Source organism: Lytechinus variegatus, chromosome 2, assembly GCF_018143015.1.
Source record: "Lytechinus variegatus isolate NC3 chromosome 2, Lvar_3.0, whole genome shotgun sequence".
Lineage (NCBI taxonomy): Eukaryota > Metazoa > Echinodermata > Echinoidea > Temnopleuroida > Toxopneustidae > Lytechinus > Lytechinus variegatus.
The window spans coordinates 43,503,470-43,575,558 of record NC_054741.1 but is presented as its reverse complement, the minus strand read 5'-3'; the positions used below and the strand labels follow the sequence as shown (position 1 = coordinate 43,575,558).

Here is a 72,089-nt window from a genome sequence, read left to right as displayed (position 1 = left end):
AGTCTCTCCGTGAAGACCTTATGATCTCCGTGGTCTTTTTATTCAGTCTCTTGAAATGTTTCCGGAGATCCTACAACATAATAGATCAATGTGATCTCAAAAGGGGTGAAATTTGAGAAGGGTAAAGTTAGTAACCCTTTCCTCCTCTTGAATTCTACAGGTTTGCCTATAATTTGGAGCAAGGAAAACCGAAATTGTGAGGGCCAATATGGGACAACTAGTAAGCCCGTATATCCTTGTCATTCAGAAATTTCTGCAAGCAACTTGGCATGAGACAAAATACGTGGGAAGACATAAAAATTCAACTTGACCCAGTTTAGAAAAAAAATGTATCAACCAAGAATGCACTAGGATCGGGTTGCCAAGAGACATACCTAGGCAATTGATTATTTATTCGAGATGCAGATAAGTTAATATCTGGTGAGCCAAAGTAAGGAGCATATTGGTTAAAAGCTTGTTTATCCAGTGTCCACTCTGTCCTATCATTGAATTTACGAGACAGCTTGTCAGCTACTACATTTAGCTTGCCTGGAATATAATAGCCAAATATTTCTCTCTAAACACCATTTACAGATTGCATTTGCAATTTCATTACAACTACATGATCTATGCGTAGTAGGATATGGTATTTTTCATAGATGTACAAAAGGACTTTAGTCCGAAAAAGGCTGCCAGTAATTCAAGATAATCAATCTCACTATTCTGAGCTTTGACAAGCTCCTCGGCATTCCATCGCCCACCTTTAATTTACTAGAATTTAGCTCTATACATGTAGTTTCCCATTCCGAACAGCTTGCATCGGAGTACAACTCCAGGTCCGGTTCTTTACTCTCAAAGACGAGTATACAATGTGCAGGTTTGCTATCCACCATTCAAGATCGTACCGAGCTGCCTGCGAGAGTTGAATGGGTCTATCAAAATGACCTTTGTTAATTTTCAGTGCTACAATTTTGTCAAATTCCAAAGCCCGATAGAAAAGAGGGCCATATTGGACAGCAGGGAATGATGGTACAATTTTCCCAATTGTTCTGGAGACTGCTCTAATACTAGGCAAGTTAGTTTGGAGGAGGCCTATAGGCAACACTTTTTAACTTCATTTACCTTGTCAGAAGGGAGTGTAATGGACATATTCACTGAATTAAGGGCCAATCCAAGGAAAGTAATTTCCTGTAATGGTTTGAGTACCGACTTATCAGGGTGAATAATAAACCTAAGCTCTGATAAAAGGCCAACAGTGGCATCAATTGCCTTCTGTACTTGGGCCTTATTGTTACCAATAATGATGGTGTTGTCATGATAACCCACTAAGATGTGGTTTGCTTGGTGCAGTGTGGCAAACACTGGTTTCAAAATTTTGGTAAAGAGCCGTGGTGCAGTACTCAAACCATTTGGTAAACATGTAAATTGAAAAAGCGTGTCTTGCCAAATAAATCTTAAGTACTTTCTATCTGAAGGGTGAACTGGGACCGAAAAGTAAGCATCCCGGAGGTCCACTGAGGCAAGAAAACAAATTTTCTGACATTGTGTTGCTGTATGTATGCTATCCATCTTAAAATGCTGACAGCCATACTTTTTCAGGTCAGAAAGATCCAGAATAACTCTTAATTAGCCCAGTATTTTCCTTGGGCCGAATAAAAATGTTGGACACGAACTCTCCATTCTCATGGGAGCATTGTTCAATCACCTTTTCCTCAAGTAAGTGTATAATTTCTTGATTTGAATTACTTCAACTGTTCTGATATGAAAACAGTGTAGGGGTAGTGAACGGTATGGTTTAATAGATAAATTTTCAAACTCTAATTTACCCTTCAACAGCTGATAAGATGACGTGATCAGAAGTAATATTTTCCAATTGTTTACAAAATGCCTCATTCGGCCACCAATAGGAAACTTTAAATAATCATTGAGTTAACTCGTCTCTTCAGTAGAAGTAGTTACTTTGTTTTCTTCCAGGATGCACCCTGCTTTGGGGGGAAAGGCGCTGTTGAGAGGCATTCTGCTCTGCGAGCCTGGGTTCTGCCACTGGTCATGACCCTTGTTCTTGTGTCGTTTCCACTGGGGATGCCCTAAAAAAGGACCCTCTGGTTGCCTGACCACAAATCATGTTGGGCTGATTGAGCCCATCCAGATTCACGAGTACTGGTTTTATTCCTAGCATATGGGTGATATGTGTGAGACTTGAATTGATTGTCCTTCAATTGGCCTCTCATCATCCCTGCAGCTGCCCACTCAGGTCTTTCACTTGCTTAGCAAGATCATCTCCAAATAAGAACTTGCCCACTTGGGAAGATTTGCACAATGGTGTAAATTTCATATTCATATCAGGTCTGATAAGACGTTTCCTTGTGCAATTTAGCTCAAAATTGGTATTGCTGAGCAAAGCGAGGCAATCTTGTTGAGCTTCAGGAATATTCTCTGGGTCTAAAGATTGCATGAATGCTGTCAAACCTCTGGTTAGTGAACGTTGAATTTTTTGTAGTTGCAGGTTTCTTTGTCTAGTTAGGCCTACTTGTTTTAGTTTGTCCCAAATGGGAGCATTAACTCTTGGCATATCGACCAAGGTTATCAATTGCCGTGCCCAATCTCTTGGGGCTGGGCAAACTTAGCGGCTAATGCCGGTATGCCTGGGCCTTAATTGGCCCACATCACATTCACCTTCCCCACTCTCGAAATCTGGAGCATGTGAATTGTCATCATTGACATTGGTCACATGGACCTGACCTGCGTGGAACTGTATTTAAGAATTCTGATCATCATAACCATTATTATCATCGTAAAAAGACAGCCTCAGAATACTATCTTGATAATGGCTGACCTATGCCTGGGGAGTAACTGGCTCCCTGACTGGTTCTGAAAAGCCTGGTTCTCCAGTGCTTCAGTCAAAAGCGATTCTAATTTAGTCTCTCCTCAAACTCAGAGTTTGAAGTTGAGGGGGAAGGTTTATTCTTTTTGGGCTTGGCTTTGTTGGTGTCATATCGGTTCCTATGCCCGAAGAGCCCGACGGAGATTTAATATCTCCTTTATCTTTATGTTTTTGACAATTTTATTGGGCTTGGCTTTCAATAGTGCCATATCGGTACCTATGCCCGAAAAGCCCGACGGAGATTTAATCATATCTCCTTTATCATGAAGTTATCTATAACTGTATTCGACGAAGTCGAATACGAAGACTGTTGATGCGACGCTGGTTGCTGGCTCGTGGAACGGGTCCCTGCGCCCGGCTTCGCCGGTGTCTGGGCCGGTGGAGAAACCGCACTCCGCTGCGACTGAGTCGCCGGCGGGCTGGTACCCACATTCAAGAAATCACGATTCATAATCGTATTTTCGTCATGAAGTCCTCCAACTCGAACCCAATGTCGATATCAGAAGGAGGTTGTAATAGAAAAGAGCTCTAGCGCATAATTTCCAGCAACCAACTCGAAGAAGGGGAAGAAAAAGCAATTTTTATCTTACCCCAAATGGCGGAATATGACTGCCAAATCAATGCTGCGAACGTAATGACTGCGCATGCGCGGGCGGGATCTCCTGTAATTTCTCCAGGAGAATTACGAAATAAAATTCCTGCCGTGGGAGGGGTCATCATAGGTAGATCAAGGGGCGAAGCGGCGGAAGGTGAGGCGAAAAATAAGAAGATAGGACCAGGAAGAAAGTTGAATGATGGAAGGGAGGTGAATAATTGGGAAAAAAGAAATCTTTCAGGACATATTATAAAAATAATAAAATCGCTTGCGCTTTGCATAAATACACAGCCAGCTCTTTATTTCAAAACGTGCTTGATTTTTTTTTCACTTTTTGGATCGAAATATATAAAATCAAATCATTTATCTAAGAAGATATCCATCTTTTTCATAATTTGTAGGTTTAGATATTAAAGAAAATTAGCTTGCCATTCGGTTTTAGTCTGAAATCTATTCATTAAAAGGTTAAACGTTATCACACTGTAATAAGATGGAAAAGGGACTTTTCAAAGGTATGTTTCACAGAGGAATTGTTCGTCAAAAGACGCCAGGCTTACTATGATAATGTAATTGCCCCGTCAGGGGCAAAATTGTTCATTTTTTTACAATAGAAATGACAATTTTTGGGCATAAAAGTGCCTTCATCGTATACTTTTGTCCTTTAATTATTTTAATTTTAATTTATCATTTTTCTACTTTCAGGGGGGCACATGGGGGGGGGGGCAAAATCTCGTTTTGCCCCCCAAAAAAATTTATTGGGGGGGGGGGGCAAGTGCCCCCCTGCCCCCTCGCTTCCGGCGCCCTTGTTAAAGATATATAGAGAGAAATAGAGATGGGGTGGAACCCATTTTCTTGCTGGACGGACAGAAACTATGCATGCATCGCGGTCCTTGCATGCTAAGAATACCGTAATTTTTATTCGCTTACTTTCCTTATTTCAAGGTCGATTTTCTTCGTTCGAAATTGAAAATGGACTAGTATTGGATGTCTGAATGTAATATGCCTTTGAAAACGTGATTAATATCGAATACAATAATTTCATTCCGAAGATCCTTCTATACAGGCAGACAAGTCTTACGTAATAGCACAGCGTTGTTTATCATTTCGTCCTTGGCTCAACGCTCATTTAGCTGGCCCGTGGTGGTGAAATCGAGACAAGGGGATTACCTGGCCAAGATGGGTTTATCGGGGTTGGAAAAGTTGTTTGAGATATTCCAAACGCAAATCGGGGTATGAAACCGCAGTTTGCAGTCCGAAGTGAGGTCGAGAATCAAACGGGAAATTTTCGTAATGTTAGCAAATGGTTTAAAGTAGACACCCGAAGAATCAAAAGTATTTTATAATGCCTTTTTGTGGTCATCGTTGTAAAGGGGAAGTATTACTTATCAGATATATAACTTCACTTTTCAAAATAGTGATTAGAGTTTGCAGAAATCAGCTCTCAAAAATGATTTATTTTCATGCCATATTTCTGCCTTCCACCGGTCCTCTTGCGAACTCCAGCTGAGTGACGTCACACAATGAGCCGTGAGCAGCTGAGCTGACAGCAGCCCATTGAAGATGATCTTTCCAATCAGCGTTTTTTTGCTCTTAGAATTGCTTATTCCTCACAAGATTGGTCTTGTTATATAGATAAAAGTTTGAATTTACTGAACTGAACATTTAACGTATTTTGGTAACCGATATTTAGCTTAGAAAAAATGATCTTTTTTTCAAGAAATATATGTGAATAAACAAAGCATATTTTCACTTAGAAATCACACTTGCAACAAATTAATATTATAATCAATATAAAGCATAGACATTCTTCACGACTGAAAAAAAAAATTATGAAATTTCATTACGTAGCAAAGTCAGGAACCACAAAATAACACGGCAATGTCCAATCGCGAAATGATTGAAATTGCAGTTGAATAGCCAAAACATGATTAGCCCACAGCGGCGAGCGGACTTTGTTTCATATATCTTAAAAGCCTGCTACTCAGAAGGAAATGGTCTGTGGCCAAACGTGTTGGCCATTGTTTTGTCGTGTGCAAGGACCCTGGTTCAAAACTGGGATTCTTTCGGGTATTTTTTTTATTCCGTCCCTACCCAGCTTTTTTTCTTGTGAAATCCTATTCAGACCTGTATTTATCTTACTTCTTAATTGCTGCTTTTGATTTTCAAGTTCTTGATTAGATTCTTCTCTTATTTGGGATGGGAGGGGTAGAGGACGGGGTAGAGGATGAGTAAAAAGTCAAGTCCACATCAACTAAAAATTATTTGAATAGAGTAATTTTACTCAAAACAGTCATTTACACAAAGCAATGATATGCAAATTAGTGTTGTCACTCACACCCCATTCGTTTCAAATTTTTTGTGGCATTTTGTTTTTTAATTCTTTGCAGATATGAGGATAGGAAACTCTTCATCCGATCATAATAGGTTACATTTACGGAACTGTAACCCTAAATGTTTTTTGGAGGAATTAAAATCCCTCCGAAAAGTTTTAAGAAAATAATTATGAAATTAAATATTTAATCTACATGTCATGTAAATATATCAAACAAAATACAAAAGAACTTACATGTAGTGCGTGTGACATAATCGGTTAGTGTAATTTGCATATCGACACAGATGAGCATATCATCGTTTTATAAATTAGGCAAAATTTCTCAATGTTAAAATAGTAATTATATAAATTTGAATTTTTATGAAATTTCCTGTAATATCTTATTTTTCTTTAAATTCAAATGAATTTTTGATTGTGTGGACTTCTCCTTTACTCTTAATTTAGGGAATGCATAGCAATATTTATCCAGAAACAAAGTTGTCTTAGAATATGCAAATCTGTAATTGGGCACATGTTCACTTTTCTTTCATCCAGGCCACTTCCTCACACCCATCAGGCAGGCTTACAGTCTTATAACAAAAATGATGAACCATCACACAACAGCACAACATTCACAGTGCTTCACAATAAATATTTCACTTCTGTTCATACATGAACATGCAATAAATATTGTGGAAAAAATAAAAGGCGTACCCATATTCAAATACCGTTTAAAAGGACAAATATATTATACCTTTCAAGAAAAATCAGCACGTTAGATATCTGATAACAAAACTGGGGCACTGCAAGAAACTTATGTTCCATTGCAAATCAAGAGTAAGTCTTAAATTCAAATTCAAGCCTAATAAGGTCGAGTTGCAATGGCAATTCAACTACATGTTTGTCTTTAATCAAAGGACTTACCCTTGATTTGGGACGTGTGATTGATCAGAAAATTTCTCGCAAAATGCCCTAGTAACATTAAAATTGTTCTTTCGTTTTAAGTTGTGTGTTCTTATTTTAGACAAGCTGTATTCCTGACTTCCTGTCCAAGTCAAATTTTTTAGTTCTCTCCAAAACTGTGCTAAAACTGTTTCCAAGATCGATAAAGATAAATTTTCTGTTGTATCATTATCAGTCCAAAACTTGCAAACCGTAGCTCATAGTAGTAATCATAGTAAGAGGACATGATGGAATCTCCCAGATTGAAGTAGCGAGCAGAGACCAGAAGTCGCCAGAGTCAGCAAGTGTGCAGATCTGTGTGTAGAAGAGTGAGAGAGAAAAAAAATAATTTAAATAAATCAAAGTATGAATTCATTATCTTGATGATTGATGACGTGCGGTGGCATGTAATTCCCGGTCAACAACAAATAATAGTAGGTTTAGACACCTGAAAAGTTCCACTCAGAACACTGGTGCTCTACCTCAAGTGATGTTTGTGTAGGCCCCACTCTGCTTCACTACCGCTACACTAACAAACATGTACGCCACACCTACCCGGGTAGGTGTGTAGGCTGTAGCTGTAGTGAAGTGGATACTACGCGAACATCACTTGAGGTACAGTGCTCTGTGTCATTACAAAGAGTGCATTTATCTTCATTGTTGAAGGCATTACGCATACATATGTAGCAGCACTCTCATCAGAAACACCAGACTCTAGTTTTGGCCAGGAATCAGCATGATCAGGGTAACCACTGCTGAAAATTTGTCTTGCTTCATGACATCGGCATTATGGTGATATAATTCTGTGTATCTGGATATAAACGATGCAGGGCCCTCCTGGGCATAAACGCATTGGGTACTATACTGTGTATATAATAAAAACTTAAACATTTTGGCCTTATCGTGAAAACATTCGGCCTTATCGTGAAATGAACTGGTGACAAAAACTACGATAATGCCATTCCTCTGAAACAGCAGATTTTCAGCCATGGTCCATGCCAGTGCTCCTAAATAATTTAATCGCCTGAGTCCTGACCAGTTTATTTAGAAATCTGAAGAAGAATCTGCTGGAATTGTGCAAAAACATCATTAGGCCACTCATTCAATGAACAAGGTTATAATATAACCTTGTGCTCAGTTATATCTCCATGTGTGGCGAAATAAGGGTGGCAATGTTTGGCTTATTTTCTCTTTTTCTTTGGGGCAAATGCTTGATTTTTTTACACTGACAGTTTCCATTACACCTATTATTCATACACCTTACCTCTTATTTAAATTTGATTCTTTAAATCATTTTTTTCTTAATTAAAAATGGAGATCAAAAACTGAAAATTTTCTTGCCATATTACTTTCCACCAATAGAGGGCGTACACAAATATATGCCCAAAATTCAATTTTTTGAGCGCTCTGGTGAATGAAAATAATTATTCCCAAGTTAAACAAAAAATAAATTGCAACTGTATGGAAATTAATAATTTTGGTCACAAAAGTGATATTTTAATGATTTTTTAAAGTGTGTGCTCTGTACAACATTGGCATACCATCATCCTACCTCTAGATTCCCCACAGGCAGGGTGGTAGCAGTGAACAAGTGCATTAGGCCCTATTTCTAAAATAAAGACTTTTTAATTTCAATAGTAGTCATGCCAAAATGCATGATTCTAAAATTATATCAGATCTGTATCTGTCATCTGACCTGAATGCATCGTCAGAACAAGTACAGACTACAGTTTCCAAACATGCTTACCTTGACTTGAGTTTGACTGGATCAAACAGCGTAACCTGCAACCATAGAGCTATCATTGGCAGCAAGTGAATGGGACCGTACAGCTTGGAGTTTTTCAATATTCAGACTCAGTCAGACTCAGAGCAACACAACCAAGACAGTGTCGAGTGGACAAAATCGGTCTTTCCAGTTCACAATTCAATAAAAAACGGACAAAGTAACAGTTCTGGTTCCCTTATAGTCTGAAGTTGTCGAAAACAGAAATCGGATATCACAACACATGAAGAAAACGGTAAATTCGAAGAAAAATAGAGACCAGGAAGGTGTATCAGTGTATTAATGCACAGAGAGAGATGATGTGCGAGTTGATCATGTGACGTCATTATTCTCGACAGTTTTCGATCGTGTGATTGTCTGCCTGGGGGCGGCTGGGGGGCTGAGAAGGGTCTCTATTAATTTTATTTCTTGCATTTCCACGACATCTGTAAGACTTTTTAATGACATATTTGTGTATAAAAAGACAAGACCTTTCCATTCATATATAATTTGTCTATAATCATCACTTTCGTGAATTTTCTTTGTGTGTATACTTTAAGGATGCAGGGGATTGAGTTTGTTGGTCGCGTGTGAGTAACCTCTAGATAATAGGATTTGTATTGGAGGGATGTCATTTTTAATAACAACTTCTGCTGGTAATAAGAATAATACTAATAATGATAACTGGGCGTTGTGGCGTGCGCCTGTAATCCAAGCTGTGGGGAAGTTACAAATTGATGCAGAGGTTCGAGCCCTGGTCACGTCTTTCGGATGGTGACGTTAAAGGTCGGTCCCAGACGTAAATAATCATATCTGATTGATACACGTCTGACAAAACTAAAATACACACACACACCTTGGGAGATGTTGAAAGTGCGAATCGCAAGCTCAAACTAGTAGACATGTAACAAGACGTGAACTTAAATATTCTGAGCATTTTTTGTAATCGTGAGAAAGATGTGTATCTTTCTAAAGAATTACCTCGAGGGAGAGCTGTAATTTGTTTATATACTGACCTGGGGCCCGTTGCATAAAACTTTTTACCTGAGAAAACTCAAGATTGTTTTTACCTGAGTTTTTGCCCTGTGCTAAAGTCAATGGCGGAAATCAGACTAACCTTAGTTTTCAGTTTTTACCAAAGTTTTCTCAGGTAAAAAGTTTTATGCAATAGGCTTCAGAAAGTAACCTTTTAAGGACTGCATTTAGTGATTCATGAATAGAATATATATCTCACGAACTAAATAATGAAAGCGCGAACCGCAAGCTTAAAATTTGTTCCAACCTGAAAACTGGACATTTTATACATTTTTTTGTAACCAGGAATAGAATGAGTTCCTCAATAAATAATACTTGATGCGAGTGAGAAACGTGAGCAAAATTTTTCTGATTTTCCAACCTGAAAACTGGACATTCTAAGCATTCTTGTGAAAAAAATACCCAAAAGGGTGCGCACAATCTGTTACCCAAAAGGGTATTCCATTTTGAAAAAGTTACTTTTTTTCCGACGGGATTTTTGGGGGGCAAGTATCCACCCCCCCCCGTCCCCGGTTCCACCACCCCTGAGTAAAGCGAGCAAGATTTTGGAGCATGGGCGATTTAGCTCTTGCAACTTAAACTCCTCATGAATAGGGTGAGCATCTAAACAAAACAATGCGAATGCAAAGAGTTTTTTTTTATATTTGATATATACACAACAAAAAAAGTAAGTCCCCCCTAAATCAAACTGCTGTAACTTTTGAACCGAATTATTTTGAGATATGATATTTCATGGGTGGTTTTATACACTCATTAAGCAACTCCTAGGGGAAAATGAGATTGATCGGTTGAGTCATGCATGAGTAATTAAAGATTGAATTAAAAATGACAATTTTTGAAAATCACAAGAGTCGTTTTTCAGATTGTGCAAATACAAAGTTGGGCAAAAATTATTTTTAGGTGAACTTTGTGGTGTAAATGCTGTTTTACTATCCATCATTTAACCATTTCAGACAAAATTTTGATATCGTATGTTCATGGTTGAGTGAGCACGATGTATTGCAGGGGCCGCGGAAGCGGGGAGGGGGCTGGGTGGCTTCAGCCCCCCCCCACTTTTTTCCATAAGCAAGTACAAAAATGTAATACGATTGTGATTTTTGCCATGGTCAGCCCCCCCCCCCACTCTGAAAGCTGCTCTGCGGCCTCTGTATTGTGACGTGTCATCATAGGGTTTTTGGGGTATTATCTTTTACAACTTGTTAGATCATGTTAAAATTTGAAAATGTTGATGCCTCCCCCGATTATAGACCCCTCCCCCATTTAAAATTCTGGATCCACCACTGATCTGTCCATACATTCAACTGATCCTGAGAAATTGTTAGGAAAAGAATACATTTATGCAGTATAAAGAGTATTCATTCCTAAATTTTCGAATGAGCTCGCTCAACCATGAAATGGCTAAAGTTCGGAAAGTGTTTGGTGATAGAAATGATGGATGATAAAAACAACAGCAATTAAAGACACCTTTCAAACCAAATTTGCCCCCAATATTCACTTTATTACCCTTTAAAATGAGTCTGTGACATTGAAAATACCAATTTTCCCACTTTGATGCGTGCTCACTCATCCATAAACAAATCGATTTCATTTTTGAACAGAATTCTGCCCATAGGTTGATAAACATTACTGCCAAACGACATTGCTAAAGACAGTCTTGAAAAAAAGTTCCACCATATTGAATAAGGGGTTTACGTATGCTTAAACATATGCACCCATAATGTACACAAGTCTAAGAGAGAGGAAGTCAAAATTTTAACAAATATGAAATGAGGGCTTGTTTCATGGACGGTTTTTGTTACTTCTGCCAAAAGTTATTTCATGAAACTTCGCACATGGCTTCAGAGTAACACTATCCAAAATGTGCGCACACCAAAATAACCATTCGATTCGGTACAGAGTGGGGCCAAGGCCTTGAACTTTCTTCTCATTTGCATAATTTTCGAATATTGCGTGCTCACTGATGCATTAAACATCGGGATTTTCATAAAAATCAAATCAAATGAACTGTGCAAGGAGTTGTGTGACAGATATCCATAGTTACAAATTGCAGTTTTTCCAATAACGTAAAAAAGAGCTAATCACATTCCACATGTTCATTCAAGCGTAAATGTTTAATTTGACACCTTTGAATCATTGAAGCATGTTAATTGGTCATGAACATAACAAAAAAGTTGAGAAAAGATCATTTTCAGTTAGAAAAATGAAGCAATACTTGCCTACGATATTTGAAAATCGCATTTTTGTTTCCAATAAATGTTCATTGAACCGTGAAACGGTGAATATTGTCGGAGATAGTCTTCCCCAAAATAACTGTCATCATATTCTAGCATTTTTTATTGAAAGAAATGTGTAAAAATCCAATTATAGCAAATTTGGACTTGAGTTTATTCAACCGTGAAATTTAGCTTAAAAAGTTGTATCGTCTTTTAGAAAGTACCCTTTCCAAGCCTTCTGACTAGTTTTCATGATGAGAATGTGGAATTAGTTCCAATACAATGGAATCAAAGTCGTGATATTTTGCTTGTGACTTTTGAAAAGTGACATTTTTGCCTTCTGACAGTGCTCACTGAAGCATGACGTAAGATACATCCACAACATTTACTCATAGGGTAGCTTATAAAATTACCTACACGCTCATGTAAAAATATATCAAAAACTCGCATTGGTTCGGAAATTATTAATGTTTGTTTAGGGGGGGACTTACTTTTTTTGTTGTGTATATATATATATATATATATATATATAGGCAGAGTGGCCGACTGACAAGAAAAGTGGATATTTCAAAGATTATTACTTGGAGTTCAAGAATGGGATATAAATCTCTCTAATCAAATGATGGGAGCTCATAGCGCAAGCTAAACATTTTTTCCATATTCGGTACCTTTGTAATCATGAACAGGATGCGTAATCGCGTATCTCGCTGAAAGCTAAAAAATCGAATCGTGAGCACAATCTGTTTAAATTGTTTAGAAAATGGGATATACCTTTAAAAAAAAATTCTATACCTTTCCTCCTTTCCTTCACTTTTCCTCCAGGGAACTCCCACCCCCCCTTGCCTCTGCCTCTGCTTTCCCGGTTTTCATTTTTCGGATTAACGAACCTTATTTTGTTTTCGGATTAACGAACCTTATTTCGTTTTCGGATTAACGAACCTGATTTCGTTTTCGGATAAACGAACCTTATTTCGTTTTCGGACTGACGAACCTTCGGAAAAACGAACCTTATTTCGTTTCGGATTAACGAACCTTTGGAACAACGAACCCTATTTCGTTTTCGGATTATCGAACCTTCGGAACAACGAACCTTATTTCGTTTTCGGATTATCAAACCTTCGGAATAAAGAACCGTCGGAATAACGCCACAAATGTTCTGATTAACGAACCCTTTTCGTTTTCGGATTAACGAACATCGAGGTATAGGCAATTTACGTGTTTCGGAATTACGAACCTTCCGAATAAAGAACCTTCGGAATTACGAAGTGTAACCGGTGTTTTTTAGTTGGATAATATTTTTGGGTTTTAAGTACCATATGATAAATGTTTTAAGGAATACTGGTTTAATTTACAAACTTAAGCTTAGTTTGCTTCATAAAAATCTGATAACTTTATAGCATTCCATGATTTTCTCTTATTTAAGATATTGCAATACTAATGTAACCTCATATGAATTGGACTCAATATTCAAAAGAAATGTTTAAGATTAATTCCTTATTCTAATTACCTAGCACCATCTGCACCTTTATTTAATAAGCGAGAACTCACAATATTTATCTATAAGTTCAAGAAAATTACCCATGTAGTTTTCAGATCTTTTTCAATGCAATAATCAAGTTCATAACCATAATACCCGTTCTTCCAATAAATTTCATTTATGGTCTATCAGGTCTATAGTCACGAAGCTGAGTTATGTAGGTCCCAAACAATGGAATGAGATTCCCCAAATAATAACTAATTCACAATTTATATATTCCTTTAGAAAACAGTATTCAAATTTTCTAGTAAATGATTATTAATTCTCACACATGATATCAATGCATACTTGTAGCGTATCTACCCCCCCCCCCCAACTCGTTGTTTTTTCTCCTTTTTCCTACACTATTAACTATAATGATATGAGATTCTGTTTTGTATTTATGTTATGTTTTTACTATGTTTTAGCGATCCAGCCTCACATGTTTCTTATTACCTTCACGGGAAGCCACGCAATTTATTTTTCTAATCTAATCACATTATTTGACGTTTCCTTGTATTTTTATCCTATTTGTGAAATAAAGATTGAATTGAATATGTTTGATATGATGAAAAGTGTTTGATAATACCATAGAGCTATGATAAAACCATCCACTGCCATGCATACACAATTGGTTTGGGCCATGGAGCCTGGTTTGGGCCATACATGCAGCTGCTCAGTGGAATGTCATATGTAAACACTGTCTGATGGCCTGAGTGAGGGTATTACATAATAACCCTGCTCATGGCTATGTGGTTGAAGTAGGGAATTATCTATACTCCTCAGGGGTCTTAAAATTTGGTTTACAGACAGATGAAGTTATCCAATGAAAGCTCTCTGAAATTTTGGGTGGGTGGGACTTATTTTGACCGTGGGAACGAGATTTCCAAAGAAGAAGCAGACTCTGAAATGGCTCGCTTCGCTCGCCCTTTCAGGCTCGTTTGCAAAGCAAACCAGCTGCAGATCCCACTTCACGAGCCATTCAGAGTCTGCATAGCAGACTACTTGGTGGATTCCACGACGAAATAATGGGTTTTAAGTACTAATTTCAGGTAAAACAAATTGCCTGCCCCCCCAAACATATAAATGGACACAAAAACCAGAGAAAAAGACCACAAAATAGAGAAGTTGTAGCCAAACTGTAATTTTGGGGGGTTTTGGCGGCCATTTTGGATTTTGGCCTAACACACTTTTTTCTCGGACCCAAGACAAAAATATTGTCATTTCATGTTGAGATACATTACAAGGAGTAGATAAAAACTTTTGTCATATTAAAATGACAAAAAAGTATCTTTGACCCTTGTATAGCCCACTCCTTTATATCAAAAGATAGTATCTCTGATGACATCAGCACTCTGCTACCAAATGTTGTGTAAGTAATGCGTATCAAATTATGAATGAGCCTACAAGTATTTTTTAAAACATTTTAATGTTATTTTATTGACATTTCCAATAAAACATATAAATGTAGATCAGTAAGGATACATTCATACTTATACAAAATAAGTCGAGGTACATTGTGTATAATTATTACTTATGTAATAGAAAAGGTAAGTATAGTAAAAAAAAAAAAAAAGAGCATAGACCCCCCAAAAATCACATTCTTTATAGCAGTGAATAAAAGTAAATAGTTGAATAATACATTTCCATTTTCTTTGGTGGAGATTCAACTTTCCCTTCCTTTTAGCTATGTGCATTTATTCTGTGTACGAAGAAAATAACATAGTCAAAATAGTCAATGCTTGGCTTATTATTACCACTTAAATACACCTCTTTGCTATAAGATGATTATTTAATTTTAGCATCTTGTTGTTTTTCTAAGAATCCAATGAATATAGTCTGTTCGTCTAGTGTTTAAAGGAGAATGAAACCATCAGAACAAGATAGCTTGCGTGAAAACAGAAAAATCAAAGAAACAGATCAACAAAGGTTTGAGAAAAATCGGACAAATAATGAGAAAGTTATGAGCATTTGAATATTGCGATCACTAATGCTATGGAGATAGCAAATTGGCAATGCGACAAAGATGTGTGATGTCACTTGTGAACAACTCTCCCCATTACTTTACTATATATTTCACTTGAATTGCCTCTTTTATCACATCTATCCATAGATCATGTGTTCTTTCTACATGAGGGCATGTAATACATGTTTTTCAAGAATACATCATGGATAAAGAGTTTGTATCATAAGAAAAAGCAAAAAGAGACATTTTGAGGGTATTTTATAGTCCACCAAAAAGGGAAAGTTGTTTTCCAGTGACATCACACATCCTTGTCGCAAAGCCAATGGGAAGATCCCCATAGCATTAGTGATTGCAATATTCAAATGCTCATAACTTTCTCATTATTTGTCAGATTTTTCTCAAACTTTCTTTATTTTTATTCTTTGATTTTTCTGTTTCTATACAAGCCTATTTGTTCCGAAGGTTTCATTCCCCTTTAAAAATTCCCAAATCAATAAATAAGCTTTAAATTGCACAAAGTTGCAATGCCATAGTGCATGTTCTAAGTTTCATAGTCCTTACATCCCAAAAAGCATTCTGGTGAATCTCTTACTTTCATTTCATACACAGCTATAAATGATTAAAAAACAAAATGTTGCTTACGACTTTGAACTGAAATTCTCTAGTTTTTGTATCGATGGTCGTATTTATCATCATTTTTCTAACTTTTTATAATTCAGATACACTTAAACTTTACTTAGGCTTTAATAAAACAGAGAGATTGCTCTCCCTCCCCTTTAACAAAATAATCATAAAAGTGTTTGCTACGTATCTAGACTTTTCTAAAAGTATTTGCCATTACTATATTGTCTTTTAGAAAATTAATTTCATCTACATGAAATTGATTAACATTTTGATCAATAGTATATTCCTTTCAGTGGTAAATAGTCATTCCTTTTATTTCAAATTGAAATTTAAGCAAGTTATATCTTTTTTATTCATAATAATCCGCTTTTATATAGCACTTAATACATCAGAACGTGTCTAAGCGCTTTTAGTATTACCCAGGTCATCGGATTCAAATAAGTCATTCTTGCTCACAATGTGTGCACAGAGAGGGCCATCTGTTGACATGTGATGCCTGGTTATTAATCCCTTTATCAAATAGGTGTTGAGATAAATATCATGCTTTTGCTGAGCAGTATCTCAGTGTTTCTCCTATTCCAAAATACTGTTCAAAAATGCATTTCGAGTGAACTTCTTCGCTATTAATGCTACACTCAACAGTTCAATGTTCTTGCTCGCTACAGGTAGTTTCAGACCGCCTCGAAGTTTGCCAGTTCCAGGTATTCTCTGATCGGGAAATTTACCCCGATCAGAAAATACGAAGTATTTTGGTAATGTGAAAGCAAACTACGCGTAATTTCCCCGAAAGAAAATACCCGCTAAATAGTAGGTACTTGGCGAAATTACGAGAACTTTCGTGGGGATTTTTCCAAGGTCGCAGGTATTTTGGCAATGTGAAAGCAAATTACGGGAACTTCAAACCCAGCGTGTCGTTGGGTGCGGCGGCGTGGGTGGCTGCCGGGCTAGTGATTTTGAATCTCGCGCCTTGCCTGCTTATCAGACCATACCATGCTCGTAACTTCGGGAACTTATCCCGAAGGATGTGTTTCGGGGCGGTGTGAATGCAGGATTAACAGGTATTTTTTAGCCTTAAAAGGTTCTTGTAGTTTAACAGGGATTCTTGTGATCGAGGCGGTTTTGAAACCACCTTACGTGAATAAATGTTATTTTGTCAAAAGCATGAATCCAATTAACTCTTTAAAAACCATTTGTTATCAGGGATTTTGTATGGAAGAACGACAAAAAGAAAACAGGCTCAGTGTAATAAAAAAATCTTACCCGCACCTGAACATTATGTATTAGAAAGTCAATATCTCAAATACAGTAAATTCTTCAAACTAAAACAACATGTTCATGCTAAAGCTTTCTTATTCTATTAAAGAAATCTATATCTAATTCAACTTGTAACAACTGAAACTTGAAAGCAGAAATTATAAAAATTTGTGAAAGCATACCTTTGAAATATAGAACAATTAAACCTATACGTCACAGGACGATTGATTGATTGATTGGTGGTGATTTTTTACCCAATTGCTAAGAAAGCATGAATGCTTGTTAGCAAGCAACCAGAAGACCGACGGCTTAAGGTCCTCTCCGAAGGACCTGGTACTGAGGATTAATGCCTTACCAAAGGGCACTAGTGCACCAAGTGGGAATTGAACCCAGGTCACAGGAATACGAATCCCCCGCTCTACCGACTGAGCTATCGGACCTCCTCAACTAGAAATCAGGTTTTCTATTTTGCCTGGAACCCTGATATAGGGCGCTCCTAGAAAAACATTTTATCGGAGAGCCACCCAGGAGATTCATGGATTGTGTAATAAGAAAAGATAAAAGAGCCTCGTCAGTTTTTGCAGGCAAAAAGGCACGCTGGAGTCTTGAATGCCAAGTGCACTCACCGCAGTGGAGAAAAATAGACAATAGCATGCTGAGCGGGTTCGCCGTAGAAAACAATGGAACAACGCTCACAGACTTTTGACATGACGCTTTAGCCAGTAATTTGAGTATTAAATCAATATCTCCCTTACAAAATCAATTTCACGCCAACAAAGAAGGGGTTACTGGGTGACTGTTAAATCACTTCATTATCTTCCCTTTTTCTTTTATATTCAAATATATATCCGAAATGAAGGTACACAAAGATTTTACTAAAACACTAGAACACAAAACATTAATCATTATTTCTTATAGTATTAGAGCACCAGCACTACATCATTTTCATTCTAATATCTCAATTTTTCAACTCACTAACGTGCAAGTGGATAATAAAAAATATGGTAATTTAAAGGAAAAAAAAATTCAGCTTTTCTCAATCCAGCCAAATCAGAAATGACTTGCTAAATTAATATTTTGTAATTGGGTGAGATAAAATCTAAATCCAAATTTCATTAATAATTTGTTTCTCCAAACGTACATCAAATTAGATTTTAACAAGTTTACTCTTCTTCTTCAAGTAACAATGAAATTATTAGAAATTCAATGGAGATCAACCCAATGCCGAATAGTTTAAAATTGTAATAATGTAGGGGAAAAAATCACAAGGGCTCTGATGTGCTAAATAGGGAGTTCCATTGACCAAAACTGTTTATTTTAGCAGGTGGGTTTGCTGCCAACTTGTTAAAGCATCCTGTTCTTTATTTATTTCTATCTCTTTTTCAAGCCTAAAATCCCATTTTTCTTTAAAACTTTGAAAAACATACCATTATCATTCTTGCAAGTTTACAAAATCCTAATTTAAGGGGAAAACAAATCCTGCAAATTTGCATCTCTGTTAATGGCTAAAATTATTCTTATAAACTCTTGGGATCGAAAAATCTGATATTTTTAACACATAACGCTGTGTTTGATTGAATAGGTAGATAGAAATGTTATATTTAGTTGGGTTTCAAGTACTAATATGCTATTTACTAATATGAGGGTTTTTCTGACCTTCTCCTAAAGAACAATAAGCACATGTGTTTCCGCCAATGTCTTTACAATATATATATAATCATTGGAATGTCTCATTTTGTTGGTTATTTCTAAAACAATACTGTTGACAGAGAGACAGCTTGAGAAATAAAGTGACCACTTTAAAAGGTAATACAAAGACACGTAACACTTACTGAGGTATACTAGTTCATATCTATGCATGTAAGCATGCATCTGTGTGCATTCATATGCTGTAATGAAAATGAAGTGAATGTCATTGTTATTCAATAATAATCATAAAAAATGTGATAAAAAACAATGAAAGTTTCAGGGCTCAAAGTTAAAACACTTGCAGAAACAAAAGCCTGTTAATATTTATTGGTGACATTTTACTAAGATTGATACCAGAACTGTTTTGCACTATACGTAGTAGCTATAAATGAATCTTGACTTCTAGAAGGAAAAAAGAGTTTATAAAGAAGTACCATATGTTGGAAAAAAAAATCCCTTTCATCTATTATTTCATGTCATTAGCCTTCCAATGTTTTTAAATATTTCTTTTGATTCTTATTGAAAAAAAATAAAAAGTAAAGGTCATAGTGATATCTTAGAGAGAATGTAGCTGGTTATGTATCAAGTAGACATATAGTAATAAACTGCAAATAATGAAACTGCCACCCCAACCCCTACCCCGAGACGTACTAATGACCTTTTCTCTTGCCAATACTCTGCTCTCCTCTGCTTTCGCCTCATTTCTGAGATCTTGTCATTGAGTTTAAATGTCCTTTCTTCCCTCTCCTCCCATTTCCTTTTTCTCAGTTCATTCTGTGCTTGACTGTCAACCACTCTGCAAGAAGAAGAGAAAGGGCAAATCAAGAGTGAAGACTTGATGGATGAATTCAACATTCATATGGATGCTACAAATACTTCACAGATGGTGAACTTCTTAAGGGATGCCCCAGGCTGAGAATGATATGATTTAAACAGATAATGAAAAAAATAAGACTAACAAAACAATGAAAATTTGATCAAAATCGGACTAAGAATAACAAAGTTATGGCACTTTCAAGAATTGCATTATTCTGGTGAAACAGTTCTAGGAATGTCTTTCTGAATATTCAATGAGTAACATGATGTATAAATATATCCCACTTGTTCTTTTTAGGTTAAGGGATCTATCAATCGAGAGATCTACTATTAGTTTTGTATGAATTTTCTTTTTTATTTCTTTATTATTTATTTTATTTTTCCGCCCTTTTCTTGTAAGCACAAAATCTCCAAATCTATCATCAATTATCTTCAAAATATCATCAGATATGAGGACTTATCATGTGATGTGTATAAAACAATGTCAAGGTCAAAATGTTATCATGACGTCATCTAGACGCCATTTTGTAAAAATCACATTATCAATCATATCTTCATTATCAATTATCAAAAATTAACAATATTTACATCACATTAACTTCAGGTCAAGGGTTAACTGTCCATGCCATCAAAAGTCATGTAAAGGTCACGATGCACACGTCAAAATTTTTAAATGCTCAAAATCAATTTTTGACCAAAGTACGAATCAGGTCATTATAAGCAGTTCAAAAATTTGCGCGCACACACGGTTACGCGCACATTCTCGCACATAAAACCACTATAGAGCATAGGATTGCCAATTTTTTTTAGGGAGCTTATCAAAAGTCCATGCACTGTTCTTTATCGTTCTTCCCGCATCCGGGTTTTCGCTTCGGCTTTCCCACCCAACGTTCCCTTGTCTTCAAAGGAACGGTCGCCATCAAAGGCCCATTGATGCCACCGTTCTTTTGTTCGTCTTTCCGCAAGTCTTAATTTCTGTCGAAACACCGAAGAATCTATTCTAAATAGCTCCCGCTACGACCAAAATAAATGCGTGCCTTCATATCGACTGTCAGATTGGAGAGTTGGTGTCACTGTTCTGAACCGTGGTTCGCATCTATAATGGAAGTTCGGGTGCATTCATAAAGCCACGGTAGCTTAATAAAAAATCATGCACGTGTCATAAATCGTTACTGATCTTTCGAATTTGCTGCAATAACCATGAAAACCTCTTTTTTGCAATTGGCAGAGAGTCAATTTATGAGATTTTAGGTGGGAAAATAAGATTCCACACATTTTCGTTTTGTAGGCCCAAGCCATTCGCAGAATTCACATCAACTTGGCATATTCATTATTACTCGCATCTGAAACAAGTGTCGGGAGCCCCCCCCAAAAAAAAAAAAACAGAAGGAAATAGAATGATAAAATAAATATGACCGGAACAGCTTGACACTATTAGGCATAGCTAGATCAAAGATTTATTAGAAACTTTTTTAAATAGTTTGTTCAATTTTTGGATGGGCAACCATTTCCCCAGGATAACATATCGTCTCTTAATTTTCTTTATCTCCTTGTTTTAAAGAAGTGGGACCAAAAGGGAAGGTGAAAAGAGGAAGAAGAATACTACGAAGTCATAGGGAGAGAAAAGGAAGGGGAAACAGAGAGAAAATAAGAAAATAATATCAGGAAAAATAGGAAGGGTGAAAAAAAATATGGAGGAAATACAGTTGAAAGAGAAAAAACTAGGAAATTTGAGAGGGGAAGAAATTTAGGATCGAGAATCAACGGGAGAGGGGGGACAAATTGGAATATTGAAATGGATAGAGACAGAAAATAAGGGGAAAGAAGAAGAGAGAGCTGGTGGACGATGGGGCCGGAGAAATAGAGGGGGAAAAGGGAAAGAGTGAAAGGTGAACAGAGGGGAAGACATGCAGTGGCCATGCTGAAATGGTTCTTTATTCTTTGTTCATTGAGGTATCAAGAAGAGAATGAAGAAAAATGAAACCTATAAGCTCGGAGTTAAATTAGCCGCAACTTTATCTGATTGCGAACCCCTTGTAGCAATATTTCATGAAAAGATATACAGAGCAAAAAATAAGTGAATAAAAAAGGAAAGATAAAAGGAAAATGAATTAAAAGAAATTGAGAGAAAATGGAATAACTAGAAGATTTAAGAAAAAACATGATAAAGAGAACAGGACAATCGTGTACCGAAGAAATATAATTATCAAATTGTTTATGTAGGAACCTAAAGCACTTATACCACATCAGTAATTATCAGGATAGGAAAGATAACAAAAGCAAAATGATTATAGGGGTTGAAGCGGGATCCTATTTGCGGCGAAAAAAATGGATTAAAGATTCAAAGATAAAAGGAAGAACAATTAATGCAAGGAAACATGACAAGGGGAAGGGATAAAGAAATGAGGAGGTGAAAAGATTAAAATGAAAAACAGGTGACAAAAAAGGAGAGGGAGAATTGCAAATAGGAAAGCCTCTTACATCTGCAGATCGCTTCCCTAGCTATGTCATTGCCCATGAGATCTTGGACCTATGATATTTACCCGTTCCGACCGATTGGAATGACTGTGGGGGAACCAACCCGTCGATTTCATTTCACACGAAACAGAAGACCATGCCGTTGCCACCAGTAGGCGGTGCTTATAGCGTTTCGCCAATTGGAAAGGTGTTCTCCAGATGAGCGCTTCCATGTCCCTCGACGTCAATGTGTGATTGTGCTAAAAACGACTGTCATCGATTGATATTCATCTTTTCTTGTTGTTTGACCAAATGTGTGCGCATCCTGATTTCTGCCTCTGCATCGAAATCAATATTCATGAGAGAGCAGAGTTGTGTTTTCGCAGAGGCCGTGATCAGGTGGGGGGAGGGGGCGAAATTATTTTTTCCAAAATTCATGACTTGCGTCTTCGGAATGAGAGTACGCATGCGCACGGACTGGACATTTACAATTGCATGCCATGAATGATGCAGCATCCTCAAATTTCCGGTACCCTTTGATCACTGGGGATTCGGGGGGGGGGGGGGGAGCCGCCTTGGCCCCCCCATTATGAGAGGCACAATTAAACTTTGTAATGTAAAAATGCCGCCAAAACAGAAGTGTGCCCCACCCCCCCCTTGAAAGTGAAACCTTTTTTTCCCCCTGTCATGGATCCATCCCTGACCTCTAGACATTATGCTGTATACATAGGGCCCGCCCCCCCCCCCTATTGGCGGAGCAAAAAAGGGAAACAAAGAGGGAAAGGAAGAAAAAGAATTGAAAAGATGAGAAACAAGGGGAAACATAAGAGGAGGAAGGCGAGTAAATAAGATTAGGGGAAGACTTAGAAAATAACTTTAATAATCATTATGCCACTGGGCCAACCAATTCAAAGAAATAAACAAAAATTAACTTTGAGCGGCCGATCGGGAAAATATGGGTGAAAAAAAAATCATCCTCCCCAACCCCTATTGGCAGAGGCTGGATCCGCCCCTAATTTAGATTTACATTTTATTCACCCTATCGATCCCCTCTCGGGGTATGAGTGTACAACATATAAACAACATGTAACAGACTAAAGAATAACTTCATTTACCGGTAATTGGTTAAGCGTATTAAACGTAATGTTCGGAATTGACGATAAATACCAATTGTGGTAACGATCTGAAAATTAGTTCGATCAGAATCCAATGAAATTTACCAACGAAGTGTCTGTTTGTATAAATGAAAAATATTTGCAAAATAGCCCTGTGAAAGAAAATCGTAAAAGTACTGAGAATTCCATCAAATGTCACTTATTTTTCGAGGAAATATTATAATACACTGTCCCACGTATGCTTTTCTGCTATAGTGATCATCAGAATTATCGATATTGAGCGGCGATTTCATTATTCTACAAAGATAAGTGTATATTAATGTACTAGATCTAGATTTATGATGAATATTTCGTATCGAAATCGTCATGTAATCATATTTGAAATTGCGTCTGATACTTTGTGCTGTACATGGTCTATGACCTCCCATAGTTATCGATATCGTCATCACCGCTGTTACTATCGCAATCATTTTCATTTCTCTATTATAAGTATTATCTTCATTAACATTTCTATTATTTCATAATAATTTTATCTTCATAAATCGATGAGGTGGGAGAAGGAGGAAGATAATTTCTTCCTTAATCCATTTTTGTCACCCCACCCCAAAAATTTTCCTTTCCCCCATTAGCCCCCATACTTTTGAAAACACTGGCGGTGCCATCTGTAATATAATTGTCAAAATACTGTTGAAACAACAAGCTTTGCTTATCAGTACATTACATCATCTGATCAAGTTTTTTTTCTCATCTCGATTGTTCTCTACATGGGAAGTGTTTAATTTATTGTTCTAATTGTCATGTTAAAACTCTCTGATTAACTTTGGTAAATAATAAGTAATTTTGTCTTTTGAATTTTGTCGAGTATTAACAAGCATTCTGAATTGTTTACATCAGATTTTTTTTCAAATGTCATGAATCAAGCACTATCTCGACGATGTTCTATTTTAGAAATAACCTTTTGAGCACCAAACGAAGTATGTTGCAATGTTATTCAGACCTAGATCTTGAAGTCTGTCCCGATAGATGGTTTCCAATACAAAATACGCAGACATTTTGATCGATCGCCAAATTGCTGGAAAAAAAAGAATGTGTGAAAAGGGCTAAATTTTCCAATAAAACACATTTGATTTCATACATATCACATCATCATCAAAATATTTTAGGGTCATGCTCATGTAATATAGTAATCAGGAATGGAATGGTGACATGATCTTTTCTGACCGGGATTTACCAATATAATTATAAACTTAAAAGCTTTAAATCATAAAGAATAAGTATTAGTCTGGTCAGTTAGCGGAATTATGTGGACACGGTGGACAAAAGCGTGATTTTTTCTCCAGACCTTTGTTTATGTATAAGAATTAAGAATGGGGTATGCTCCAAAAAATCTGGCTGCAGGAACAGTGAAAAAATGGGTGAAAATGTCAGAATTTATGAGTTCAGATTTGTCAGGTATATAGACTAGCGCTAGTGCAAAACTCAATAGCAGTGTGTTATTTTGCATTGGAATAGTTCTTGAATTCAGACCCTTTTTGAACAGATCTTCTGTTTGTCCTCGCATCTCAATGCACCAAATATCTAAATGAAGATGCTAACCAAGCCGAAGGGTGACTGTGGAGGGGGTTGAATGTTGGTGTGTGTGTACATATTTTGGTCTTGGGGTAAAGGTGTGCAAGACACATTTTTTCATGTGTTGGAAATTGTGTTGCCATGGTAACAGTGTATTATTGCAAAAATAAGGTAAAAATCTTGCAGTTAGAACCACTTCCTCTGTTTTTAACCGATTGTCATGAAATTTGGCACACACATTGGTCTTGAGGTGAAGATGTCTAAGACACACTTTTGTGTGTCTTTCAGAAATCTTGTTGCCATGGTAACATATTATATGGTGAAAATTGGGAAAAAATCTTACAATTCAAACTGCTTCGTCGGTTTTCAATCAATTCTAATGAAATTTGGCACACACGTTGGTATTGAATTAAAGATGTACTAGGCACTTTTTGTGTGTGTTTCAGAAACTGTTATGTCATGGTAACAAAATATCATATGGCAAAATTTAGGTAAAAAACTTGCAATTTGAACTACTTGATCAGTTTTGAACCAATTCTCGTGAAATTCGGCTTACACATTGGCCTTGGGGTAAAGATGTGCAAGAACCTTTTTTTTTGCATTTGTCAGAGAGTGCATTACTGTACCAGGGTAGCCACATATGAAATGTAGAAAAACTTATTGTGGATCAAACTTCTTCCCCTGTTTTTAGTCAGTGCTCATTTAAATTGGAAGAAATATTCATCTTAGGGTAAAGATTCATATTAAATTCTAAATGTCTTCTCTGCATTAGAATGTGGGGGTATTAATCACCTTCATTAATATTTCTGGGTTTGGGGGAAGGGGCAGGATTAGTCCTTTAAATCTGACATCAAAGAAGGTTAAAGGCAGTGGCCATTAGAAACAAAAAAAATGTTAAACACTCTTAAAAAACGCATCCCCTTAAGGGCATATAGGCTGGAGGTACAGTGGGTGAATATGAAACCTTCCGCTGAAGCAGAGGAGTTCCAACACTGGCAAGCAAAACAAAATGTGTACCCCTTCTACTTTCAACAGCTGATTTTCCAAACCTTAGTTCCACCTCCCCGAGATGTGCACCCCTCCCCATACCACTTTTAGTTCTACTTCCCCATGCTCAAACCAGTCTACACCTTTGTCCCTCAGGGGTCAATGCATTTTTAAAGCTAGACATTACTCTTTTTTTTGGGGGGGGGTGGGTCTTTAGAAAATGACCTCATTAAAATTACAGTTAAAGGATTATGACTAGGAACTTAACCCCCCCCCCCGAAAAAATAGGGGGCTGATAATACTTTTTAGCAGAAAATGCCCCCCCCCCTTCAAAGGTAAGAAGAGTCCTTTGCACTTCAGACCATTCATTTGAAGCTTAATGCATTCTGATTTGATAAAAAAAAATTGTGTACAGTACCCAATTAACCATTGTTTATTTATATTCTCCTACTCAGTCTTTTATTCATATTCATATTCCGTTCCTGCTCTTTCTTTTTAACTTTCACATCACTCTTGATTTTGAGCTTCACCATGCCATCTCCTTCTGTTTTCTGTCTCTCTAAGTATATTTTTTCTGACATATTTTAAAGTGTACCTTTAATCATGCAACTAATTATTATAGAAATATAAATATATACAAAATTATCTGCACTTGTTTTAGAAATTCACTTGCAAATCCATGACTCAGAAACATACCATATCAAAAATTATGAAAATACCTGATTTTCTTATTTACGAGATAACTCATACATCTACTTGATTTGCTAGTTCAGCCCTCTGGACTGCCATACCCGAAAAGAACTCCCAAGAATTTAAAAAGCACGAGCGCGCCCTCTCCCGTTCAGGCTTACTACCCATGATCACCGCGCAATTAGCGTCCATCTTCCTCAACTTTTGCAAGCCCATACGCTCAAACATGTTGCTACGCAAGGCGGAGGGTCGGTGGGAGGGTATCAAGTAGATGTAGGAGTTATCTCGTAAATAAGAAAATCAGGTAAGTATTTTCATAATTTACTTCAATAACTCCATACATCTACTTGATTTGCTAGACCAACACGGACTCAAACCGTAGGGAGGCATGTTTTCAATTGTAAGCCTAAGAAAATTTAAAAAACAAAAACAACGAAAATTAGGGAGAGGGGGAAAAAGCCGCAGCTGCTTTAAGCGCCGAAGCAGCAAATCTCGCCTCGCTGGACGGAATGTCCTTCAAGTAGAATGAAGTGAAGGAGTTAGTTGAGCGCCAAAAGGCGGCCCTCAAAATGTCCTCGAGAGGAATGCCCTGTATACTCAGGAATACTCAGTATCATGGGCCCTCGGCCTAGTGTCAGGAGAACAACATCACCAGCTGACTAGAGCGTAAAATTCGGAATTTGTTGAAAATTTCAACAAGAATCGTGATCAGAAAACTGAAGCTTTTAAGGCTCAGTAAGTGATCAATCGAACAATCTGAGAAGGCGAGATATCTCAGAAGCCTCCGCGTGGGAGAAAGCGCCCAGAATTCGATATCTGTCTCAAATGCGTGAGGGCAGAAAATCTGCAGAATTCTGATAGAGCTGTGGCAAAAAGTTACTAGCGGTCCGAAGGGGACCAGGAACGACGGAGAGTAGGGATTTAAGAAGAAAACCACTCGTAAGGCAGTCAAGGGTCGAGAAAGCGACTGAGTGCCATCCTGTTAATAAGGAATGCCGCGGACCTGCTGCCTATGTAGAATAAAGCAGTCTGGTCAAAACAGCTCAACTGGGCGTGTCAGAGAAACAGCGCGGTACACATCACGACAAAAGTGTGATAGACCGAGTGATCGAGAGAGAACTCAGGATCCCCTTTCTCCCATACTGATTGAAGCACCCATCTGAGGGTGCAGTGCCCGCGGTGGAAGAGGTGGCTTGGCTCAAGCCACCATCGCCGAGAGAGCCCGTGAGGCTAGGCTGCGATGGCTGTCCGCTGGGCGGGGGAATCCCTAGCAGCAGCAAGTGTACGCCAGAGGGAGCTGGCGAAAAGTCTCTGTCATGATCTTACGTGAAAGCGACAATCAAGAGATGTTCTAACGAACAGACATCGCCAGATATGATACCTCAACTGTTACGTTCCCAACGGAATCGAATGAGGTAGCAACGGCCCTGTCCTATCAAGTTAGGGACGGGAACTGGCTAAGAGTGTCGATGTCCTCGCTTAAAGAAACAAGCGAAGGAGGAAGGAGACTTGAGGAAAGTAATCACAAAAATTTCCATCAGTCTGCGGTGAGAACCAGTTGTTTATGAAAACAGCCACAAGGCCTGGTCTCTCAGGTGATCGTAAGAGCAAGCATCGCCGGCGCCGGTTGCGGCAGCGTGGAACAGTCCGATATCGGAGAATAAGGAGTTCCAAAAAGCTGCGGGGGGCGGCAAAAATGACGCCCTAAGCAGCAGGGGATGAGCATCTAAGTTTCTAAAAGAAGAACTCCAGTGAAGTAAATCACTTACATGGAGAGACTCATCCACAGTCGGCCCGAGAAAAAGCGGGTCGTAGTGATCGTGGTTAGGTAGGCATAAGCATACATACATCCACGGTTACATCATCCTCGGTCGTGCGGTGACCATGGCCACATGCCTTGCATGGAGGGAGGATGAACGCAGCATGCGAGGCGACTCGAGTGTGCCGAGTGAAAAAGCTTCTAAATAAGAAGACGGTTCGACAAACGGGCACGGTAAGACATCCACCGTAGACCACTCCACACAAGGAGGAAACGGCGGAGACGCCCGCAAGCTTGACCCACATAGAGGGCAGTCTATAAGATAGACTGTTAGAGCTCGACCGATGGTCTGGCGGCGTACAGTTTGGTGTAAACTCGCCGACCCTGTACGGTGGGTGTGCCCAGAAAGTAGGCATAGAATGCCGACAGAGAAGTCTGGGGCTTTAAACAAGCTTGAACGCACGTACATAGCCAACAGAGATGTACGGCGGTTTCTTTCCTCCGAGATGATGCTTACCCAACCGGGAAGGACTCGGGGAACAGCTGTGAATGTCAACAGGAGGGATATCTAGTACATGGAACTTTTAATCACCGTGACATTCAGATCCGATATACATACTCATAAGTTCGAAGAGCTATGAGGTAGTGAGACATACCGCTGAGCGGTGATGGTGCTCGTATCGGAGTCGCCCTCTCTTCAGCGGCGATCGCTGGAGGACGGGCGTCTGTATTAGCCCTGACTCTGGCCTTGCAAGGGTAGGAGCTAAGTAAGACAGGGCACCCTTACTTTCGAATAGAAAGTGAGGTTCAGGCCAGAAACCGAACTGGGCCGCGCGAGTTGGTTCGGTATATCTATCCTCGCGCCCAAATACATGGGAACGCGGGAGGGAGTGAGCTCCGATTTCTCCCAGTTGATCATGAACCCGAGGCTCTGAGTCACCCGTAGTAGCAAGGAGAGGTGAGCTTGCAACTTTGCCTCCGAGTCTGCGACAATAAGCCAGTCGTCTAGATAGACGAAGAGTCGCAGGCCTTGGTTTCTCAAATAGGCTGCCACAGTGGTGACTATGCGAGTAAACACTCGGGGCGTCGGTCGCAGCCCGAACGGGAGGGCCCGGCGCGAAGCTGGATGGTTGGGAATGTAGAAGTACGCGTCGCGTAAATCCAGAATTTTTTTTTTTTTGTTATTATTACAAAGATCTCGCTTAGATTAAAAGAGGAGACCGGAGTGGTCTTTCCCTCCTCCTATAAGAAATTTGTTTGAGCAAACAGAACAATTCAAAAGGGGAAGGGTAGGGAGGAAGAAGAACCTAAGAATAGTTTAGGTATCTACCTGTAAGAAAATAGAAAGGAGGTCGGAGACTTTGAAAAAAGAAACTCCTACAAGGTTCCCCTACTATATTCTCTTTTTTTTTTTTTTGTGCCCGAAGGAAAAAATCGAAGAATTCAAAAATGAATGCAAGCTCAAAAGGGAACGAAGTTTCCACCTGCGAAGAAACACAAAAACAAGAATTTCAGAGCAGGAAGAAAAGGGATTGAGAGACAAACAATTCCAGATAAGAGAAATTTTACGATAATTTCCAAGAGGAAAAACGTAACCTCCTGTGGAAAGGTAAAGAAATTCAGAACAGGAGGAAGGAGGAACGCCTCTAGTAACGATTTCAAGAGGAAGAATGACACAGAAAATCCTCAAAAAAGAATCGTAGAGCCCGCCTGTCGAAGTAAAAAATATAAGACTAGGAGGGGAGAGGGAATTGAACGAAGAAAACAATTCCGGGAAAGGTCAAAAAATTCCTAACAGGAAGAAGACCCCACCTGTAAAAAATTTTTTTTTTTTTTTTTTGGGGGGGGATTGAATAACCAATCAATCAAGTTATAATTGCGTAAGTCGAATTAAACAATCCCAGAAGAGAAAAAGGGCTTTAAGTTCCGTCTGTGAATAAAATATTAATCAAGAATTTTATTCAGAACAGAAAGGAAAAGGAATTGAACTTTAAGATCCGCCTGTGAATAAAATATCAATCAAGAAATTTATTCAGAACAGAAGGAAAAAGAATTGAGCTTTAAGATCCGCCTGTGAATAAAATATCAATCAAGAAATTTATTCAGAACAGAAAGGAAAAAGAATTGAAGAATTAATCAATCAATAATCAATCGAAAATCTTAATAAATCAATTCCGGAAAGCAAGGAAGGAACAGAGTTGAAGATCCCAACCTGCAAAAAGAAATAACAAAAACACCCTCGACAACAAAGTGTAAAGGCTGTCTAGAATTTAATTCAAAAACGGCACCAAAAACCACCACACTTTGAACGTGAAGAACAATAACCATGGCAGGAGGTGAAGGCTTGCTGCCACGTAGGCAGGCCAAACCCGGTGCCTCGCGAACGCGCTAGCGATGCGGCGCGACGAGAACCCAAACGTTAGGAAAACAATTTAAGTGTCACCAAAAACACGCTAAAAAGTCGCGCCGGGTGTAAATTCTGAACACAATCTTACACACAAACGGAAAGATTGAATTTAAAAGGGAGAATGCACAACAGATAAGCAAAAATAATATACCAAAGCTCAAAAAAGATTTGAGCTTTAGGAGACTTATCTGAGCACGTCTTGACAGATGGCTTGCCGAAAGCAAAAGAGGAAGATGGACGCTAATTGCGCGGTGATCATGGGTAGTAAGCCTGAACGGGAGAGGGCGCGCTCGCGCTTTTTAAATTCTTGGGAGTTCTTTTCGGGTATGGCAGTCCAGAGGGCTGAACTAGCAAATCAAGTAGATGTATGGAGTTATTGAAGTAAATTAGGTATATAATTAAACATGCGAGCACGAAGCGTAAGCAAAAAATGTCGATATTTAGACCTACTGAACAAGACACTCTTAAATTAGTTTTGTAAATCATGAAAAGGATGAGTAAGTGGGGATCTTCCTTACATTAATAATGCGAGCGCAGAGCGCGAGCAGAAAATTTTTGTATACGTTTTGAACTGCTTGAAATTGTACCTGTTATGGACAGCTTGCTTTTAGCCATTGCGAGCGCGAAGCGCGAGCTGAAAATTTTTGACCTTTTTTACCTAAATAATGGAAATTCTAAGCACTTTTTGTAATCTTGGAAGGACTCTATGTATATAAACTAAACTTTATTGATACGAGCGCGAAGCACGAGCGGAAAAATTCTGGACACTCTAATCATGTTTTGTAAATCATGAAAAGGATAAGTTATTATCAATCATTAATAATGCGAGCAGACACTTTTTGATATCGTGATCTGAAACTGGATAATGATTTAAAGAGAGAACAATCTGCGTATCTGAATAAACGTGTGTTTTAGATTTCCAACTAGAATTTGGGTATTCTAAGTACTTTTCTTATCATGAAAATCAATAAAGCGAGCGCAAAGCGCGAGCTAAAAATATATATATTCCGATCTAACAAACGGTCAATTTAAGCTCTGTATTGCAAACACTTTGTGGGAAAATTTTGAATTGTGATGGATCAGTTAAAAAAGAGCTGACATATTCTATAAGGGCATTATGTCATCATGAAAATGATGACTATCTTCCTATTTCTCCTCCCAAGCATGAGAGCGCGAAATCTGTTAATATTATGGACTGAAAACTGGACATTTAAAACACTTTTGTAATTATGCATAAGATGCATGACAATATCTATCAATGCTAGCGGAAATCGCGAGCCGAAATTTTTGATAAACTGTCATCAAAGTAGTTTGATTTAGAATTATCATTGGGATGTACATAACTCACTAATTAAAAATGCTAGCGTGCAGCGCTAGCTGATACGTTTTGACAATCTGACCTGAACAGCGGGATATTTTGATAACTTTATGGAATACAGGAAAATAATAGGTACCTGACAAATCAAAATGATAATATTCAGACCATAACACAGACATTTTTACAGAGCACTTTTTAAAAATCAATTCGTAAATCAAACAAAATAATGAGAGTTCAATTTCCCAGCTGAAATATGTTTTGTATATTGACTTCAAAGTTTGATATTTCATGCTTCATATTGAGCAAAATATGCAAATCCCCTAAAAGACAATGCGAGCGCAAAGCGAGAGCGAAAATTTTATATCCTAACAAATAGATTTTTCAAAAAAATATTTTCAAATTCTTCCCCTCATGTTATTTTATTCAATCATGTTCCTCCTCTTATGTTTGCCTTTCTTATTTTCTCCTCTCTTTTTCCTTCCTTCTCTTTTTTGCTTTCTTTTTCCCTTTTTTCTTCTTTTTGCTCCGCCAATAGGGGGGGGGGGGGTGGGGGGCCCGGGCCCCTCGGCCCCCCCCCTGGATCCGCCTATGCCCATCAGTCCCAAAGTGCGAAACATGCGTCTTTTGGATAGCCATGCTTACATAAGGAAGGGTATCTGAAGTGCATTATCGGAAGTATCTGTGTGGCACTTTCCTTCTTCCAGTGGCATTGGTCAGATCAATGAAACCACACATCTAAAGAAAGTTTTTTTCGTCATCGTTCAAAGTTTGAGGAGCAGGACATCATGGACTTTGATTCAAGTTCGAGTGATGAAGAAGGGATCAACGCTTATTTGCCTCGTTATTTTTGTCCCTCCGAAGATGAAGCGGTGGTAATTATCTCGTTTTTATTATATAATTCAATTAGAGCAAAATAATTGATGGAGCATGCGCATTACAGTAGAATGGAGCAACACATGGAGCAGAGCTGAGTCCATGCATCTAGCTAAACCGTGTTGATCAGACGTTTTCGACAAGCACAGTTGTACTCAATTCCGGGACTCAATTTTAGAAGAATAAGTTGAATGTAATTACATGGGAGCTGCTACTTGGTCAACCCCACTTAAACTTGTTTCAATTGGTCTAATTCCATTCGTCTGCAATGCTATAAAATTACCCTTCCCTTTTTTCTACATTAGAGGATTAACTACCATTTTGTTCATTTCTTATTCGACCTAATACTCAGACTGCATGCATGATAGACAAATCGGTGATTTGAACAAGTGGTCGACGTAATTCACCAAGGGGTCTTTTAGACATGAATGAAGACCATTTATAGTATTGATTACAACCATCAAATTGTATACAGGGGCCGTGGAATGGTTTTGAGAGTGGAGAGGGGGGGGGGGGCTGACCATGCCAAGAGTCAGATTGGTTTTTACGTCTAGAAAAAAAAAGTGCGGGGGCCGGGGGGGGGGGGGCTGACCATGCAAAAAAAAAATCAGATGGTTGTTTCTACGTCTTTTATACTCGGTTTAAAAAAAAACTTCATGTCTGTTTCCTTCTTCCGTCTTTTTTTAGCGGACTCTGTGTAGCTTCGAGGTCTTCCACGACCGCGACTGGTACCTCCCTTCTCCCTACCTTCGTCCATTTCGGGTTTATTTTTTAACTTTCTACCTTTCGAGTTGAGCACACAACACTGCAGCAAACCAATGAACCAACTATAGCGCATCTCACGTACGGTAGACTGTATGTACTATGTACAAATACACGCCGGTACTATAAACGTGGCAGTATATAGTTGCGTAATCCATTGACTGCATGTGCTGCAGCTGTTCCACAGTTTCACACAGGCACAGAGCGATCACGTCGCAATCGCATGTATCATGCATGCCCATATATGGAGGGAACTGCGAGTTTGATTGGCAGACCTACACGGTCTCTTAACACAGAGGGAGACAGACAACGATTTTTAAATTAAGCCGTTGGAACTGTTTTGAATTATTATCGGCACGATAGAAATTATACAAAATCTTCAATTATAACCTATCAAAAGCATTTCTTTCGATGTTTTTGTTGGTTTCAGAGTTTTTAGGTTGATAGAAAGGCATTCATATACATGTTTCATCTCTCACTTGATTTTTTTAAATTACATGTCTACAACGTTAGTCATTGCCTTTAATGAACTAGATCCATGATACAAATTCAACAAATACCCGCCAAAGTTCTTGATCTTTAATGACCTTTAATTCTAGGTCATGACGTCATGTGAACTGTTATGGGCACAAGATATTCAGGGATACGTTGTGGCTCTCATGTCCAAGTTTCATGAACAAGATCCATAAACTTTTAAAGTTATGATGACAATTCCACAAATATCCGAGACATTACCAAAGTTCTTGACCCTAGATGACCTTTGAACTTAGTTATGTGACCTGAAACTCAGGCAGGATCTTCAGAAATACACCATTACCCTTATGTCCAAATTTCATGAACTAGACGCTCTGATCCTGGAATGCCGTCTGCGGCGCTCTTCACATCTTAAGCTTTTTCAGAACATTTTATTACCTTTTGTAAGCAGAATCTTGGTCGTCACTAAATAACGCTTGTTTTTTATGTTGGCATTTTTCATTTTTGGGGGGAAATACATAGATACAACACTTAATGGTTTAACTTACATATCACTGACTTGAAATAAAAAAAGTTGAACTGATTACAAAGAAAATATGGTTTTTTATTGTATGTCATGTGATTGATGACTTTTTTTAACCCCATACCATAATACGTTCGGGGGAGCCACTTCCTTTCAAAGATGCACAACGTGATTGTCCAAGAAAACTCGTAAAGTCGGTAAAGTTTCATCGTCGGGCGATATTTGTGCGTACAAAAGAATGGGTATGAATAGCAACTAATTTATTATTCTTTATTTTCAATGAATACTCAGGTATTGTTTTTTTTAGTAGGTTTTCTCATAGTGTAAACAACATCCCCCGGGTAGGGAGGTTTTGTTGCTCTCGGGTACTTTCCGATTTGAGAAGTATCTTGTTCACTTTGATCATCGTGCACGTTTTTTATTCTAAAATATTCGGAAAAGAAAACGAAGCTATATTTAGTGCATCACATGTGCACACTGCATATCACATATGTGGGTCATCATTGACATTGTTCGCCATATTATTCAGGGTGATGGGTCTGTATTATTCAGGGTGATGGGTAAGTGAAAAGTATCTGATATCACTACCAGAAAAAGCGGTTTCTAGTTGATTTGTTTAAGCGAGAGCTAGGTGATTGGGCAGGCGCGCGCACCTGCCTCGGCTGATCTTCGCCCATGCGCCCACCACTAACTTAGCACTTAGCAGGCAGGGTAGGCCGAGCACCGCTGGAGCTGGAGCACATCAGGCCAAAATCCCAAATTATCGGTTGGGCGCTCTGCCAACCCTGCCTGCTGGGTGAAGATGGCAACAGCCTGGCCCATTTGAGGGTGGTTAATTTATGCTCCTAAAACCCATGATTACCGAATGTGAAATCGAGTAGGCCTATTCATCTCCCCAAAAATAGCAATGTGAAAAAATGTGTGCATGTCGGCGCTTTTGCGTGAATGAAAACCTGTGAAACTGAAAATAAATCTCGACATGACTTAATCGTTATGTCTGTCATGCCGTGTGAACTGTAACGTTAGAATGGTGGCTGGTAAAGACAAGTGGCATGGCCGTGGCGTAAGGAGAAACCGACATTAAATTTTAATTGAATCATTTCGGTATTGAAATGAAATGATTTTTTTTCTAAATGTTTGAACAGGTGTCTATGTAGCGTAGTAGGCCTATCGTTAACTGTTCCTTTTTTCATCTGCTTACATATCTATCGTGGTAGTCTAATGGTGATCGGTAAAACCAAACAAAAGTTGCTTTTAGGACAAAAATAATTATTTATTTGGATTTTGGAGATAAATCTTCAACTAAACTGCGCAAAATTACCGTTCAACCAAAAATTAACAACATTTAGCGGTTCTAGACTTTCTACCAGCAATTTCTCCAAAATTTAAAGCTAACATTTGGTCTATTTGGTTAAATTTTGAATTCAAACTTTCATTGTTGCAAAATTTACACAAGGTGAGAGGATGTATTCCCTGTATGGGCAATGCATCCTCTCACCACCAATTTTTTTTTATCAACAACTGTCCTTTTTCCAGCAACCAAAAGTTAGGAACATAATACATGTAGTCTGAAGAAGATCAAAACATTAACCAGTACATTGCAATCCTTTCAAGAATTGAAAATGAAAAAAAATCCTGCCACTGTGCCTTCAACAAACAATTATGTAGTGAAACTAATTAATTTGTTAACATGATGTTTTATTGTCTTGTAGACAAACTCATTAATAATTTCAACAAGTGGAATGCCTCTGGCCGTCTCACCTGCATCACGTGGTTCAATATAGCAGCAGTGCTGACTTTGAATACTACTCTAACTCGCACAAGATGTTCAGTGATACATGGTTACTCTTATGTCCAATTTTTATGAACTAGACCAATAAACTTACAGAGATATGATGGTTATTCAACAAAAAACCCCAACATGGCCAAAGTTCATTGACCTTACATGACCTTTGACCTTGATCATGTGACCTGAAACTCGAACAGGATGTTCAGTGATACTTGATTACTCTTATGTACAAGTTTCATGAATCAGATCCATAAACTTTCAAAGTTATGATGGTAATATTCAACAGATACACCCAATTCGGCCAAAGTTCATTGACCTTTGACATTGGTCATGTGACCTGAAACGCGCACAGGATGTTCAGTGATACTTGATTACTCTAATGTCCAAGTTTAATGAACTAGACCAATAAACTTTCAAAGTTATGATGGTAATTCAACAGATACCCCCGATTCGGCCAAAGTTCATTGACCCTAAATGACCTTTGACCTTAATCATGAGACCTGAAACTTGCACAAAATTTTCAGTGATGCTTGATTACTATTATGTCCAAGTTTCATGAATCAGATCCATAAACTTTCAAAGTTATGATGGGAATTCAACAGATATCCCCAATTCGGCCAAAGTTCATTGACCCTAAATGACCTTTGACCTTGGTCATGTGACGTGAAACTCAGGCAGGATGTTCAGTGATACTTGATTAACCTTATGTCCAAGTTTCATGAACTAGGTCCATATATTTTCTAAGTTATGATGACATTTCAAAAACTTAACCTCAGGTTAAGATTTCGATGTTTATTCCTCCAACATGGTCTAAGTTCATTGACCCTAAATGACCTTTGATCTAGGTCATGTGACATAAAACTCTAATAGGATGTTCAGTAATACTTCATTAACCTAATGGCCAAGTTTTATTAACTAGGTCCATATACTTTCTAAGTTATGATGTCATTTCAAAAACTTAACCTCGGGTTAAGATTTGATGTTGACGCCGCCGCCTCCGTCGCCGGAAAAGCGGCGCCTATAGTCTCACTTTGCTTCGCAGGTGAGACAATAAAACCATGTTTTCTTATTTTCAACATTAATTAATAACACAATGACCCATTGTTTTATAACAATTTAATTCTTTCTTATTCCCAATATCACCATTCTAACCCAGTACCTATAGCTTCAAACCACTACCTCTTTCTAAAAAACGCCCATTATCAACCAAAATACAATCCATGAAATAAGCACAATTTCAACACAAAACAAGTGGAATGCCTCTGGCCGTCTCACCTGCATCACGCGGTTCAATATAGCAGCAGTGCTGACTTTGAATACTACTCTAACTCGCACAAGATGTTCAGTGATACATGGTTACTCTTATGTCCACTTTTTATGAACTAGACCAATAAACTTACAGAGATTCACCAAAAAACCCCAACATGGCCAAAGTTAATTGATCTTACATGACCTTTGACCTTGATCATGTGACCTGAAACTCAAACAGGATATTCAGTGATACTTGATTACTCTTATGTACAAGTTTCATGAATCAGATCCATAAACTTTCAAAGTTATGATGGTAATTCAACAGATACACCCAATTCGGCCAAAGTTCATTGACCTTTGACCTTGGTCATGTGACCTGAAACGTGCACAGGATGTTCAGTGATACTCGATTACTGTAATGTCCAAGTTTAATGAACTAGACCAATAAACTATCAAAGTTATGATGGTAATTCAACAGATACCCCTGATTCGGCCAAAGTTCATTGACCCTAAATGACCTTTGACCTTAATCATGAGACCTGAAACTTGCACAAAATTTTCAGTGATGCTTGATTACTATTATGTCCAAGTTTCATGAATCAGATCCATAAACTTTCGAAGTTATGATGAGAATTCAACAGATATCCCCAATTCTGCCAAAGTTCATTGACCCTAAATGACCTTTGACCTTGGTCATGTGACGTGAAACTCATGCAGGATGTTCAGTGATACTTGATTAACCTTATGTCCAAGTTTCATGAACTAGGTCCATATATTTTCTAAGTTATGATGACATTTCAAAAACTTAACCACAGGTTAAGATTTCGATGTTGATTCCTCCAACATGGTCTAAGTTCATTGACCCTAAATGACCTTTGACCTTGGTCATGTGACATGAAACTCTAATAGGATGTTCAGTAATACTTGATTAACCTTATGGCAAAGTTTCATGAACTAGGTCCATATACTTTCTAAGTTATGATGTCATTTCAAAAACTTAACCTCAGGTTAAGATTTGATGTTGACGCCGCCGCCGTCGCCGCCGCCGTCGGAAAAGCGGCGCCTATAGTCTCACTTTGCTTCGCAGGTGAGACAACAAAACCAAAAAGCCTGTGTATCCATTGACATCTTTTATGATTGATAAGATATCCACGCATAAAGGATTTGGACATGTTCAAAACCATCACCCCCACCCCATGTACGCCACAAATTCTACACCCTAAGCGTACTATAATAGCCCCCTTTCAGCTCACCAAACGCAACATATGTTATTCATATCTGGTTCCAAAATACACTGGATCCATAAACTTTCAAAGTTATGACGCCATTTCAAAAACTTAACCTTGGTTAAGATTATAATATTGATTCCCCAACAGTTCATTGACCTAAATCAACTTGTTCATGTGACCTGAAAGCCAGGCAAGATGTTTAATAATACTTGATTAAGCTTATTTTCAATTTTCATGAACTAGATCCATACACTTTCCTAGTTATGACATTTCAAAAACTTAACCTTGGTTACGATTTCAATGTTGACGATGCCACCCTCGCCAAAGCAGTGCCTATAGTCTCTGCTATGCAGGTGAGACAAAAATGAGCATAATATGTTTTTAAAGTTTGGAAAAATAAATTTGTAGTGGATAGCTTGTTTAGAATCCCAGAAAATATTCTAGGATTGCACAGATGAAGAGGTCACATATCACAGGCATATAATCTCCCAAATTATGTGCAACCAAGCACACAAATCAACTGTACGATCAATTTGATGGATTCAATAATATGGTGCACCATCTATCGGTTGCAGCAAATAGGTCAAATTTCTAACCCAGGATGGACATTCCGCGAAGGTGCAGGCAGCGCAAAATGCAGTGTACTGAAATGTGATTGTGATGCTTCAAATATAAAATCGATTGGCAAAAGTGGAGAAAGAATTCACGGAAAGCAGCAAAATTTTGGCCTGTCAGCTGCAACCTATATTGTGAATCCACTGAATTGCTACACTTTGTATTACAGTCACCAAGTCTCCTTTCTTACCTTGAGTTTGTTGGTGGGCTTGGGGAGTTACCATCGACTGTAGACTTGACACTATCCTTCATTCCATCTTTCATTCCACCCTTTTGTCCATCTTTCCCTTTATTCTTCATATTGTTCTCTTCAGCCTTGTATGCAATTGTCTGTCCATCCACCATGGATTTAGGGCGTGAGGGCCTCTTAGGAGGAAGGGGAGGGGGTATTGACTCCACATCCGGGTTATTCTGCACAAATAATACAACAAACACTTTGAGGTAAAATCAGGTTTTCCAAAGCTGAGTCTGTTAAATTGAAGTTATTGGCAACTCCAAAGGTAACAATGCTTAATGGCCAAATGAAAACTATGATTCAATAGGATGGTAAAGTGACCATCATAGTACCTATAAACAATGTGGAAGCACCGTGGTCTAGCGGTTCTGACTCTCGCCTTCAGAGGGTCGTGTATTCGGATCCCACCATGGCCTAGCGTCCTTTGGCAAGGCATCAATCCACACTCTGCCACTCTCACCAAGGTGCTGATTGGGTACAGGTAGGAAACAATCGTCATTGTGGTTGGTTTAGCAGGCTGCTTGAAATGCTATGAATCCAGTGACCGGGTAATAATTGTGAAGCGCTTTGAGTAGTCGTAGATTGATAAAGTGCTATATAAATGCCAAATATCATTTATCATTATAGTAAATTTTAAACAATGGCACCCTGAACTGTACTGATAAACAGTATTGAATAAATCAGAAGATTATGATAATGCTTATCTAATTTTCTTATTTGCAAGATAACTCGATACGCTTGATTTTGCTAGTTATGTCTTAATAACAAGCTCCCGAATAATAGCATTAGCACCATCTCCAGGTAAACACGCACGCCTGTCTACCCCAAGCAAACTTTCATTATGCTATTCCTTGTAATGAGCTCTTGGAAGCTAGGACAGGTTGCCATCTAGGCAAGGAAACAGAGACAGGGATTTAAAGGGACACTCCACGCTGAAAATATTTATATCTAAATAGAGTAAAATTTACAGATCAAAATGCTGAAAATTCAATCAAAATCGGAGAACAAATAACAGGGTTTATTGAATTTTATAAAGTTTAGCAACATTTTGTGAAAATAGTTATATGCACATGATCATGATTATTTATTAGGTGGGCTGATGGTGTCACATCCCCACGTTTCTTTTTTCTTATGTTATTACATGATATTATAATTGTTTCAGTTTTTCATTCATGTATGAATAATGTGTCTCCTTCATAATGAAAAAAGTTGCAGCAATCAATTTCTTATTCACTTAATCAGTTGTCAATCCAATTTTTCAGTTTTGGTAGTAAAAATTTGAATAAACCTAATTTCATATCACAAAATTAAAAAGAACAAGTGGGAATATGACATCATCAATTTGCTCATTCAATATTCATGACATGCCGAGAACTATTTCACAGGAATAATGCAAATCTTTAACATGCCATAACTTTGTTATTCTTTGTCCGATTTTATTTCAATTTTCAGTGTTTTGTTTGTCTGGTTTTTCTTTATCTGTTTAAATCATATTTTCATCCCGGAGCATCCCTTTTTTCATCTCTTGGTAGAAAAATTTGAATAAACCTAATTTCACAAACGAAATCTTAAAGAACAAGAGGGGATATGACATCATCAATTTGCTCATTGAATATTCATTTTAACATGCCGCAAAGTGATTCAGTGGAACAATGCAAATCTTTAAAATGACATTACTTTGTTATTCCTTGTCCAATTTTGTTTCAATTTTCAGTGTTTTGTTTGATTTTTTCTCTTCTGTTTAGATACCCGCATAATCTGGTAAACAAGAAATTCAGGTATTTTCATAATTTACTTCAATAAATCAATGCTTCTGTTTGATTTTGCGAGATCAGCACGGATTCATGCATGGGAGGCATGTCGAAAGCAAGAAGCAAGAAAAAAGTAAAGTGTACTAAGTTCTCAAGAGATGTAGATGAGGTGGTCACTGTCTTCGAGGCTGAGGGGGCAAACCTCTCCTCAACAGAGGGTATATCTTTCAGATACAAAGACGTAAAAGAGTTGGCTAAAAGCCAGAATGTGGCCCTCAAATTATTGTTGAGAGGGACACCTTGAAAGAGTGCTCTCGATGTTATAATACTTTTAATATAATGGGCATTACGTCTTGCAATCATAAGCAAAGACTCCGCTTGGATCACCTCGATGATCCAGCGCAAACTGGAGTCGTGAGAAGCAGCAGTAAAAGGATTGCGCAAAATAACAATAAGTTGTTCTGTTTTACACACATTCTTAGTTCTATCTAGGTACCATTTGAGTGCCCGAATCGGACACCAGACTTTATCCTCCGTAGTGATGGAAAATTCTAAAAAGACCTCACTTGCACCAATCAAAGCGGTCTTGGTCCGTATTCCATAAACGAGATAAGCTATTTGCTTTAGTCTTAGCAATTTGTCAGTAGGATTTTGCTTGTCTAAGAAATCTTCCCGAACGATATTCTATAAACTTGAAGACATTTGTCTCAAGTCAGACGATATGGCTAAGCCAAAGTCTCATATTCTATGACCTAATGGTACTGCTGCAGGGGTGACTGCAACAAACTTGAAAAAAATGTCACTGAAGTTGTTTTTTTCTTTAATTTTATTGAAACTAATTACAACTATTGTAGTAAAAGAAGAGCATTCATCACCCAAATATGGTAAGAATTTTCTATTCAGATTATCTACAATTTTGTTAATTACCAAAACATTTCAATCCCAAACCAAGTGACTTGCACAGTTTTTTGTGTATCAGTCCTATTTATTACTCTCCATGTATTGTTTGTCAAAATCTAAATAGAATAGATTCCTCTCGACATCTTTATTCTATTTCTAACTTTAGTTTAAGTAGACCCTATAGTCCGGTCTGTTAGCGTCAAAAACACCCTACTTGTGGACACAGTGGACAAAAGCATGATTTTTTTCTCCAGACCTTTGTTTATGTACAAGAATTGAAAATGGGGTACGCTCCAAAAAATCTGGCTGCAGGAACAGTGAAAAAATGGGTTGAAAATGTCAAAATTTATGAGTTTAGATTGGTCTGATATATAGACTAGCGCTAGTGCAAAACTCAATAGCAGTGCATTATTTTGCATTGGTTTAGTTCTTGAATTCAGACCCTTTTTAAACAGATGTTCTGTTTGTCCTCACATCTCAATAAGCCAGTTCGTAGTTCCTATTTGCGCATGATCAAAAGATTCTACGCATGATCAGAAGAAGGTCATTTGTACTAAAGTGACATGGTGGTTTAAAATCTAATAAGATAGGCACCAACTTTGATGTCTTGATTATTCATATATTCTTTTGAATAGTGGTATCCATTTACATCCACAAAAAACACAATGCGTCCACGAACGACTGGTATTTCACAGTTTGCCGAGTACATTGTGCAACATGCTATGATATGCATTCAAAGTAGGAATGCAACAAATACCTCCATAAAGTGTTCATAGGTGCACCTGGTCTATTCAATTTCTTCATCCTGCTATGTAAGGCAAGCTTACGTAATATCTTGCTTTGAAATCTGCCTATCATAATGAAAGAAATGAAAGATCATTTGACCAAAATTGTCCATGAAGTAACCACGAACTGGTCTATGCACTAAATATCTGAATGCAGATGCTAAACAAGCCGAAGGGTGGCGGTGGAGGGGGTTGAATGTTGGTGTGTATGCACATATTTTGGTCTTGGGGTAAAGATGTGCACGACACATTTTTTGCACATGTTGGAAATTGTGTTGCCATGGTAACACTGTATTGTGGCAAAAATAAGGTACAAATCTTGCAGTTAGAACTACTTCTCCTGTTTTCATCCGATTCTCATGAAATTTTGCACACACGTTGGTCTTGAGGTGAAGATGTCTAAGACACATTTTTGTGTGTCTTTCAGAAATTTGTTGCCATGGTAACAACATATCATTTGGTGAAAATTGGAAAAAAAACTTACAATTCAAACTGCTTGAATGAATGAATTTATTTATTATCCAATGCAATGATAATACCAATTTACAAGTTTACAGACAATAATTTATGAATACATAGAAAAGCAAGGATAACAGGAACCAGAAAATAGCATGATTGCTAGTCAAGTCTGGCCCCTTCTAGTCTAGATAGATAGAAACATGTTTTTAAGAATGAAAATCGTGAGTCTACTAATACACGCTAGCAATGACTACATAACAATTTAACAAAATTAGTTAACAGTATTTACAAATGAAAGATATCTAGATGATAAAAAATATAGATGGTATCAAAATTTATTTTTCCAACAGATGTTCGACAATAGCTTTACGAAAACTTGATCTTGATGGTTTCTTTCTGATTTGGGTTGGTAGCTCATTCCAAGAAGTTGTGCCTACATAAGATAAACACTCCTTTCATCAGTTTCATCAGTTTTCAATCAATTCTCATGAAATTTTCCCAACATGGTCTAAGTTCATTGACCCTAAATGACCTTTGACCTTGGTCATGTGACCTGACCCTCAGGCAGGATGTTCAGTAATTCTTGATTAACCTTATGTCCAAGTTTCATGAACTAGGAGGTCCATATACTTTCTAAGTTATGATGTCATTTCAAAAACTTAACCTTAGGTTAAGATTTGATGTTGACACCGCCGCAGCCGTCGCCGTCGGAAAAGCGGTGCCTATAGTCTCGCTCTGCTATGCAGGCAAGACAAAAATTATAATATAAGTCCAGTCTTTTTTCCAGACCCTGTTGTTTCAAAAATCATAATAAAAGTCCAAACTAAGATACAATAATGATATTGAGGTGGAATACAAATGAGAATCGAGCTTAGTCTTTTCTCCAGACCCAGTTAATTCAAACTGGTGGAATAAATGTCTTTGTTGTTGTTTGAACTTATATGGTTCATGTTGTAAATATATGCGCTAAGAGTAAATTGAGAATCAAGCATATTCTTTCTCCTGACCCGGTTACTTAAAACTAAAACTCTATAGTAATGCGTTCGAATAGCACAAAAGTGCAAAGTCTTCTTTCCAGACCTGGTTGTTTAAAAAATTATAATATTAGTTCAAATTCTTTTTCCAGACCCGGATATTTCAAAAATTATAATATAAGTCCAAACTAAGATACCATAATGATATTCCAGTGGAATAAAAATGAAAATCGAGCTTAGTCTTTTTTCCAAACCCTGTTATTCCAATTATAAATAACAATACAACAACAACAGAAACAGTATAGAGACCCCATAATCTTATTAATGCTGGATAACATGGACACATATCATAGTCTTTCAGCCAGTCCCATTTTTTTTCTTCAAAATAACGCTAATAGTAATCAGAACTAGCACATCAATAATGTGGAGCTCATCCGGCATCTCACAACACAATTTAACACAATTTTCATTTCAGCCCAGTTTACACTGTAGTGAATTATATTGGTGATATACATTGAGGATATAGAATTGAAATTGATGAAGAAATGACATAGAAGTATTTTTTTGTGATCTATCAATAAATTTCATATGAATTAAGTATTAATTATTATCTAGTCAAAGTTTCTTAACTCTGTGTAGAAACTTGGTGAACGATAGCTCTCAGATGGAACAAAAATAACCAAAATCAATCAACAAATAAGTAAGCAATTTTTGTGAGTTTTGAAAATATATGAATATATAGCAGATTCAATGAGTTTCAAAATTCGATGTTTAAATTTTGTATCACCACCTCGAGCTATCATATAAAGCAAACAAAACTGAAATTGATCAACAAATGAAGAAGAAAAAACATTTTTTGTGATTTATAAATAAATTTTGCATAAATTAGAATAAATAATTTTCCAGACAAAATTTCAAAATTTTGTGTACAAGTTTGGTGAACCTCATGCAGCTCTACTAGATGGAAGAAAAAAAAATCAAAATCTGTCAACAAATAAAGAAGAGGATTTTTCTGTGATTTATGAATACATTTTACATAAATTAGCATAGATAATTTTCTCCTGAAAATTTTCAAAATTCTGTGTAGAAGTTTGGTGGGCCTCATGAAGTTCTACCGGATGGAAAAAAATATATCAAAATCTGTCAACAAATAAAGAATAAGAGGCATTTTCTGTGATTTCTGAATAAATTTTGCATAAATTAGCATAAGTAATTTTCTACTGAAAATTTCAAAAATCTGTGTAGAAGGTTGGTGAACCTCATAAAGTTCTACAAGATGGAAGAAGAAAAAAAGTAAAAATCGGTCAACAAATGAAGGAGAAGCATTTTATGTCAATTTTTAAAAATATAAATAAATTAATTTCGAATAAATTATCATAAAATTGTTCTGGTCAAAATTTCAAAATTCTGTGAAGAAGATTGGTGAACCTCATGAAGCTCTACCAGATGGAAAAAAATTCAAAATCGGTCAACAAATAAAGAAGAAGCATTTTATGTGAATTTTGAAAAATCTGCATGAATTAATTTCGCATAAATTAGCATAAAAATTGTTCTGGTCAAAATTTCAAAATTCTGTGTAGAAGTTTGGTGAACCTCATGAAGCTCTACCAGATGGAAGCAAAAAAATCAAAATCGGTCAACAAATAAAGAAGAAGTAGCATTTTTTGTGAATTTTGAAAAATGTGCATAAATTAGCATATTTAATGAATTTCAAAATTCTGTGTAGAACTTTTGAATGCCCCACTTAGTGCTATCATATAAAGCAAACAGAATTGAAATCGGACTTGAAATAGCGAAGTAGTAGCATTTTGAAATTGTGGACGAATGACAGACGACGGACGACAGACGACGGACGCCACGGCATAAGCTCATCTTGCCCTTCGGGCCGGATGAGCTAAAAACTCCAAATCTAAGACCAAACATTCCTTCAACCTGTTTTAACCACTTGACTGCGTAGTACGTAATATTACGTGCTGAGCGAGCATACGATCTGTGTGAGGCACGTAATATTACAAGCTTGACCTATCTTCTGTTTGAGGCGTCAGCACCACGTTGTTAATACCCCTACAATGAAAACAGCGTGTGTATATCAAATTTCATACTATGGACACCAGATGGCGCTATTCCACAAAAGTTATTGAAATATTTGCAGTGATTTATAAATGTTTGTATTCACTCTGCCATAGTGAAAGTGTACGACGCTCAGTTCAAAATGGCGACTCGCTGTGGAGAAGTCAATCAGAAGGAATTTGACGAAAATGTTGATAATAGGAGTGATAAATTGAATTAAAAGATGATCAGAGAAAAAATGCAGCTGGTAGAGCGCTCAAGGACATCTCTGCCATTTCCAAAAAAACTCTTGTTGCCATGGCAACGCTGTCTCCGCCCACTTCAAAATAAATAGGCACCTTCGCTATACCATACTCTACCTTCATGCCAAATTTGAAGATGATCGGAGAAGAAATGCAGCTGATTGACCGCTCACAAGGAAATTTCTGCGGCGGCGGCAGATGCGCAACGAGGCCAAATCCATAGTATCCTCCGAACTCTGTTCGGGGGATACAATTAATCCAAGACAAGACAAAGAATAAGAATTCAAGGGAAGAAAAAAAGGAAGAAAAAACTTACAGGTCCAACGCAATAGGCGTGTGAGAGGTACGGGGAGAAGCTCTATCAAGCTCTCCATCCATACGAGCAACTTGTGAAGGCAAAACAAGCTCTAAAGATAGAAGACCCAAAGTGTCTAAAATTCACAAAAACTCGCGCTAGTGTGCTAAACCTAGACTCAAATTGATATGACAACAAAATGAGCCATATAAAATACAACAATGCCAACAAAGAGAGTCTCCAAGCATTAAAATTCTAATATTGGAGTGAGAGACTTTACTTTGAACATCTTTTCTCAGATAAGACACGAAATGAGGCCGTGACATTGCTGTGATTGATTAACTTGGCGTAATGCTCGGGTCAGGGAGATGGGTCACAGGAATTTTGTGTGTGTTATTGTTATCAGTTCGGCATTCACGTGGATGAATAACAATAGTTATAAATAAAAAGCTGTATCCTAGTTGTTGAAATAAATCATATAATTTAATTTTACCCATGGAGACTTCAAATTAGCCACATTGGTGATGTCATAGAGTAAGGCAAGGACTTCTCTTCCATTTACTTTAAAACATAAAATGGCTAAAATGTCATTTAAAAAAAGTTTTACTTCAAATCCATTTTTCTTTCCCTGAGGACATTAAACACTATGCTGCCTTGGTTATATTTTGATTACTGCGAAAGGGGAATAAGTACTTGAGAGAAAACTCATGAGGCTATGGGAAAGTTTTCACTTCCACTTTTCACTTCCACAATTTTCAATTGACATAGTTAGAAGATCTCAATTTTAAAACAGCCATAACTATATCAAGGCTCGACATTAGCGGTGGCCCGGTGGCCCGGGGCCACCAAAAATTCATCTCGGGCAACCATTATTGAAAAAATGTTAAGTTTTGGTGGCCCGAATCGGGCAACCAATAATTTTCATAGTAGCGCAATTTTTCTCCCGATTTTGCATGCATTTATCAACCTTCTACAGTTAAAATTGCAAGCCAATTCGTCATGCGCCTTTTTTGTTAATCTACACACAAATACACACACACAAAGAGTGCATAGTCATGACAGTATGTAGGCCTACCGCTAGCATACAGTAACTATTATTCAGCCGGCCGCGCCGGCTGTCTGGCTGAGCTTTGCATGCATGAAACCAATGCAGCTAGCTGTGCACGAGCAGACTATTCAGACCCACGGAGCTGCGATACAAAATGTTACTGCTAAGAAATCTTCCCCAGAACTTTGGAAATCTACGTCAAAGTCACATTTTACACCAATGAAATGCCCTTCTACAGTCCATATTACTGAAACCTGATTAATTGCAAGCATTAAAAGGAGGAATTATGACCTCTCTTTTGACTCAAAAAGACCGATTTCCAAATGCATTAAGACACATAGGAGAGTACATCACAGTCCCATATGTGCATTTGTATGTATGTTGATATTTGGTTTATTTCGAAGCTGTCTCTCTTTGACATGTTTGAGCCAAAAATAAATAGGCCGCTCTTTCTTTCTTGTTTACAAATGACTTCTTAAACCACTCTTAAGGAAGTAAATACTTTGGGAAGGCATTTCATTGATATGACATGTGATTTTTTTTCCATCATTTTGTCAAATATAGGGAAGGAATTGTCTCCTGTTTTTTCCAGATAACTTTTGCCATTTTATTTTTTTCTTTCATTTTTTTCAGTGATTAAACCATTTATACCCCTTCCCATTGAAAATACCTGATTAAAGAACATGTTTCTACTGAATAATAATAATTTTCCCCATTTTTTGATAATTTTGTTTTATTTATTTTTCTTAAATTTTCTCTTGTTTTTCTCAAAATTTTTTTTATGACCTGTCCTTTGTTTTTTTCTTTCTTCATTTTTTCTTTTGTTTTATGCAAAGTAAAATAACAGCAAGCACGATTTATATACAAGATGTACAAAGAATAGTGGTAGTGATTGCAGAATATTTCAGTTTGTTTTATTCATTTTTAATTAATGTTTTTCTTTATATTTTTCGGGCCACCAAACTTTATTAGTGGGCCACCAAAAAAAATTATTTGAAGGTTTTGGTGGCCCGAACGGGCCACCACCAAAAAAAGTTAATGTGGAGCCTTGACTATATCATTGATTGTCCGATTTCTTTCAAACTTTCATCAATCTGTTTTACTTGCTTTTCTCCTCTCACACACAGCATTTCATGACCGAAGTTGGATTCCACTCTTATAAATGATCTATTTAACTTGCAGGCTGCAAATGAGGAAACCTCTGCCTACTCAAAGTTCAAACACACCACATTCAAAACTATTAATTATGAAAAACCTCATCTATTTTCTACAGTAAATGCTTACTTCTACTGCTAATGAACTTAGGTCATTTTCCCTGAGAATGACCTTTGACCCTTCTAGGATAGCACAGTATGAAAAGCGTAGTTGTTGCCAGGTCTGAATGAGACCTTGTCGATACCGCCTCATGTCTAGTAGCTGCTTCTTCACATCCAATTCCGAGGTACTGCCTTTCTTCTCAATCTGTACAAGTATGATAAAAAAGAAAAGTAATAGATGATAACTACATGTATATGGACATTGACTTCTTATTGTTATGCAAATTAATGTAGCCTACAATTAATACTAGAACAGACATGAAAACAAGTAGTCACATATGACCCCAGGCCAAGATATGATTATCAAATAACCAGTATAACATAACTACAATCCAATTGCTGTTTAGCTTTGCATATCATCCACTCGTTCTCATACCAACTTTTGTTGAGTCGGTGATGGGGGTTCCCGTGCACCATCATGATATTTTTTTAAACCAACTGTTTTGTATTCCCTAAAGTCTCTAGTTAATGAATCTTGATGTTCCCTTTGCCAGATTGAGTCCCATGGGGTTCAAAATTGGCAATTTTGGTGGCCATCTTGAATTGTTCATAAAAATCAATTATTTTTCATATTTTTGCACAGACACTGGGAAAATCTTAAATGAAATATGCATTTCACTATGATTTAGTTTGAACAAATCGATCGCAATCGTCTTATGGAAAGTCAGGTTAATATATTTTTATAACTATGAGAATTTATGCCAAAATTTTAATTTTTTTGGTCAAATATTTGTATGTGCATAGATATGTATCTGTTTTATCTTCTACAACTAGTACATCAACAACTACTAGTAATGCAAAATATCAGCATTTGACACGAAGGAGGATATATTTCAATTAAGAAGGAAAATGGGCAAAAAGGACTTTGGCAGCCCCTGAAGGGGTTAGCGTCGACGTGCCAGCATTTCTTTACATGAAACTGGTAGAAAAAAAGGTTTATTCTTTCATTTGTGAGTGGATTAAAACAATAAAACTGGCTTTACTATACAGTGCGTATCAATAAAAAGTTTACAATTTGAAAAAGTCCAGGGAATTGAAGAATATAGTACATGGGGACAATTTTTGGCATGTACATGTATTCTTGGGTTTGGGTCTCATCTATCAAATGAAATTAACAATTTTGACAAAATGTTACACTTGAGCGAGTACTGTCCATTTTTGTAAAGCTCACAGAAATAGGTTTGTGCAGAAATGCTAATTTTCATTCTGTGTCAAGGAAAAAAGGTGAAAACAAACTGACTGCATGCTACGTTTATCATACATTTCTTTCGCATTTTCAGCCAATTGAAAAAAAAATACATATAAACATTTCTAACAACTTTGCCACCCAAATCAACAATTTGACCTAAGTAGGCACAACCAATAGCTTTTTTGTGCCAGCTGGATCTGAGGACATAACTGAATGTAAACAAAAGTTTAACCCTTTGCGTGCGGACCCGCGAATCCCGATACCTTTCTCTGCGGCGGAGCCATTTTGGTACATTGCTGGTATTTGGATCTGAGGCGGTGTTTTCCCAATCAATTGCTAATTGCGCCAAATTGATGTATTTTCAGGATTTTTAGTAAATGTAAAGATGAAAGATCAGACATTTTTCTTTCTAGAAATAAAGGTTTTGCTTCTCAAATCAACAGAATAGTTAAGAAATGTACGAGGAAAAAGTCGTGTTATTTTGTAAAATCTTCGTTTTTCCCCGCGTCAATAGGCACTGTGTATAAAAATGCGTAAGGGCAATCAGAACACGCGGACAGGGTGGGTTCGATCGATACCGCTTTGTTGTCTGCTCTGGTGCTTTTTTCATTGCCTATTGTCCCGCTACTCATGAATGGTCTCTTTACATAATTGTAGAGAGACTACTTGCAAAGTGTATAATTACAACGATAATCTGTTTTGGGTGAAATCACAGCATACCAAATACCTTTATTTTCCAGAATGAATAAAAAAGCGTGAAGTTTCCCTTGCAAGTGCGATGATGATAATAACATCGCGCAACGAAAGTTCGAAACTATTTTGTGACTTTGGGGCTGGGAAGCTGCAAGACGGTGGCCTCAACGTTTCACTAAAAATCGTCTTTGGTATTTCTTTTCATAAATTATGGTTTGTAATAAAAAAAAATTTTCTTGAAGATGGCATACCAGTATTCGATATATTTTCCGTTGCAATTTCAAAGAGTGAAGGGTGTAAATGTGAATCAAATTATATAGTGGATCTGAAATCATACCTCCCAAAGCTCTCCTCGTCTCGTTCTACATTTCATATTTCTTTGTCTCCCTTTTCCATCCAAAATAACCATGCTACCGAATACTGTTCATCACGATAAGAGAAAGTAAATTATTTTCATCTAATGAAAGTGTAACATCCAAATTAAAAGTGTTTTATTATGTTCTTCCATTTTATTCATTTTTTAAGCGTTCTGGGTTTTTTCACAACCGAAAACAAAATAAATCATGAAAGATTTGTATCCCGTTTTGTCTCTATCTTTTTAATCGTTCAATCGAATAGTACAAAGGTGTTGGAGTCGGAAGGAGGCATCAGTCCATAAATTTATATTTTTTCTTTTTTTGGGGATTACTCCCTCCCATATTCAGCTCAACCCCTCCATTATCAAAAACGCTCAGCGGCCACTGTTATTTATACATCTTTTTCAAATATTTTGGTGTTGATGCTTACCAGAATAAGCGCCTCAATGGTATGTTTGCCGTAAAGAAAAATAAAAGGTGAACCGGTCTTTTTTTTCCTTTATATATGGATCCTTTTCTACTACGCTATTCACCAGAAAAAAAGAAAAGGCAAAAAAGAAGTAAGAAACTGACAAAAAAGTAGGAAAATTGCTAACATTTTTTTTTGGGGGGGGAGGAAGGTGGAAGATTGAGAGGGGTTTGTCGGGACACGCAAAACAAACGTGCTTTTTATAGGTGGATGCCTCACCGTAAATTCTCATTCTATTTCCTCAACTTCCAGTGAGGAATCTTTTAGTTCATTATTAGTTTTAGCATTTGAACTGATCAGAATGCTCAGTAGTGAGCATATTATTTACTAACAAGCTATACTTACCTATACCATCTCATCAAATTGCTATTCGTTACCCTGACTCGAATAGCCACCAGTAAAAAACTCCCAGAAAGAGGCTAACTGCAATCAAGTATCTGGGAAACCCGTCACGGGACGAGACCCATAAAACCGGCTCGCCACATATAAGCCTCCTCTTTCATTGCCAAGGAGGGGCGAGGTCTGCTGGGGAGGACGGGTGGGGAGCTATAGGTAAGTATAGCTTGGATGTTGTTTGAAGGTTTGCATGGTGGCATGTACAATTACCGATGTGGTTTACGGTACACCATGTGGAGTGTTATAGAAAACAGTGGATAGAAGAAGAGAAGAAGTTGATAGGCGAGAAAGAGGAGATTTGAGAGTAGAGTATTCTTTCTTGAAAATAGTCCTGAAAAGGACTGTAAACCAGAAGGAATGTTGAGTGAGAACAGCTTGAGTAGTAGAGCTGATGAGGAGATGCTGGCTTGAGTCGGCAAGTAGAGATGATGAGTAGTAGAGAGACTCGACGTTTCGGACAGGTTGACTGTCCGTCTTCAGGCATGCGGCGGTACTTGTGGCGTGCGTGCGGACGTGGGGAAAAGCTCTAGGCCGGCGGTCACGGCGGGCTGACGTCGGAGGTGGCGCTCTCTGCGTGGGTCGGCGGTTTTGGCGGGAAACGAGTGGGCGTGGTATGCGGACGCGGTGAGTAGACGGCGGCGTGTGTCGGCGGTGTGGTAGGTACATCAGTGGTGGCGTTCTGTGCGTGTTGGTTGGCGGACTCGTCGGGTAAGCTTCGGCGGGAGTGAATGGGTGGCCTGGTGTACGGATGAGGTGTTGGGTCGTCGGCGGAGGTTGTAGCGAGGTGTCGGTGGCGGCGGTGTGTGCGTCGGCGAATTCACTGGTTGAGTTGGTGATGCAATCGGACTGCTGTGTTGGGTAGGAGGGCTTGGTGGGGTGACGGTAGACAGCGAGTTGCTTGTGGATTGGTTAGAAGTTTGGTGCTGACGTAGGATTGGGTGCCAGATGCTGTTGATGTGGAGGCCAGGGTCTTGAGGCACAGTGTTGTGTTGATGTATCTCAATGGCTTCCCTGACCCTTCTGGTGTTCCAGTGCCGGATGTTGGTGATTAGGTGGCTCTTGTCCCATTCTATGCCGTGATTCTCTTGTTGTGCGTGCTTGACGATGGCAGATCGGTCCCAGTCGCTGCGTCGGTGGTGGGTCTTATGTTCCTTGAGTCTGGTGTCGAAGTCTCGGCCGGTTTCTCCAATGTAGACTTTGCCACAGTCGCAGGGGATCTTGTAGACGCCTGGTTGCTTGTTGGATGGGTGCTTGTCCTTATGAGAGTGAAGGATGGAGTGTAGCTTACAAGAGGATTGGTGTCTGACGAGGATGTTGGCAGAGTAAAGGATGTATAGCTTGTTAGTAAATAATATGCTCACTACTGAGCATTCTGATTTACTACACTGCGCTATACTTACCTATACCATCTCATCAAATTGCTAGAATAGCACGGGGAAAAAAACTGGAGGAGGGGCAGAAACGAGACCCTTTCAAGATAAGTTAGCATAACAACGATAAAGAAACTGATTTACTATAAAATGGAGTAGTCTCCCAACTGGAGAAGCTACTCTAGGAATATAGGGATAAAAATCATCAACCATGTTAATGAAATATATCAACTGGAAATAGCCTAGGAACGATTAGGACAACACAGAACCACCAAGGCAAAACCTGTGTCTTGGCTATTACATCATATAAGTAATAAGATAAAAGGGTATTGGAATTGGTCCAATAGGTTGCCTGGAGGATCTCCGCCAAAGAGGTACCCTGAAAAAGTGCCCAAGACGCTGCTATGCCCCGTGTATCGTGGGCTCTAAAGGACCCTGATAAAATGGCATATTCTCCACCCGACCTGATCCCCTGCATTAACCATCGAGAAATTGTAATTGGACTAACAGGGCTGTGAGGTTCTATTGAACTAATGGACAGTTGGTGGGAGGTGCGAATACACTTAGTCCAATCAATGTACCACTTTAAGGCACGTACGGGACACCATAACCTATCTTTCGGAAACTGACGAGAGATTGTAAAATTGACCTGAAGCTATAGTCAACAAGAAGGCTGTCTTAATGGAAAGATCAAGAAGGGAGCAATTATGTATGGGTTTCAAGGCTCCACATTAACTTTTTTTGGTGGTGGCCCGTTCGGGCCACCAAAACCTTCAAATAATTTTTTTTGGTGGCCCATTAGTAAAGTTTGGTGGCCCGAAAAATATAAAGAAAAACATTGATTTAAAATAAATAAAACAAAGTGAAATATTCTGCAGTCACTAACACGTACCACTATTCTTTGTACATCTTGTATGTAAATCGTGCTTGCTGTTATTTTACTTTGCTTATTTTGTGGTAATATATAAATTGTTCTATCATTGTAAATATGAAATGATTGAAAGAGAATAAAAGAATTGTATTGTTCCCAGGTTGTGCATTTTTAATCTCCGTGTCGACACACACTCATAATGGTAAAGTAAATAAATTGTATATAGCAAACTCAGATAGATTTACAAAACAACTATTTTTCCTTTCTTCCTGTTTGATCATAAAACCTAGATTATGCAGGCCCCAAATCCAGTTTATTTTCTCTTTTCCAGCATATTATAGCAGGAGAAAATCACAGAAAAATATGCTGCAGAATTTATAGAACAATGTGTAAAAGGGGGAAATAACAAAAATCATTTTTAGAATAGTATACTGAAAAAAGAAATAAAAAAATTGTAAAAATGAATAAGTGAAATAAAAAGAAAAAATGAAGAAAGAAAAAACAAAGAACAGGAAAAAAAAACATTTGAGAAAAAACAAAAGAAAATGTAATTTTGTAAGAAAAAGACAAAATTATCAAAAAAGGGGGAAATTATTATTATTATTCAGTAGAAACATGTTCTTTAATCAGGCATATTCAATGGGAAGGGGTATAACTGGTTTAATCACTGTAAAAAAAAATGAAAGAAAAAAAATGAGAAAACGGCAAAAATTATCTGGAAAAAACGGTGAGAAAATTCCTTCCCTATATTTGACAAAATGATGGAAAAATTCACATTTCATATCAATGAAATGCCTTCCCAAAGTATTTACTTCCTTAAGAATGGTTTAAGAAGTCATTTGTAAACACGAAAGAAAGAAGCTGCCTATTTATTTTTGGCTAGAAGAGACACAGCTTCGAAATAAACCAAATATCAACATACATACAAATGCACATACGGGACTGTGATGTACTCACCTAGGTGTTTTATGTGTATTAATGCATTTGGAAATCGGTCTTTTTGAGTCAAAAGAGAGGTCTTAATTCCTCCTTTTAATGCTTGCAGATAATCAGGTTTCAGTAATACGGACTGTAGAAGGGCATTTCATTGGTGTAAAATGTGACTTTGACGTAGATTTTCAGAGTTCTGGGGAAGATTTCTTAGCAGTAACATTTCTTATCACAGCTCCCTGAGTCTGAATAGTCTGCTCGCGCATAGCTAGCTGCAGTGGTTTCATGCATGCAAAGCTCAGCCAGACAGCCGGCGCGGCCGGCTGAATAATAGTTACTGTATGCTAGCGGTAGTAGGCCTACGTACTGTCATGACTATGCAATCTTTGTGTGTGTGTATTTGTGTGTAGATTAACAAAAAAGGCGCATGACGAATTGGCTTGCAATTTGAACTGTAGAAAGTTGATAAATACATGCAAAATCGGGAGAAAAATTGCGCTACTTTGAAAATTATTGGTTGCCCGATTCGGGCCACCAAAACTTAACATTTTTTCAATAATGGTTGCCCGAGATGAATTTTTGGTGGCCCTGGGCCACCGGGCCACCGCTAATGTCGAGCCTTATGTATGGGTTTAAAGGCTAGGGCCCGAAAGGACTCGTGGAAGGTTCCAATTGGAGAAGAGTCTTCGGCTGGGAAGATTCTGTTAAGAAGAAGGATCTTGTTAGTCTGGTAAGGACAACTGAATGGAGGTAGTCTCCCTATTATAGAAGCCTGAATGAATGGCTGCTATGGCTGACCTGTAACCCCTTATAAAAGAGACTGATAAACCTTCGTCAAATAATAGAAGAAAGAAATCTGCTATCTAACTTAAAGAGGCAGAGGTTGGATCAATCTGTAAACTGCCACACCATCCGAAGTATCTCTGGAGTCTAGAATAATGAGTGTTCTAATTATGATGTATATTCATGCATTCATTGTTTTCTTGAAAATTCAGTGAGCTTCTCTTTGTTTACAAATGACATTGTGCAAATTTCCTGTAGAAAAATTTATGACACTGATGGATTTCAATATAGTTACGATTAATTGGACGATTGATTGGATCAATCATAACTCTTTGTAAGACAGGGCCCTGGTTTGAGAACATGCAGACCTGTCATATCATCACAAGATATAACCTTTCTGGTGAAATCCCCCAAAAATCTAGAATTGTCTTTTCTATCCTTTTCAAATAGTTATTTTAGATGGAAACCTCTTTACACAGCACTTGCTCAACTCTTTCGATAGTTGTTGGATTGTTGCAAGATCCATAGTGACTTTTTGATATCATACAAAGGACTTCTAGATCCAAACATCAAGGACTTCATGATCAAACCAATGACATTTGCAGAGTAATGAATATCGTACAGATGTTGTGGAGCGTTGTGGCCCAGTGGATTAGTCTTCCAACTTTGAAACAGAGGGTCGTGGGCACGAATCCCAGCCATGGCTTAATTTCCTTCAGCAAAAAAATTCATCCACATTGCGCAGCACTCAATCCAAGTGAGATTAATGGGTACCTGGCAGGACTTTATTCCTCGAAAACCCAGGTTAATAATATCCAAGTCTTTGGACATAATGTGATATGTGCTATACAAGAACTGCATTATTATCATTAACCAAATCCTAATGAAAGTTGCAGGCAAAATTTACAAGATACCATATCGGTCTTCAATTTGATGTAGGAAAGAATTGACCACCCCTTTACACTTTCAGAACCAGTTTGTTGGATCAGTTGGTAGAATGTACTTCTCACAACCAGGTGTGTGTGGGGGGGGGGGGGTATTTGCTACTACCCTGTCTGGCGTTCAACATTTAGAGGATAGAGCCTCATCGATCTGGAGCTGCACAGTGGCTGCCGGGCTCACGATCAATTGGGTAAAAAGAATTTTTGGAATATTACTATACTCAGATTTCTATTACGAACAATAAAATATTATCTTAATCACAATCCCTGATTGAGAACTCTGGGATTGTATGGGGAATCTTTATCATTGGAACACACAGTAGATTATTAAATGTCATAATCATTTCCAAGGAGAAGCTGATATCGTTGTGGCAAGTGTGGTAGAATCTGATGGACAATAGCAGCAATTCTTATTAAGGGTTCACCACCCTCAGGCCTTGGTTTGAGATCTCAAGACTGTCTGAGCATCCAAAGCCCACTCCATAAACCACATCTAAATGTTACTTCTGTCATTCCTTTATAAGCCAATAATATCTCAAAGATCATTACTAATGTTTTATAACTCCTTTATTTTGTCACACATTTCTTACTGTAACATAGCATGGGGAAATAGTAACAAAATAAAAATAGACTCAATATTTCACCTTCAAAAGAAAGCTCTTCATATTTGTTATCACTCTCATTATCTCGCCCATACTGATCCAATATTTCATTATTTTAAGACATTGAAAATTTACAATATTCAAACTTATCATTTTCATGTATAAATTTTCCAACAACACTATTCCAGCATCCTTCCGTAATATTTTTGTTTACAACAGAGACATACATTCATACCCTACACGACATTCATCTGACTTTCACCTAATAAATCCAAATATGAAAATACTTACCTGATTTTCTTATTTACGAGATAACTCATACATCTACTTGATTTGCTAGTTCAGCCCTCTGGACTGCCATACCCGAATAGAACTCCCAAGGATTTAAAAAGCGCGAGCGCGCCCTCTCCCGTTCAGGCTTACTACCCATGATCACCGCGCAACTAGCGTCCATCTTCCTCACCTTTCGCAAGCCCATACGTTGAAACATGTTGCTACGCAAGGCGGAGGGTCGGTGGGAGGGTATCAAGTAGATGTATGAGTTATCTCGTAAATAAGAAAATCAGGTAAGTATTTTCATAATTTACTTCAATAACTCCATACATCTACTTGATTTGCTAGACCAGCACGGACTCAAACCGTAGGGAGGCATGTTTTCAATTGTAAGCCTAAGAAAATTTTAAAAGAAAAAACAAAAACAACGAAATTTAGGGAGAGGGGGAAAAAGCCGCAGCTGCTTTAAGCGCCGAAGCAGCAAATCTCGCCTCGCTGGACGGAATGTCCTTCAAGTAGAAAGAAGTGAAGGAGTTAGTTGAGCGCCAAAAGGCGGCCCTCAAAAATGTCCTCGAGAGGAATGCCCTGTATACTCAGGAATACTAAGTATCATGGGCCCTCGGCCTAGTGTCAGGAGAACAACATCACCTGTTGACTAGAGCGTAAGAATCGAAATTTGTTGAAAATTTCAACAAGAATCGTGATCGGAAAACTGAAGCTTTTTAAGGCTCAGTAAGTGATCAATCGACCAATCTGAGAAGGCGAGATATCTCAGAATTAAGCCTCCGCGTGGGAGAAAGCGCCCAGAATTCGATATCTGTCTCAAATGCGTGAGGGCAGAAATCTGCAGAATTCTGATAGAGAGCTGTGGTAAAAAGTTACTAGCGGTCCGAAGGGGACCAGGAACGACGGAGAGTAGGGATTAAGGAAGAAAACCACTCGTAAGGCAGACAAGGGTCGAGAAAGCGACTGAGTGCCATCCTGTTAATAAGGAATGCCGCGGACATGTTGCCTATGTAGAATAGAGCAGTCTGGTCAAAACAGCTCAACCGGGCGTGTCAGGGATACAGCGCGGTACACATCACGACAAAAGTGTGTTAGACCGAGTGATCGAGAGAGAACTCAGGATCCCCTTTCTCCCATACTGATTGAAGCACCCATCTGAGGGTGCAGTGCCCGCGGTGGAAGAGGTGGCTTGGCTCAAGCCACCATCGCCGAGAGAGCCCGTGAGGCTAGGCTGCGATGGCTGTCCGCTGGGCGGGGGAATCCCTAGCAGCAGCAAGTGTACGCCAGAGGGAGCTGGCGAAAAAAAATCTGTCACGATATTACGTGTAAACGACCATCAAGAGATGCTCTAAACGAACAGACATCGCCAGATATGATACCTCAACCGTTACATTCCCAACGGAATCGAATGAGGTAGCAACGGCCCTGTCCTATCAAGTTAGGGACGGAAACTGGCTAAGAGTGTCGAAGTCCTCGCTTGAAGAAACAAGCGAAGGAGACTTGAGGAAGTAATCACAAAATTTCCATCAGTCTGCGGTGAGAACCAGTTGTTTATGAAAACAGTCACAAGGCCTGTTTCTCAGGTGATCGTAAGAGCGAGCACCGCCGGCGCCGGTTGCGGCAGCGTGGAACAGTCCGATATCGGTAAGATAAGGAGCTCCAAAAAGCTGCGGGGGGCGGCAAAAATGACGCCCTAGGCAGCGCGGGATGAGAATCTAAATTTCTAAAAGAAGAACTCCAGTGAAGTAAATCACTTACATGGAGAGGCTCATCCACAGTCGGCCCGAGAGAAGGCGGGTCGTAGTGATCGTGGTTAGGAAGGCATAAGCATACATCCATCCACTGTTACATCATCCTCGGTCGTGCGGTGACCCTGGCCACATGCCTTGCATGGAAGGAGGATGAAAGCAGCATGCGGGGCGACTCGAGTGTGCCGTGAAAAAATTTCTAAGAAAGAAGCCGATTCGACTAACGGGCACGGTAAAGACATCCACCGTAGACCACTCCGCACAAGGAGGGAGCGGCGGAGACGCCCGCAAGATTGACCCACATAGAGGGCAGTCTATAAGATAGATAGTTAGAGCTCGACCGATGGTCTGGCGGTGTACAGTTTGGTGTGAACTCGCCGACCCGGTACGGTGGGTGTGCCCAGAAAGTAGGCATAGAATGCCGACAGAGAATCCTGGGGCTTTAAACAAGTTTGAACGCACGTACATAGCCAACAATCTCATGAGATGTACGGCGGTTACTTTCCTCCGAGATAATGTTTACCCAACCGGGAAAGACTCGGGGAACAGCTGTGAATGTCAACAGGAGGGATATCTAGCATATGAAAAGCTGATTCCTTCCACGAATTCGGTGCGGGTGCTGCCGGCGGTGTCCGGGGGGACGACCGGTGATGGCAGCTCGGGCAGGGTTCGTACGAGCCGCCCGAATACGAGACAAATAGGTTAACATAACCATAATGCACCGGGTGGTGAAGGCATAGCGATTATTAAGCACAGGAGAACTTTTAATCGCCGTGACATTCAGATCCGATATACATACTCATAAGCTCGGAGAGCTATGAGATAGTGAGACATACCGCTGAGCGGTGATGGTGCTCATATCAGAGTCGCCCTCTCTTCAGCGGCGATCGCTGGAGAACGGGTGTCTGTACTATAGCCCTGACTCTGGCCTTGCAAGGGTAGGAGCTAAGTAAGACAGGGCACCCTTACTTTCGAATAGAAAGTGAGGTTCAGGCCAGAAAAGCGACGGTCCCGTCGCCTGGGCGGACGGTCCGCGGACGTGATAGGTTGTCCTCTCAAAGCAGCCAAACATTCTCACGAGAGAAGTGCGGCATGCGGTATGTAAGAGATTCATACCTCCAATCTACGGGCCCGCTTAGGGGGAAGAATGGAGAGAGTTACCGCTGAAGGAGTCGTCGCCGTATGTGAGCTTGACGTAGAGGGCGAATTCGGGAGTACCTGCATAATAATCGCCCCCCCCCTGCCTCTGCCTTCTCGCTAGCCTCGAGAGGCTTGAAAATTTCGAGACGGCGGCGCCGGAGCCTGGCGCTTCCGGGCAGCAGCAGAGCGGGGGTGGGTTTACACCCACGGAGCTGGCGGCTTCCTCGTCGTAGGAGCCGCCTCGTCTAGAGCGACCCCGTCACTCTCCGAGACCCCAAATTCGGCCGATTGAGCTCGGAGCGCCTGAAGAGGCGGGGCGAGAAAATATGGACTCCCTTGCTTCATCAATACCCCCGCTCGGAGGGTAGATGTGAGGTAGATACTTGTCAAGCAGCGCCTGAGCGCTTACTGAAAAGTCGCCCGCGGGATAGGGGTTGTCCTCGTAAAGGGAGTCTCGCTCTATGGACTGAACCGGGAGGTTGTCCAGTAAGCGCCGGGGTGGCCCCGCGTGTTGGCTGGGACACGTGCTCTGAGATCGACGAAAATGCTGGAAAGCACACGCGATCTTGGGGCACCCGGTTAGTCGGTGCACTGGCTGGCGATTTAACAGAATCGCTCGAGGATTTCCCGGGTGTCTGGTGGTTATTGCCCACTTGTCTCGCTTGATGCTCAGGGGCATCAGCGGGGTGAGTAGACGTCGAGGGTGGGGTGAACCCGCACTACTCGAAAGCAGAATGTAGCAGCATGAATAGCTGTGACATCTGACCACCGACACAAGGGTCTGAAGGAGGGACGCCCATGGCAACAGGGCTGGCCGACCTCACCTTCGACCTCTTCTTCTTCGCGGCCTCCGCCGGTGTGGCCGGGGCAGAAGAAGGCACAAGAGGCACGGGTGATTTCTTACGATTTGCCGCCCCTGGCAGGGCGGCCGTCAACAACGAAACTTCACCCGAATCTGACGGGGTCAGATTGTGGTCACAGTCTGATGTGTGACGCCTCTCGCGGTAGCAGAATGTAGCAGCATGAATAGCTGTAACATCTGACCACCGACACAAGGGTCTGAAGGAGGAACGCCCATGGCAGCAGGGCTGGCCAACCTCTCCTTCGACCTCTTCTTCTTCTTCTCTTTCTGCGGGCTCCGCCGGCGTGGCCGGGGCAGAAGAAGGCATGAGAGGCACGGGTGATTTCTTACGATTTGCCGCCCCTGGCAGGGCGGCCGCCGACAATGAAACTTCACCCGAATCTGACGGGGTCAGATTGTGGTCACAGCCCGATGTGTGACGCCTCTCGCGGTAGCAGAATATAGCAGCATAACATGTATGACTGTAACATCTGGCCACCGATAAGAGGGTCTGAAGGAGGAATGCCCATGGCAACAGGGCTGGCCGACCTCTCCTTCGACCTCTTCTTCTTCTTCTTATTTTGCGGGCTCCGCCGGCGTGGCCGGAGCAGAAGAAGGCACAAGAGGCACGGGTGATCTCTTACGATTTGCCGCCCCTGGCAGGGCGGCCGCCAACAACGAAACTTCACCCGAATCTGACGGGGTCAGATTGTGGTCACGATCAGATTGTGGTTACAGTCTGTGTGACGCCTCTCGCGGTCAGGGGCTGGGCGATCTCTCCCGATGCTGTCAACGGAGGACGACTTATACGGCAGAGATCCTGACCTGTGCCGGGGGGAGAGAACCGCACTCTCCCTCCGGACTTCTGGTGACCCGGTAGCCGGTGGGTCGCATAGCCCTATGGGTGCTGCGGCGGCAGGACCTAGTTTAGGCTTGGAAGCCTTGGCTACCACTTTTTCCTTTGTCCGAGACCGTGGCACCACAGTCTCGGCCTTCCTTCTCTTAGCATCCGACCGCAAATTCGGAATGCTGATCGACGCACCCTCATACTCACCGCCGCTGGGCGCTCACCGCGGCGTCCCTCCTGCTCGCCTGGAGGCGGCCGACTTCTGTAACTTGCAATCGGGACGGTCCCCGTGGAGGGCACCAGGTCCTCTGGGGCTGTGTTAGTCCCATTCAAAGATACCTTTCTCTACCCTGAAAAAGGAAAAACAAGAATTTTTCTTTTTCTTTTTTTTTTTTTACAAAGATCTCGCTTAGATTAAAAGTGGAGACCGGAGTGGTCTTTCCCTCCTCCTAAAAGGGGTTTGTTTGAGCAAACAGAACAAAACAAGAGGGGAGGGGTAGGGAGGAAGAAGAATCTAAGAATAGTTTAGGTATCTGCCTGTAAGAAAATAAAAAGGAGATCGGAGACTTTGAAAAAAGAAACTCCTACAAGGTTCCCCTACTATATTCTCTTTTTTGTGCCCGAAGGAAGAATTCGAAACAAAAATTCAAAAATGAATGCAAGTTCAGAAGAGAACGAAGTTTCCACCTGCGAAGAAACACAAAAACAAGCATTTCAGAGCAGGAAGAAAAGGGATTGAGAGACAAATAATTCCAGATAAGAGAAATTTTACGATAATTTCCAAGAGGAAAAAAAAAGTAACCTCCTGTGGAAAGGTAAAGAAATTCAGAACAGGAGGAAGGAGGAACGTCTCTAGTAACGATTCCAAGAGGAAGAACGACACAGTAAATCCTCAAAGGGAATCGTAGAGCCCGCCTGTCGAAATAAAAAAAATATATAAGACTAGGAGGGAAGAGGGAATTGAACGAAGGAAACAATTCCGGGACAGGTCAAAAAAATTTCTAACAGGAAGGAGACCCCACCTGTAAAGAACAAAAAAATTTTTTTTTTTTTTTTTTTTTTTTTAGGGGGGATTGAATAACCAAATAATCATCAGGTATAATTGCGTAAGCCGAATTAAACAATCCCCGAAGCGTCTGTGAATAAAATATTAATCAAGAATTTTATTCAGAACAGAAAGGAAAAGGAATTGAGCTTTAGGATCCGCCTGTGAATAAAATATCAATCAAGAAATTTATTCAGAACAGAAGGAAAAGGAATTGAGCTTTAAGATCCGCCTGTGAATAAAATATCAATCAAGAAATTTATTCAGAACAGAAGGAAAAAGGAATTGGCTTTAAGATCCGCCTGTGAATAAAATATCAATTAAGAAATTTATTCAGAACAGAAAGGGAAGAGAATTGAAGAATTAATCAATCAATAATCAATCGAAAATCTTAATAAATCAATTCCAGAAAGCAAGGAAGGAACAGAGTTGAAGATCCCAACCTGCAAAAAGAAATAACAATAACACCCTCGACAACAAAGTGTAGAGGCTGTCTAGAAATTAATTCAAAAACGGCACCAAAAGCCACCACGCTTTGAACGTGAAGAACAATAACCATGACAGGTGGTGAAGGCTTGCTGCCACGTAGGCAGGCCAAGCCCGGTGCCTCGCGAACGCGCTAGCGATGCGGCGCGACGAGAACTCAAACGTTAGAAAAACAATTTAAGTGTCACCAAAACACGTCTAAAAAGTCACGCCAAGTGTAAATTCTGAACACAATCTTACACACAAATGGAAAGATTGAAATTAAAAGGGAGAATGCACCACAGATAAGCGAAAATAATATACCAAAGCTCAAAAAGATTTGAGCTCTTAGGAGACTTATCTGAGCACGTCTTGACAGGTGGCTTGCCGAAAGCAAAAGAGGAAGATGGACGCTAGTTGCGCGGTGATCATGGGTAGTAAGCCTGAACGGGAGAGGGCGCGCTCGCGCTTTTTAAATCCTTGGGAGTTCTATTCGGGTATGGCAGTCCAGAGGGCTGAACTAGCAAATCAAGTAGATGTATGGAGTTATTGAAGTAAATAATAATAATTGCTCACAAAACAATACGTCATCACGGTCCTGAAGTTTGGAACACTTTGCCGAATAACATCAAACAAGCTACATCTCTTTAATCCTTTAAAGCTTTGTTAAAAAGGTTTCTTGTATCAAAGTATTTGTAAAAATCTCACCTGCACGTGCACCCACATTTGCACCACTTCATCTGACCCTTTACCCTCTCCTCCTTTTTTTCTTAACATTTCAAATAATTATGTGACATTATTATTATAGACCCGTGAATTTTTTGCTACAATGGTTTTCATGTAGCTGCCTTCCTCTGGCTGCTATTCTCTCAAGCATTTTGCTTATGATAGCTGGCCACTGCATTTTATTTCATATATTATTGCTTACATGTATATCTATGTAAATTATTCTTCTATTATGTAATCGTCACAATTTGTAATTATTCATTTATTTTTGTATTTCTTTATATTCATTATGATTACTGTGTTTGATATATTGAATTTTCAATAAATGCAGAAACACCTGCAAAAAAAAAAAAATGCTTAAAATGACCTGAAACGTACCCCAAAATTTTAATAGGCCATTTTGAGAATTTTTTTTGCTTGACACGCGCGTACGACCTTTACATGACCTTTGATGACATTGACAGATGACCTTTGACCTAAAGTTTATTTGATGTGAATATGATTGATTATTGATGATCCGTTATGTTAATATGATCAAATTAAGAATTTTACAAAATGGCGCGTAGATGACGTCATCATGACCAGATGACCTTGAAAAGCTAAGTATGCCGTCTCTATGATAGACTCTACATATGACAAAAATTCAGCAAAATTGATTCAGCCAATTCCAAGAAAAGTTGGCGACAAACATAGGTGCGAAAAATAAATAAATAAGCAAAGAAAGAAATAAAGAAAATTCTGACGAAATTAAGAGGTGATCTGTCATTGACAGACCACCTAAAAAAATATAAAATATATCAGCTCAATGAATAGTCTTTACAGATCCCCTCCCTGCTTTTACTCACCTGTACAAGACAAGAATCTACCAGACAAAGAGTCCCTGATCTTCCTACTCCCGCACTGCAGTGTATGACAGGAGGACCAACGTTGTCCAACAGTGAGCCTGATTGCCTCACATGGTGCAGGAATTGAAGGAATGCTACAGGAGATTGAGGAACACTGAAATCTGACCAACGGGTGTAATGAAAGTGAAGGATCTCTTTGGTTTGATGGGACTGTGGGAGGAAAAAAGAAAAAATCTAACATGGTAACTGAGTGCTTCATGAGGTACAAAGATTGGGAAACAATGAAATCTGATCAACGAGTGTAATTACGGATAACATTCATAATTCCGAAGGTTCGTTATTCTGAAGGTTTGAATATTCCGAAGGTACTTTATTCCAAACATTTGTAATTCTTAAGGTTTGTCATTCCGAAGGTTCGTTACTCCGTAAACGAAATGAGGTTTGTTAGTCCGAAAACACAGTAAAATTCGTAAATTCCAAAAGTTCATTAGTCCAAAAACAAAATAAGGTTTGTTACTCCGAAGGTTCATTAGTCCGAAAATGAAGTAAGGTTTGTTTTTCCGAAAATGAAATTCATTTATTTTAGGAACAAAAACTGTGTTTTTAATAAAATAAAAAAAACAGGATATTAAGCAGCAATATTTTCAACAGACATATGTAAAGTGTGGCCAAATCATGTATGGTTACACTTCGTAATTCAGAAGGTTCATAATTCCAAAACACGTAAATTGCCTATACCTCGATGTTCCATAATACAAAAACGTAAAAGGGTTCGTTAATCCGAACATTTGTGGCGTTAGTCCGAAGGTTCGACAATCCAAAAACAGGATAAGGTTTGATGTTCTGAAGGTTCGTTAATCCGTAAACGAAATAACGTTCGTTGTTCCGAAGGTTCATTAATCCGAAAATGAAATAAGGTTCGTTGTTCCGAAGGTTCGTTATTCCGAAAACGAAATAATATTCGTTAATCAGTTCGTTTTTGGACTAACGATCCTTCGGATTTACGAACCTCATTTCGTTTTCGGATTAACGAACCTTCGGAATTACGAACCTCATTTTGTTTTTGGACTAATGAACCTTCGGAACTACAAACTTCATTTCGTTTTCAGACCAACGAACATTCTGAATTACGAACCTTCAGAAATACGAATCTTCGGAATAACGAACCTTTGGAATATCCAAACCTTCCGAAATAACAAATCTTCGGAATTATGAATGTATTGCATCAAGAATTGGCGCTTGGATCGACATCTTAATTTTGATTTTCTCTGAGCAATTGCTGCCTGACCAAGGGAATGGATATAGGCCCGTTTTGAAAGTCCATTTTTGATGCACGTGTACACGGCATGTTTTTCGGTCATGTACACGTTGTAAACACAAACAGCCAGCTACATGTATGTTGGGTATGATAACTTGCATTGTCTAAATTTCCACCAATAATTCATGAATTCATGAAATCTTACAAGACTCACATTTTTCACTTGATTTTCTTTCTCATAAAGCAAATTATGAAAATACCGTTATTTCCTTATTTACGAGATAACTGGATATGTTCATTTGATTTGCTAGTTCATGACGATTAACTTGCACGTTGAATAAAAGTACACAATTTTTCTTGCACACACGCTGCGAGGGGGCACGGAGCGGCTTTGTGGCCTTTGCCCCCTGTGGATCCGTCAGTGTGTGTGTGTGTGTATAATGAATTGTCCTCGCCTCTGTTCTATCAATGGTTTTGCACCTCAATCACAGGCGGCTCATCAGTGTGTCCTGATGAGCCGCCTTTTACATTGTGTGTGTGTGTATATATATATATATATATATATATACATGTGTATACATATATATATATTTACTATAGTCGTCATGTCAACATGACCCGTATAGATTTCATGTTTCTCCTTTTTTTTTTAGGGCTGCTTTTAAAGGCCAGGTCCACCTAAGAAGAATGTTGATTTGAATCAATAGAGAAAAATCAGACAAGCACAAAGCTGAAAATTTCATCAATATGACATTTCAAAGTTTCGCTTATTTTTAACAAAATAGTTATATGAATGAGCCAGTTAATCTAAATGAGTGAGTTGATATCACTCGCTATTTCTTTTGTTTTTTAATGTTTGAATAATACAATATTTCAATTTTTACGAATTTGACAATTAGGACCTCCTTACCTGAAGCACAAAATGTTAAAATAATGGAATTCCACGTGTTCAGGGAGGAATGAAACTTCATTTCACATAACAATGACGAGAAAATAAAAATATTTCATACAATAGATACAAAAGATATAGTAAGTGATGTCATCAGTTCCTCATTTGCATACCGACCGAAATGTGCATATAACTGTTTTGTGAAATGAAGCGAAACTTTAAAATGCCATAACTTTCATATTTTATTCCGATTTTGATGAAATTTTCAGGGTTACGCTTGTTGAATTTTTCTCTTTTTATTCAAACCAAGTTTTTGGAGTGGACTTGTCCTTTAAATATCTACTGAGTGTAAGTCTGCAACATGTGATTAGTGTTAGCATTGTAGTGAATGGGGATGTAACTTTTTCTGGGGCAAAATAGCCCTAAGCCCACATGTAAAGATTTCCCTTGTTATAAGTTCTTGTAATATGCAGCATGCAGTGACCCACAGATGAAGATAATGCAAACTTCCACAAAGCTACCGAATAACTTATTCAATAAGTATTACGTCATTTAAATTATCATATACAGTAGTGAAAGAAAAAACCTGTGAGCTTTACTGTCGTGTTGGAATCAGTAACTTTAATTTAGAAGGGAAGCGCAATGAAGAAACTATGGAGAAAGTTTTACAGTTCAAAATCACAAGGTATTTAATCATCAATTATCACAATTCGAAGTACATGAAGATTCAGATATAACAGGTGACGATGAATATAATAATTTCGAAGTATCAGATTGAGATTGTGAAGTTAAGATAATAAGTCAGTCAAGATCAGTGTGGGTCTAGTATTCTCTATCTAACAATCAAGAAGTCCCACTTATATCATTAGTTTCGGGGGTGTAACAATTTAAGGTTGGATTCATCTAAACTTGATCTGATTGGTCTACAGGTAACTGTCTATCAAACTTTCTCTGGTATAAGGGGTGTGGTGATGCTCTGTGCAAGCATGGACCTATCACAAATGGACATTCAACGAATCCCCTCCTTTGGGCCAAAGACCGTCACCACTAATCCTTTTATAAACAGAACGCTGGCAGCTGATGCCCTTCAAGCCGGTCGTGAAACATGCTATCGCTGATGGACAGCGGAAATCAATTGTGCGCTGCTCCTACCCATTGCGATGTTGTTCATTCACTTTATCAAAAGCAACGCACAGCAGCGAACGTTAGGGCTATGAAAATGATTGCAGAAACAAGAAAATAGGTGTGCATAAACATATTATATACGTACATTGCAAATAACCGCACATAAAATGCATTGACATCACCTTGCAGATCAGTATATTTACAGCAAAGATGCAGTTGAAATTTGACGGAGAAATGTGCGGAAAACCGTCAAAAGTGCATCTATATCGGACAATATTGATGTAGATAGTAGCTCTTACCATCGGTCAGAAGTTGGTTTTCATTTGGGTGTAAAATTCCACAGGATTGATGAAATTTAACAGGATTTTTTTTGATGGTCAGACGACAATCGCACATTTTAGACAGCCAAAATTCATGTATTGAAAAACCAGATATGAATTGCACATTGCATTCTAGGTTATGTAGGGACTTTCCCTTTTGGCAATCGGGGCTAAAACATGACCATCTTTGGTCGAAAGAGGGCCAGTGATCAATCGGTGACGATCAATGGCCCAAAGGAGCTTGTGTAAACAATCGCCCCGGGCGGTCGTCGTAAAAACCGCGTAAAAAGAAAGTTAAGGGTTAGACAGCGATTTTGACAGCTGGGAACAGGTGGTGATCATAAAATGCTCTCGTTGAATGTCCATTCATAATAGGTCCATGGTGCAAGTGACTGGGGTTTGGAGTGTAAGTCATACTTCTTAGAACTTATAGTCCAGTCATTTTAACTTTTCACTTGGAACAAATTGCAACAGTATTCCAATACAGAACATTTCTTTGAGGTCCATTGAAAACCATACTAAAAGTGCCCAAAAATCTGAATAGGGGAAAGTGTTCTAATTTGCATAAATATAATGGTTAGTTTTTGTCATATTCGCTCATTTAGTTTACGTAGCAGACGACGCCAGTGTATACTGCATACTCAGACCCGATTGAAAATTATATCAATTCTGGACTCGATACTACTATAAACATTGGCCTCCTCAAACTATAGCTATATTATAAATATCAGTAAGCAAAGAATCATACTACAAGAAATCTGTTACTATTAACATTAAATACATGAATTCGATAATGTTTGAACTGTATTAATTGTTAAAGGGTCTAGGCATGGAAACTATCATATGCTGGTCACATAGCGTTGTTATGACATTTTCTGCCTGCTCGATCTCAGTGTTCAAAAGAAAAATGAAATGTAGCTATTAGACCTGCCACATCCTATTATACTAACGATGTCACTCACCCCTTTTCTGTATTTTGCCAATTTATGGGAAAATCTTGTCAATTTGGAGGGGGTAAAAAATTACGATTTTGTTTTAATAAAGAGGGAAAATAGAAAATAGGGTAGGGAGACTTTGGGAACAACATACATGCCAAAGGGGGTAGGCTTTGCCGAGCCAGCAATTTTTCATATGTAGTTGATAGAGGAAAATATACTTTTTTATATCCAAGTGGTTAAGAAAAAATGAAAGAGGTTTGCTATAGAGCAGAATATGAAAATACTTACCTGATTTTCTTATTTACGAGATAACTCATACATCTACTTGATTTGCTAGTTCAGCCCTCTGGACTGCCATACCCGAATAGAACTCCCAAGGATTTAAAAAGCGCGAGCGCGCCCTCTCCCGTTCAGGCTTACTACCCATGATCACCGCGCAACTAGCGTCCATCTTCCTCACCTTTCGCAAGCCCATACGTTGAAACATGTTGCTACGCAAGGCGGAGGGTCGGTGGGAGGGTATCAAGTAGATGTATGAGTTATCTCGTAAATAAGAAAATCAGGTAAGTATTTTCATAATTTACTTCAATAACTCCATACATCTACTTGATTTGCTAGACCAGCACGGACTCAAACCGTAGGGAGGCATGTTTTCAATTGTAAGCCTAAGAAAATTTTAAAAGAAAAAAACAAAAACAACGAAATTTAGGGAGAGGGGGAAAAAGCCGCAGCTGCTTTAAGCGCCGAAGCAGCAAATCTCGCCTCGCTGGACTGAATGTCCTTCAAGTAGAAAGAAGTGAAGGAGTTAGTTGAGCGCCAAAAGGCGGCCCTCAAAATTGTCCTCGAGAGGAATGCCCTGTATACTCAGGAATACTAAGTATCATGGGCCCTCGGCCTAGTGTCAGGAGAACAACATCACCTGCTGACTAGAGCGTAAGAATCGAAATTTGTTGAAAATTTCAACAAGAATCGTGATCGGAAAACTGAAGCTTTTAAGGCTCAGTAAGTGATCAATCGACCAATCTGAGAAGGCGAGATATCTCAGAACCCCTACCGAAATTTAAGCGTGCCGCTTGCTAGTAACTAGCATGCGACTAGCAGGGCACTCGCTTAATAAGCGAGTGCATGCTAGCGAACAGTCCCTGCCCGCTAAAAGATCGCTTAACTATTACTCTGCACGCATATCACACGCTTATTAAGCTAACCGCATGCTAGTTACTAGCATGCCGCAAGCTTGCGCAAGCTAGTCGCACGCTTCCCGCAAGCTTGGAAATTTCTGTAGGGGAAGCCTCCGCGTGGGAGAAAGCGCCCAGAATTCGATATCTGTCTCAAATGCGTGAGGGCAGAAATCTGCAGAATTCTGATAGAGAGCTGTGGTAAAAAGTTACTAGCGGTCCGAAGGGGACCAGGAACGACGGAGAGTAGGGATTTAGGAAGAAAACCACTCGTAAGGCAGACAAGGGTCGAGAAAGCGACTGAGTGCCATCCTGTTAATAAGGAATGCCGCGGACATGTTGCCTATGTAGAATAGAGCAGTCTGGTCA

At 38.9% G+C, this 72,089-nt stretch overlaps 1 protein-coding gene across 1 annotated transcript; it reads right to left on the bottom strand.

The window, feature by feature from the left end:
• Window positions 1–17,671: 17,671 nt before the first annotated feature.
• Window positions 17,672–67,880, bottom strand: LOC121406823 (tyrosine-protein phosphatase non-receptor type 1-like). The gene is made up of 6 exons (XM_041597692.1): window positions 67,869–67,880; window positions 66,016–66,225; window positions 49,448–49,624; window positions 39,595–39,815; window positions 19,429–19,566; window positions 17,672–18,970 (listed from the first exon to the last, which is right to left on the bottom strand). The coding sequence occupies exons 1-6, from the start codon at window positions 67,878–67,880 to the stop codon at window positions 18,964–18,966; spliced, it is 765 nt and encodes a 254-aa protein (XP_041453626.1). The 3' UTR covers window positions 17,672–18,963.
• Between the last annotated feature and the right edge of the window lie 4,209 nt (window positions 67,881–72,089).

What these genes read in the sequence shown, in the direction of transcription:
- LOC121406823 (XM_041597692.1), bottom strand. An exon ending in TAGATTCTTGTCTTGTACAG is followed by an intron (nt 49,625 to 66,015) that starts GTGAGTAAAAGC and finishes ATACTTGTACAG; the next exon opens with ATTGAGAAGAAAGGCAGTAC. An exon ending in AGCCCACCAACAAACTCAAG is followed by an intron (nt 19,567 to 39,594) that starts GTAAGAAAGGAG and finishes TTCTTCTTGCAG; the next exon opens with AGTGGTTGACAGTCAAGCAC.